The sequence below is a fragment of the Phoenix dactylifera genome, unplaced genomic scaffold (assembly GCF_009389715.1).
Source record: "Phoenix dactylifera cultivar Barhee BC4 unplaced genomic scaffold, palm_55x_up_171113_PBpolish2nd_filt_p 000285F, whole genome shotgun sequence".
Classification (NCBI taxonomy): domain Eukaryota; kingdom Viridiplantae; phylum Streptophyta; class Magnoliopsida; order Arecales; family Arecaceae; genus Phoenix; species Phoenix dactylifera.
This window is the reverse complement of record NW_024067769.1, coordinates 273,520-345,608: the sequence shown is the minus strand read 5'-3', so window position 1 is coordinate 345,608 and position 72,089 is coordinate 273,520. Positions and strand designations below refer to the sequence as shown.

Here is a 72,089-nt window from a genome sequence, read left to right as displayed (position 1 = left end):
ATGATCCGTCTAGAAATCCAAAAAATCCACTTGCTTTGAACACTCGAGTGATTTGGGATTTCCAGACAAGATAATTTTCAGAGGTAAGTTGACTGGGTACAAGTGATTGAATCCTTGAAGTCAAGAATTTAAGTTTGGGAGATATAACCTGATCTTCAGAAGACCTTATTGCGTCATCTGATCTGATATGATTCACTGATGTAGGAGATGCCATAGAATCACTCTCAAGAGGAGGAAGTATCACTGCAAAGTCTTCCAACCTTAATGACATAAAAAAAAAAATCACACCTTAAGATCTTCTGATCTTATTAACAGAGCTTAATTGAGCTAGTGGATCATGGTGAGATGATCTGGATCCCTGCTCTGATACCAAGAAGAATTCTTGAAGAAGATATGTTCAGAAGAAGTCCGGGAGAAAATATGTTGAAGCTACAGTAGCCGGCACATTCCTTGAATAACTGGCACGGCACTGAAATTGTTCTGCTATAGTAAGCTATTGATAAAGCAGAGAACTGGGAAGAAGAGTTTAAATGTGATTTTCATTAATTCCAAGAGCTTACAGTAGGTATCTATTTATAGGTGATGATCCAGGATACAAGTAACCAGCTGCTTACTAGCTGGAGTTGGTTACAACAGTTGTGAACTAACTGAATTCAGTAGGAATTAACTGAATTCAGATCTTGCTAGAAGATTACAGAATGTGCTAGAGAATCTGGAATGGACTAGTAGCTTAACACTGCTCAGATATGACAATTTCTCAGCAGATAAAGGAAGAAGGTTTGACCAGATCTGGAACGAGAAGAAAAGACCTCTCCATCCTTCCCTATGATATTTTAGATAAGAAGATCCAAATTGAAGGAAAATTTTCATAATATGAAAGCATATTTCCTTCATGATATGGATATACTTCAGATGGTGGGCATATATTGAAATATTTACCATTCTTATCTTAAACTTATAATATATATGCTGATTAAATTGTTTGTCCAACATATGGTGCTTCACTGGAACATGGCTTACTAGCATCCAATGTCTCAAGTCTTCAAGTTTATTGCTGAACGTGAAATTTGAAAGTAAAAGAAGACTTGACATGCCCAGAGGGAGCATCATTTCTAAGAACTTGCAATTCGCCATAACAAGGACCTCATCTGATTTCTTCTTCTCATTTATATATCCAAACAACGAAAAAGGAAAGGCAAAAAGAAATGTTCTTGCCTTAGCATATGTTGCAACCTCTGCCAAAAATCATCTCAATTCTTTGGTGCAGCTTATAGAAAAGATCTCAATTAGAGAAAATGTAATCAATGAATCTTCCCTGCTGGAAGATATACCTACTAAAAAATCATTGATACCGCCTTATTTTCATGTAACATTTGAAAAGCTGACTCAGTCCTACCAACTGACTAGTCCCAGTAAATCATTTGCAGAAACATACATGTGATATATAGAAGATACAATACAGGAGAGCCTACGGAAATTCTGCATCAATTTCCCAAAGATACCAGAATGTCAGAATCAGAGTCCTATCGCTAGGATGGAGTTCGTATCTTCATGCTGTAATAAGAAAGCTAAAAGCTATGAAAGCATTCTATTTTAGAATACCCAGCTGCAAAAGCTCCTAGCCAAAAGTCTGGTGGAGGTTAGATTTATTAAATAATGACCAGAAAATCTTTACATCAAACAGAATGTATCTTGAACTAAATATTAGTACCAAAATTTTATTTTTAAAATAATAACACCAAGGCCCCATTTGACAAAGTTTTTGATGGGCTAAAAAGTTTTCTCACCCTCTAAAAGCACTTTTGGACAGTATAATGGTGTTTGGTAAAAACTCGGAAAGTAATTTTGGCTTTGCCAAAAAGTTGAAAATGTCTATATGAAAAAAGTCATATTTTGGAGCTTCTCCCCAAAAGTGCTTTCCGACCAATATCAAAAAGTTATTTTGGTTTTAATAAAAAATTTTGATAACCAAAATGCCCATCAACAAATCTCATTATTACATCTTATATTATATCATATTACAATATATTATTATATTATAAATATAATATTATATTATAATAAATTAATAAAATATTATGTTATATTATATTTTATTATTACATTATAATAGTATAATATATTATATTATGTAGTAATACATAATTATAATATAATATATTTTTATATTATATTATAAGCATAATATAACATATCATTGCAATCATAATATTATATTATTATAATAAAAATTATTATTTTATGATAATATGATATATAATTATTATAATAATATTATAATATACTATTAATAATATAAAAAGATAATATATTAGATTATATTACATTATATTACATTATATTATATTATATTATAATAATATTATATTATTATAATAAAATGTATAATGTAATATAATATTATTATATTGCAATAATATATTCTGATATAGTAATATTTAATAATAATGTAATATTATTATACTACAATATAATTTGTTATATTATACTATATTACAATAATATTATACAAAATAATAGTTTGATATATAATATTATATTATATTACACTTCATTATGCAATATTTTTTATTGTCATTTTATCATACCAAAAGGACTTTTTTATTTTGGTTACCGAATATATGTTAAAGCTTCACAACACTTTAGAAATGTAACTACCAAACAGCAAATAGCTTTTTATAAAAACTCTACTTCCCAAAAGCTCTATTTCTAAAAGCTCTGCTGCCAACAGCAATCCTAAGCAAAGCCTAGGTCGCTTGACAAATAAAGAAATAATAAGTCCAGATTTTTCAATCACCAAGGATAAGGAGCAAAGCAGAATAAGAAATTATCCATAAGATCCATTCACTACTACATTGTTGGCAGAGGCCATAACATAAATACCAGCATTTTTTGTATAAGAAAATATCACCTGCCATTGCTGAAACAAAATAATTTATTCAAGCGTCGAAGGCTCAGCAAAACAGGAGCTATCGTATAAATTCATGAAGAATTAGTAAAAAAGAAAGAAAGAAAAATTGGACACTATGTCATCTCATTGTTCACGATGAGACCAACAAACACGCAACTACGAGGACATTTGGCATCACGGCTCCAAGAGTTTTAAAATTAAAATAAAGAATCCAGAATAAACCAAAAAGTAGTGTATTGATCATGTTGTTGTTGGTTACAAATGCCATCAAAGAATACATGATCACGTGATAGGATCATATAGGTGTTAGTTAATAGTGCCCGTAGTCGTCAAATAACTACAGCCTAGCAATTAATCTAGGAATACTGAGTGGAAAAAAGACTAAAGAAAATCTTCAAGTTGTTTTCTAGTCAACTTGAACAACACTATGAAACTTATTCCACATATATCAAACTGATCATCAAGGAGATTGGGTACCTGATTTTGGAAGTAAACCAGAAATAAACAGATTGTTTCCCTGTAAGGTTGTGATACACCATTCCACAAAGAATGCTCCCCCTCAACGATTTCATACCTGTCAAATTCTCAACTCACCACAATATTATTCAATACCTCCATCAACCTAGCAAATCAATAACTGATGTTCAGAAAATATTCTGATAGAATAATGTAGTGTTAAACTAGTAAAATAGTTATAAAGTGAAAAGTGAAACAGCCAATAACATGTCAACAGGTTAAAAAAAAAAAAAAAACCCTAAAACTTTATGCCTCTAAATCTTTTTTTAAAATAAAATCATGTAGACCATTGGAGGTTGTAAACAAAGTTATTCATCATATACCATCTCTCTCTCTCTATCTCTGTGTGTGAGTGTGTGTGTGTGCATGTGTGGCTGTGTGTGGGTGAATTTTGCCAACTTGAATAAGATTTACTAAATGTCGTTCCCAGCAAGCGAGACCTAGCAGCCCAACTTGTTGCAGCCAGGATGAGGCCCAGACAGGAATAAGTAATGTCAGAAAAACTAGCCTTCCAACAGTTATAGAGCAGCTGAAATTAATTTTAAGAATTTTAATAAATAATTTATATTTTAAATACTAAGAAGCACAGGATTATTATTAAAATATGTAGAACCCTAACTCCATGAGAAATAGTTAAAAACAAAACATAGCATATCATCCAAAACATAACATAATAAAATGATCTTAAACCATAAAGTGAAATGGAAAATAATGTTTCTGCTCCATAAGTGATATTAAACTAATCAAAAGCCCAATCCAGCTTAGTTAAACTTACATACATGGTTAGAATTATGGGCATTCACACTGGATTCTTTAAATCTGATATCAGTTGACAGACCAACTAGATATGAAGGGGGTGCAAGAACATCTAATACCAAAGGATCTTCTTTCTTTGCGAATTTATGTTACTTAGAGAAAGTTTTACCTTCTAGTTATGTCAGATGAGAACATAAATGATTCAGCGACTGGAAAAAGGCCAAACTATAATTATGGGCATTCTCTTTTTTTCTTTCCTTTTCTTCTTTTTCTTTCCTTTTCTTCTTTTTTTTTTCTTTTCTTTTTTCTTCTCTTCTTCTCCTTATTTATGCATTTATCTATTTATTTATTTATTTATTTATTTATTTCTTTTTTTCTTTGTTTTCTTTTCTTCCCTTTTTTTTCTTTCCTTTTCTTCCCTTTTTTTTCTTTCCTTTTCTTCTTTTGTTTCCTTTTATTTTTCTTTTCTTTTTTCTTCTCTTCTTTTCTTTTTTCTTCTCTTCTTTTCTTCTTCCTTCCTCTCTTTTCTTCTTCTCCTGCCGCGGCAGAAGGAAGCCGAGGCGGCTCGCCCGCCACCACCGTGGGCGGACATCGCCGCCCCATAGCTCCACCGCTGGCGCACGTCGCTGCGGGCGGCCGCCGCCGCCTAAAAGAGCACCTCACGGCTGGCTGCCATTGGGGGCTTCGCTGCGGCTCGCCTCTTTGGTCCCGCGGCTAGGACGCCGTGGTCTCGCGGCTAACGGAGGCCCGGCCACCCCAGAGCCAAGCCCGACCACTCCATGGGCCGGTCGTGTGCCACGGGTGGTATCGCGATAACCTACGAAGGGGCCGCCGGCCACAGGTGGTGGCCGATGTGGTGGCTGCCACCGTGGGCAACCATGGGTTCACCAAAAAAAAAAAAGAAACAGCCGGCGGTGTTGACAAGAAGAAGGAGAGAGAGAGGGAAGGGTGAGAGAGGAAGAGGCGGTAGGATGGAGGGTTTTGGAAGGAAAAAGGAACTTTTAAATAGGGGTATTTTGGTCAAAAAAATAGCTTTCCGACAAAGCTGAAAATAGTATTTTCGGAAAGCTCCAAATTGAGCTTCTTCCAAAAAGCTTTTTTTAGCTTTCTGAAAAACCTAAAACAATTTTTCAAAATTTTTATCAAACACTCTTTTTTATCCAAAAGTACTTTTGGAGGGCTAGAAAGTGCTTTTTAGCCCTCCAAAAGCTCCTCCAAATAGGGCCTAAGTCGCCAGCATCGATAGCAACTGAGACTAGCCAGCTGGCTAGTGGATGCCTTGTTGGTGTTGCAACTTGCAAGTGTCATCTGGTGCCTAGCAAAGATAGTTACCCCTAGTTGTTAAACCCCTATTATCAATAATAAATTGGACGGCATCATCCATTAGAACCTTCGATATACATACATACATACATACATACATACATACATACATACATACGTACGTATGTACTTACATACATATATATACACATACGTACATACACACACACACACATATATACATATATATGCATGTATGTGTATGCATGTGTGTATGCTTGTATGTATGTATGTGTGTATTTATGTGTATATGTATGTATGTATGTATTTGTATGCAAATATGTATGCCGGTATGTATGCATGCATGTATGTATTTGTATTTATGTATGTATATAGTCACAGATATAGGACCATGCATACTTTGAACTTTCAATACCTTAAAAGCCATTAGATTGATGGCTAATACATTAGACATGATGCAAAATAATGTAGACTCATGCTACAATTTACTGACAAAATTATTGCAGGCCAAAATTATAAATAACCATATAGCTAATGAGATGTCATGCCGGAGGTATCCTTTCCAATTCATGTGACTAGGTAAGAAGCTTGCATACCAATGCCACAATGACCTACATCATCGATGTCTTGGAGCACCACCATGCATATATCTATTTCCCCCCCAAGCCTATATTTAGTTCGATCAATTGTTGCCCCATAGCCCACGATAGTGACAACATGGTTATCTCGCTGTATTACAAGGATATAGTGATGCCAATTGAATTGTCGATTTGAGGATTTAAAGTCAACTGAATATGTGTTTACACTCGGTGGAGACACTATAACTCGGAAATTTGCTAAGCAATATAGTATCTCAAGATCCTCTATGGAAGCTGGGATGATTGCACTTAATAATACTGGAAAAATGACTTAAAAGTCTGTCAACATATATCCATTGTAGACATCCTTGAAGGACTTATCTATATGAGTATAGTTATGGGCCACAATCTATGGGATTGGGCTATCTCTAAAGCATTTATAAAGTAAAGATACTAGTGCAAGGCCGAGGAGCACTAACACAAATGGACCCCACAATTGCCAGTACTATATTTATGGCATATAAAATTTGTATCAAATAGCCTAGTTCCAGACTTTGTTCACTAATATGTCAACACTAAGTAAGAAGAGGCATCCACCTTATAGCGTGGGAGGTGATATGCTAGCCGGTCAGGTCAAGTGGTCTGGGGGTGCACTCCCTAGTAGTGAGGCGGGAGATTTTGCAAGTGAGATATGCGACCAGGCACATTCTGGAGTCGGACAACCTGTGGTATGCCCTTCTGAGGGGCAAGTATGGTGTGTGCTCGACAATGGATGACTTCCGGATGGGATGACATAGTTCCTTCATCTGGAAGGAGATTTGTGCTCATTCTTCGGTAATGCTGCCATCGATTAGATAGACCATCGGGGATGGATGGTCTATTGATGTCCTCGGAGATGCTTAAGTGACTGACCAGCCACTGGGTAGGATGCCGACGATGGTGGACTCAACAAAATTGGCCGGGTGCAAAGTCAGTGACTTGCTCAGTCGGGGCAGGGGCTGATGGAACGAGGTAGTGATCCGGGACGCCCTCAGAGAGCAGTTGGCTGAGTGGGTCCTAGATATTCTGATCCTTGGTGAGGTGAGAAGAGACAGGCGACTATGGACATCGATAGGAAGGGCGAGGGTGTGTAACAGGGATTTGCAGGTGCCGATGGGCAGAGAGGCTCTACGACAGATTGAGGGCATATGGATATGGAGGATGTGGGTGCACCCTTAAGTAACCTTGTTTGTTTGGATGGTGGCTTGGGGCTGCTTACCGACCCGGAGGGTGCTGGCAAGCAGAGGTGTCAGGATCACCTCTTATTTAACAAAAAAAGATTCTAGATCTGATTTTTTAGGGATGCATCCTCAAAAAATTGGAGTTGATGTAATTAAAGTATGGGAGGTTCCCTTCCCCCACCCCTATTTTATCAAAAAATAAAATAAAATGAAATGAAATTGTGTAGGATTCCATAACTCCAAAAGGTAGTTCAAGATTAGATCCAATCATTTATACTAATTTAGATTTTATACTATATGAAAACTCATTCTAAAATTAATCCCATAATAGATATTTAACTAAACATAAACCTACTTCAATATAAATCCTTATCTTAGGTTCTCAAATAACTTGATTTTCTAAATAGATTTAGTTTTTATCTTTCTACTCTACAGTAAGTGCCTTCCATAGCATGCCTCGAATCAGATAGTATCAAACTTAATTTATTTATTCCATATGTACAGGAAGTCATTAATTAATTAGATATTACAGATAAAAAAGTAAAATTCCATAAAAGAGATTTATAACGTTGTAGAAGAAATATTTCCAACATCTCTCTCTTTCTCTCTCTGGTATAGTTCATGTGGAGGAAGGAGAGGAAATCTTTTCTCATGGAGGAGGAATTCAGAGATATTACGGGACGATCATGTGGAGTCGAACTCAGCATGTAGGTTAAAGGAAGAGAAGCAAAATATCTTGAAGCAATAAGGTTTACGTAGACCCTATCCATGATATATCATCTGCCATGCCCCGAGCCCGGAGCGCGGCAGACACCGCACGCTCATACGGCGAACCGCACAGGTGTGCAAGGCAGCTGATCATATCAAAACAAATACAAATTCTTGAATTTTCTTTTTTATAGATCAAAATTTTTCTGCAGTCTTACACAATTTCAAAATAGCATATGCCAACATAATTCAAATGTCCAAGCTAATCTAACTAAAATGCTAATAATTGAAGGAATAATCGAAAAGTCTAGTGCACTCCCCAATTCCGTGCGATCAAGTCTCTGGATCTGAAAACAGAGAAAATAAGGTAATGAGCTACATTAACCCAGTAAGCAACAAAATACCCCAGAGTGGGGTCAAAGCATATCAGATCAAAACAAAATAATAACTGAGAATAAATCACAAATAACATCGTTTTCTCTTTTCAAAACTTATTTTTATTTTTACAAAAACTCTGATACTGGAATCTCAACATAATAGGCTACGGCCAGTACATAACCCAGTGGCATGGGTTGCACAAGGTGCCAAATCCACTATTTTTATCCACCGATGGCAGCCGGTGTTGCACAAAAATGCCAAATCCATTATATTTACCCACTGATGGCAGCCGGTGTTGCACAAAAGTGCCAAATTCACTATATTTACCCACTGATGGCAGCCGGTGTCCAAATCTACTATTCTAATCATCGGTGGCGCGGTGTCGAAACCGGTTCCTCACAGATTACAAGTCGACAGGTCCAACATATAATCTCCATTGGCGGGGCCAGAACAGAACAGAACAGATCATAGCCATGCTGAGAATGCATATATATAGAAACATATTTCATAAATTGCCCAATCATAGTTTACGAATTTCAGAGCATATAACATAATTTTCAAATGAAATTTAACATGCGAGACCCATTTTACTAAATACAAAACATATTTCAAAATTTATTCCGCTAATAATTATTTTAGAAAAAATGCACTTTTAAGCATTAAGTTACTTATCTCTTCTCGCTTAACTCCTACTTCAGATAGGCTGATCAGGTTCACCTGTTTAAATTTAATTAATTTCTTTGTTAATTTTGGAGCTAAGTAAAACTAAAAATAATACTATTGAACATGGTCCAACAGGGCCCAGCGTTGGCCCATAATGGGCATGACCCGACAAGGTCCACATCGGATATGGCCTAATGGGCCCTCGTAGATCCGACCCAATAGGGCCCCCAAAGTTGGCCTCTAAATGGGTTATTTATGCAATCAAATTTATTGCAGGGACTAATACTTAATTATATGGTATTGTTCTATAATAAAACTTGAGTAAAGGGACCAAACAAATATATTTGAGGACCTTTATGTTATAAATCTTTCTTATAAGGAGCAAATATAAATTACAGAAGACCTTTTTGTAAAATAATATATTGTCAAGAGCTTAACTGCAAAATTCCATTTATTGGCCAAACAGGTTTGGGTTTTGGGTTCCGGATTCCGGATTTTCGGGTTCGAATTTCGGATTCGGATTTTGGATTTTGGGTTCGGGTTTCAACTGGGCCCAAGTTGGGCCCACAGTGAACCGGGCCCAAGCTTGGCCCAGTTCGGCCCACATGGGCCTTCTTCCTCACCGAGCTCCCCATGGATAGGGGAGATGGGAGAACGGGAGAGGAAGGGGGATCGGCGGGGTGGTCGGCCTGGGTGGCCGGCCTAGGCGGCTGGGGGCCGTCGCCCGGTCGACCGGCTAGCCGACCGCAGTGGCGGCCGGCGGTCGCTATGGCGACGGGCATGATCAACCGAGCATGGTCTCGATTTGTGGCCAAAATAAAGGAAAAAACTCGAGGATGTTTAGCAACGGAACAAAGAGAAAAAGAAAGAGCTTACCGACGGTTGACAGAGGCGGAGGATCCAAGCCGCAGGTGACTCAGTCCGACTGTGAAGCGGCAGCAGCAACGGTGCTTTCTGACGGCCAAATGAGATCTTGAAATAGGGAAAAATCAAGGAAATAGGAATCAGTGGTGGTGCTTGGTCGGGCGGCACGCCGGCCACTTGGGAAGCAAGAGGAGAGGGAGGAGAAGAAGAAGGGAGAGGAAGAGAAGGAGATGGAGGAGAGGGAGGAGGGCTCGAAGGTGGTCTCAGGAAGAGGAATGGGGGTTTTATCATCCCATTTCAATGGCTCTCCATGGCGGAAATCGCGGCGGAGGCGAAATCAGCGGCTGCTCATGCGGACGCGGAGCGGCCACAAAACGACCGTGGGGCTGCCGCGGATTGTCCGCGGTTCCTCCGCTCCCGTTGCACCCGGAGAAGCCGGAGGGGATCGCGATTGCAATCCCCTGGCCCCTTCCAAAAGAGGAATCACTACAAGAAAATTCATCTTTTCCCGACGCTTTTTAGAATCTTTACGGACGCTTATAAGCGTCGGCTAAAGTTCCTGTGACGCAAACAGAAGCGTCGCAAAAGTGTCGGCGATACCGGAGTGGCAAAAGTTTTTGCCGACGCCATGAGTAAGCGTCGGCCAAAACAGGAATTTCCCGACACTAATAAAAGCGTCGGCAAAAACCACATTCGCCGACGCTTTAAAGCGTCAGTAAAGGCCAAAGGATGCCCAGTAAACGCCGACGCTTTAAAGCGTCGGCAAATGTATTTTTAAAGCGTCAGCGTAGGCTTGCCACAACTTTTATTTACAACGCTTTAAAGCGTCGGAATTGCTTATTTTTTTAAAAAAAATAAAAATACGAATGTAAATTATAATATGAACCTACATGCACATGCAAATCTACATGTACATGCAGTCATAACCAGCATCTGGCAAATAAAAGTTTTGAACAACTAATGACTCATCATGCAAATGACATGACAGCCAGCAATGATTACATTTCGTAAACTCAAGAAGATATAGAAAAAACTAAAGAATACATGGTCCACAAGGAAAAGCCCAAGCAGAGATAGTTATAGATCCACAAGTGGCAAGCATCGCCACGGGGCAAGGAGTGGTAAGAACATGATACAACCCTCATTCATACACAAAAAGGAAGAAACTCAGGAAGATTATAAACATAAAGGAAGCAAAGCAGCTCCGACTAATTTATTGAGTAAATTGCTAATGCCAGACTAGACAAGCATCAACAAATAAAACCATCCAAGCATTTTAATTTAGTTTCCAGTCATCCGAACCCACTTAACACACTTGACGATCCCAAATATGCCTGCTCAAAGAAGATTCATATACAAAGAACCGCCAAGTCTAATGAGTAAAACATGACCATATTAATGAATATACAAAGCCGGTAACCGAGCCTATTAGCTGTGACACACAAAATTTCCTGAAGCTCAGTCGGATGCATTATACCACGATGTGATAAAATTAGAAGACATCAATGAGCACCAACCAGGAATGGGTGCTGGCACACACCACATTCTATTGTTTCAGACCCCGAGGCTGGAACTTGAACCTGCAAAACAACTTGTATCATATAATTCGGGCCAAACAGCATGCGGAAACAGTGCGCAAAATAATCAAGAGAATGAGAGGAGGGGAAGAGAAAGGGGCGGGGAACCATCAGAGGACTGTGCAGGTGGGACATGCAACTTCCCTCATCTGCCTTGCAGAACCATCAGAGGACTTCGAACCTACAAAATAACTAACTGTTAAATTTGGTGCAAAATGTACAATATGAACCATCAGAGGACTTCCAATATCTCATGCATACGGGCAAACAACATGTCATCATACCATAAATCAAGAAATTTTATAGATAAATACAGTCACACATAGCAAGAAAAAGGTCTCTATTAGGACACGTTAGCCACTTACATTCAGAATGGAAGAATCGGGCATTGGCCATTTCGCAGGTGGGTCCTCGTCCGGAGGCTCGAGTGGGTGATCTACCGGCTTGAACTCTGCATGGATCTCCACCACCACATCGTCTTCTTCCCTCCCAGCATCACCATGGACATCTATTTCATTGGTCCCGGCTTCCTCTGCAACCTGCCCTTCCTTCTTGTCCTAAAACTCACAACAAACCCAAAGCAGACTAAGAAAACCCATTTCTATCACTACAAATCCACTAGGAAAAACATCAAATGACAAGATAATAGAAGCCAACAACCCCAAAAGGGATCTCTTACTAAACCATCCTCACAAGGATGCCCCATCTACACAAGCTACCAGCTTCATCAAAGCTCAAAGAAGTGAGAATGGAAAGCACCATTTCTGTGCAGAGAACTGATCAGAACATTAGAGCTCTACGTCTGCACCATTTCTGTGCTTATTAACTTGTGAGATTTGTTCTTTAACCAAACAAGCAAAAATTAGGAAGAGCAATTGCTGAATGCTGGATTGTTTTTCTAGATGCAGCATGTAATTATTTTCTAAATATGCTTACCATTCTCTTCCACCAAACATGCCTAATTTTCATGTAAATGTTATTCCATCCGAAACTGCAAGCTCTTCTACAAATCTAATCAAGAATCCACCATACCACCTGGCACTTGCTGCATAATCTTTTTTACCATACAAACACCATCTTCTCTCAAATCTGGAAGTAAAAACAGTGATAATAAATGTAATGCAATTATAAATAAATAAATGATGGGATAATTTACTTCTCGAGCCTCAAAACCAGATCAAGACAGAGGTGCCAGCCAGCAAACTAAAATACAATTGGTCATGTCCAATTCATCAATCATAATTTTCTCCGAATTATATTAGCAACACAATCACATTTCCATCATTGTAGTTTGTACTGGCATGGTCTAAATCAGATTTCCAATGAATGAGTCGATAAAAGTAACATTTATATATGACCAATCATTCATTCGAGCAAGCTCTAAAAAACTCTTTAACCGGTTTGCAGAAAATTTATAAGAAAATGAGTTCATATTGAATAAAATAAATTGCCCTACACAAAAACTATCTATAGCTTGATTGGAAAACATATTTGGGCATCATTGTCTAGAATTTACACAGTATTTTATTACATCAACCACAGTTACTGAGACAAGCAAAATATTTACTTGGAGTCCTTCAGATGTTTTGGTAATGATCTCCAAATAAATGGATGGTATACACCTACAATAAAATGGTACATATTAGAGGTTCTAAGCAATTTAAAACAATAAATTCAAAATTCACAAGAATCCCCCTTTTTTTTAAGCAAAACAGAGGGAAGGACCACAATACATAAGAGTTCCAGATGTTTGGAGCACTTAAGAAGCTTCATTACCTTAGGCATTTCAAAGCCAAGTAGCTCAATTTCCCACTGAACATAAGCTCCTTCAGGAACACTAGAAATCTTGCGTACTAAAAGTAACAAATCTTGCGTTAAGTTCCTAGGAATACTCTTGACCACTCCTATGAGTAGTGAAGCCAAGGGAGAGAGGTTAAAATGTTAGGATTCAATTCCCTCTTTACTTACCAAAAGTGCAGGTGTGGGAGCAGATTCAGGTTCAAATGTGGTACAGAAGAAAATGATACCTCCAGCAATTCCACGGAGCTTGGAGATTCGACGGTAGAGGGGCAACTGTCCACCCTCGAAGCCCTTACGGACGCCGGGCCTTCTCCTGACTGGCGGCGGAGAGCTGCAGAAGGCGGAGGATGGCTAGGGTGCGGGCGGCGGCGAGGGCGCGGAGGCAAGGGAGGGCCTCGGCGATGCCGCCAGAGCCGTGCTCCATGTCGACGACCACGTAGTCGTAGCCGGTGAGGCCGGCGATCTCGGCGAGGGTCGGGGAGGAGCGCAGGAGGAAGAGGCCGTAGAGGGTCTCGCCGGCGACGAGGCGGGACTTGAGGATCCGCGGTTCGGGGGAGAGAGGGGCGAAGTCGGGATCCAAGGAGGCGGCGAAGAGGCGGGCGAAGACATCATCGCCGGAGCCGTTCTGCTTCTTGAATCCGGAGGGGGTTAGGGAGGGGGGCGATGATGATGAGAAGGCACCTTTGATGGGTTAGAGAGAGAGAGAAGACGAGGAATGGGCGAGAGAGATGTCGGTAATACTACTAGTTAAATAGAGAGAGGAGGGCGGTGGCCGGAAAAACGGAAATTCGAAGAGAGGAGGGAGGAGGGATGAGAGAGATGAGGCTCGAAGGTAGAGAGAGAGAGAGACTGGTGTGTGAGGGTGGCTTCCGACGGGGATGGTCAGAAGAGGGTTGGGATGTAGCCTGGTGCGTTGGCTTCCGACGACGCTTTTTAGCGTCGTCTTAGGTCCGAAACTGCATCGACGCTTATTAGCGTCGTCTTTTGCCGCAAATTTTGACAATAGACCGAAAATTGCCGACGCTTGTAAAAAGCGTCGGCAAAAAAGCGTCGGTAAAACCGACTTTTCCTATAGTGAATGGGGCTGAAGTCGGCTGGGGCTGCCCGACTTCAGACCCGTATCTCACATCATCCATGTCTAAATGGCATACGGATACAACAAACAATTAAAACAAGGCATAGTATTTGAACTTTCAATACATTAACAGCCACTAGATATGATGGCTAATACGACAGACATTGATGCAAAGCAAAGTAGGCTGGAAAAATCATTGCAGGCCAAGATTATAAGTAACCATGTAGTACGTTAATGAGATGTCGTCCTTTGCAATTCATGCGGTTGGATAAGAAGGTTGCATGGCAATGCCACAGAGACCTTCTGCGTCGTCGATGTCCCGGAGCAACCTCATATATCCGTTTTCGCCCCAAGTGGTACCCCATGAATTCTTGAGCAGCCAATATTTAGTTCCATCAGTTGCCGTCCCATAGCCCACGACAGTGACAGCATGGTCCAGATCAGTTCCGCAATTACCCATGAAGACGCCGCCGGAGTAAAACTGGAAGTCTTTCCCACTGCCCTCGATGGCAACGGAAACGGGCTGTTTTGCGACTGCTTGTAAGAGCGATGACTCGCTGTTCCTAGGCACGTCTTCGTAGCCGCTGATGGTGGCTGCAACGGATGAACTTTTATTGGTGTCGCAGGTTCCATCCTTCGCCATGTAAGGATAATTAGCTTCCGTCGTTATGCCTTTATTGCTGATGATGAACTTAAATGCATCATCCATTATGCCCCCATCGCATCCTCCATTCTTCTTGTCGCAATCCACAAGTTGTTGCTCTGATAAGGAGGTCAATTTCCCAGTGCTGATCTGAGCGATCCCTTCAGTAGCCGCGACGGCAGAAAATGCCCAGCAACATCCTATTTTATTTTATTCATTAGTATGACTTGTTAGTGAAGCACTTAAGTACGCACGTACATCAATTCATTCTTCGAAAGAACTACAATCGTACGTGCATCGTATCTTACCACATTGGCCTTGATCCTTGACGGGAGTTACTGCTCCTTTACTCCTCCAGTCCACGCTTGGAGGCACGTCGGTTACGTTCGCATATCCGAAGTTCTGTCCTGTGGCACGCATCGGCTTGGGCTTAAATCCAGTGTGAGAAGCCCTGAACTCCTCGGTGGTGAGATCGGCAAATTGGTTGATGTTGAGCTTGTATTTGCGATGCCCAGCTTGGTTCGTGGATTCAATGTAATCGACGTTGGCTTTGAAGATCTGGAAGCGGTGCTCCTTCTCTGCTGCATCCTTGTACACACGCCCATACTGCACCATCCATTGCTCGTGCCTCGCGGCGATCAGACTGTCGCCGATGGTGCGGGACGCATCTCTTGGGGAAAAGCCCATGGAGAACAAGGCAAGTATAAGCCATAGGCATTGGTGGGTGGTAGAAGCCATGGTCTTGTGGTAATGTTTGCTTGATGCAAACAATAGGTGTCGAGCCGGGATTATATAGAGGTTGTTGGCCTGGAAGGAGGTTTGGAGCCTGACGGACGGCATCCCGACGGATATCGCACGTTTTGCAAAGAGTGATGAGCGGCCCGTTTGGACGGACTCTTGTTTAATTGTTTGCCGGATTCTGCAGTTTGGGCCGTTCATCACGCTTCGATGCCGCAAAACGACGTGTGGAAAGACTTCGGGAATGGTGCAGCAGAGTGCCTATTTAGTACTGGAGAGGTTGCCGGCAGAGAGGTAGGGTTTATACGGAGGTTTGGCTTAGCAGAAGAATCCTGAAACTTTACGTGTGCTCTTAACTCGCATCACACGTCTTGCAGAGCGTGATGAGCGGTGGCTGATTTGTTCGAGCATTGACGGCTATTGTTGTGTGAAGCGCGTGATACTCTCTAGAAAACGTGTCGTGCGCTTCGGAAGAGACCGCTCGCCTGGTGGGCCACAATATAACGGACCCAAACTGGCATTGCGCACCCAATTTCGGCCTGGGTTGCTATCAGTCGCATCTTAATTTATTCCTGTACAATGCATCTTGCTGCATGCGAACGACTCTTCATGCGTCTGGCCACCATGATCAATAATTTGGCTTTTCTTTCTCGTCCTTACTCTTTTTCCTGATAAAAATATCTTAGGCTAGCTAGTGATGATTGGCTAAACCAACAAGAAAAAGAAGAAGAAGAAGATGACGATAATGATCTTACACAATTCTTGTCCAATTAATAAAAAGCTTGGTTTTTTTTATCTATTTCAGCTTTATTTTTGGATTTATCGGGCTTGCAATTGATTAAGACCTACAGTTAATCCTCTGCAAACTTCGGTCATCCAAGAAGACGCGTGTTGGGTCATAGTGTAATATTTTAGAGGTTTCTAAGAATGGATACTCACGCCGAAAATCATAATCATGGGCCGGTCCTCTGGTGTAAAAATATTATTAGAAAGTTGACCGACTTTTTCATTGACCAACATATCCATGCTCTTCGTTTCTCTAAGTTGCTAAGATATTTTTTTGTGGACACCATTTACCTATAAATTGGACAGAAAGACTTAACCCAATAGGGATATAACCAAATTATTTTCCCACTAGCTGGTAAAATAATCTTTTTATTTTGTTCCTAAAATATTGATAACCCTACAATAGTAGAATAATAATAATAATATATAATATGTATAATACAGTATAACATATTATATTATACATAATAGTATTTATACAATAAAAGGTATTGTAGAAAATATGGAAAGATCTTAGCAACTTACTTGAGAAAGTAGTAATGCAAAAGAACATGGGTAACATATTAAGGAGCCACTTTCCAATGCATAAAAGAATATGCGTAAGTTATTTTTCCATCTAAATATTGCCCGAAAAATACTTACTTAGGAAAATATAGATATCTGAGTAAGTATTTTATCCCCCAAGGAACAGGCCTTAAAGTAAAGGAGTCCACAGCTTGCAAGGAAGATGGAAGGTGATGCAGCATCTCAAGTAGGTGGTTTTAGGGGGAAAAAAATAAAAGAGACTACCAGAACCATACTCCATTAACAAGTCTTGGTACACATGTAATGTAATAACTGATATTGACCCAAGTGTGAGTCCTATACTAGAAACGTATATATGATCTCGATATATGGTCAAAACATAGACACTAGACACCACCCCAAATTAGAATGAATTGAAAACAATTTGCTTAGATTGTTATAAAACACATTGTTGTGTATAATTTGGTTAATTAGCCAATAATTCAAATGTTGATGGATGCAATTTACACATTTTATCTCAATCAAGAGATTGATTATAGAGGGTTTCTATATTTTTACCTATGATAAAAGGACTAATTTGTGGGTGACATAGGAGGCAAAAAAGTGTTAAAGAAGTACCAAAGACATGAATTAGATAAAAAGAATGGAATAAATCGACCTCCGTGCAATTTGATTCATAGATTCTTGATGTATGTTGGACATAATTGAAAATATTAAAATACAATGATTAAAGATGGAAAAATGATCATTAGAGTTGGTCAAACCTTCATTGCAGAGAAGAAATCTAATTACATGATAAAAGGCTAAGAGAACCCATTTAGTATAAATATTATTGTAGTTATTCTAAAAATTGATGCAGTTCCAAACAAATCTTTACTATTGCTTTTAATCATCAAATCTACAATTATTTCTAGCAAGAACATTTTGAGTTATGGATGCAAATAATTCCCACCTTGAGAAATTCTTGCTTGTCCCAAAAAAAAAAAAATTAGATGGTTAATTGAAGAAATAAATTAATCAATCTATTTTAAAGAAGTCTTGGCTAATGTATCACTACTCATCATTTACTAGGTTTGGTTGACATTTGTTAAACATTGCCTAAACAGAAATATACAACAGTAATAAACCTCTGTCTAACTAGACAGCTTGGCTAATTAACATATGCTTTGGTTGTTGATAAATCATCACATTTTTACCAGTATCTTAACAATCATATTTGACATTTCATCCCTTGAATTGGTGTAAGCAAAGAATCATTAAAAAAAATTTTCCTATATCAGCTATCTCGCGCTTGAACAATCTTCATTGCTATGCATGGCACACTATGATACTCAGGCCTCTACACTTTAACATGAAAAAAATATCAGGCTTCCTACTATTCTAAAAATAAGAGAATTTTTTTTTTTTAAAAAAAAAAACTAGTAATTGAGTAAACCACCAAATACTTTATGACCCATAAATATTAGCCTTCTAGACAACAACCAATTTGACTTTTTATGTGTGTATTGCGGAGCATCTAGGATAGAGTTGATAGAATTTTTTGCTTATTTTTAAGAAAATATAGAGCTCGAGAACTCTATTACGAGTTTAACACATGATATAAAATGCCTACAAACCGATCAAAAAAGATTTTGGATCCTGTTTTTAAGGGATGCATCCTCAAAAAATTGAACTTGATATAATTAAAGTACAGGAGGTTTCCCATTCCACTTCCTTATTTTCTCAAAAAATAAAATAAAATGAAATAAAATTGTGCAGAACTCCATGACCCCAAAGAAGTTCAAGATTAGATCCAATTATTTACACTAATTTAAAATTTTATATGAATGCAAAATATCATTCACACTTTGTTCCTTGGAATAGGAATGTCTTCGTGGATAAAGATCAAAATCAGATAGAATCCGCTTTGTCTCCTATGTTCGCACCTACATTCCAATAGTGGCAGAAGCCCTTCCCCTATTTGCGACAATAATTGTGATGTTTCCAATTTTTTCTGATCAAGGTCGTTCGGTGGTTGTAGACTATCTCATTGAGCAATTCAACAGTTGGCATTCCTATATTTTTCAAAGAATCACAAATGATCTACCAAGCCGTGAAGATCGCACTCAAGTGCAAGGGAAGAATGTGGAATACTAGCTTGAGATAACGAACAATGATATAAGACAAAAATATGATGAATCCATCCAGAAGGAATCTTGGTTGAAGAATCTATCATCACTCAATGTACCAAAAAAAATGAAAAGGTGGAATCCATCTCGAATTTGTTGTAAGAATAATTTGCATATAATTTTCTTTTCGTAAATAAATGTATATAATATTTGAAGATAAGTAGAGGTACAAAGGTACATATGGAACTGTTAATGCAGCAAGACAAAAACAGAACAACATTGGGCAAGAACAAACAGAATGCATCAAACAAGATAATAAAAAAATAATACATTATATGGGGAGATGAGGTGAATTACTTTACAGAGCTAATTCTACAATATGGAGTAAATGTAGGATAAATATACAACTTTTGGCAGAAGCTTTAAACTTTGTTACGGATTCTATGCCATAGCTTTAGAGTGCACCATGAAGGAATCCCTATGCTCATATATCAAATCAATCAGAGCTCTAATTAAAGATTAGGGGTCAAATATGGTGCCCACCTTAGGAACATGTATAAAGTTTTCAGTGACCCGCAATGATATTGATGAGAGCACAAAAGTGCGATCTACACATCACTTAAATTAGCATTATTGCTAACAAATAATGATAACAGTGCTGCATTAATATTTTATTTTTGTTGGGTGCAGGTGATCGTAAATCAAAGTTAGAATGCGCATTGGGTCCAAAAACCATGCAGTCAACTGCATGGTTCAACCCTAGTTGCACACTAGAAGGAGCCTAAGTTCAGCCAGCCGTCCACGTCCGAGAATCTCCCAAGCTTGCATCCACGACTCAGCCTGCAGCAAAGTTCCTTTTCTTCCGCTGATCCCGTCCGCGTGCAAAATCCACCGCGATCCAGCCTCGCCCAGATCTTCTCCGCGTCCATGAGCCAACGTCCGCAACCTCCCGCGAAGCTTCTCCCAGATTCCGCTTCATCCGCGCGATTCCATCCCGATTCTCAGCTTCTGTGATCGCATCCAAGCAGCCGAATCCCAGCTCCCAGCCTTCCGTCTTCCTTGCAGATCCCGGATCTTTCTTCCCAGCATGCCACGTCCGTCCGAGTTCGCTTCTCCCGCGTGCAACGTTCCAGATCCTTGCCGCGTCCGTGAGCCAGCCGTCCGTGATGGTTTCGTGCCTCTTCCGTGTCCCAGATCCTCACGAACGCATGCCTCTTCCCAGCGATTTTCCAGCTTCCGCATCCCATGGCGATCGTCCGCAGCTTTCGGAGTCGCGATCTCTTCAGCTAATCCAGCATCCAGATCAACGTCCGCGAGCATCCCGCATCTCTTCTCCCGCGTGTGGATCTTCCAAGCCTCACCCATCCGCAAGCGATCGCGATCCTCCCAGCCATCCACGTCCATACTCGTCTCCCGTGGATTCATCTCATCCGGCCATCTGTCACCGCGTGCGAGAAAGGGGGGGGGAGGAGAGCCGGTTATCTCTGCCATTCGGGAGGAAAAATAGGCATCCTTCATTGAAAAAAAAAAACAGAGGAGCTCCTCCTGTCATTAGAGAAAAGAAGAGAGGGAAACAGGGGAGCCCCTGTTAGGGAAACAGGGGAGCCCCTGTTTCCGAAAAAAAAAGAAAAGAAAAAAAAAAGAAGTTTTCTTTTATGTTAATGGAGGGCTGATTTCTTAGGGAGGGAGATGGAGGAACCTTTGATGTATTGCTTTTTGAAGTAAACTCTAAACTTTTGCTTTCAATGGTTTATATTTATTGATATGTTCTTGATTCATGTATAGTTATTTCGTAGATAGTTCTTAAATGGATTATGATTATTGATATATGGATTGCTTTAGTATTTGATTCGTCGTAGACGTAGAAAGCACGACGAATGCTTAGAAATTAAGTTCATATGTTCATGAAACATATACCATGATTAGATCTATCCTACCACTAATCTTTAATCAAGAACCATAGAGTTTATTCCTTGGATGCAATATCATCAAGGGGGATTCCAGATCCCTACCATCTTTATTTCATTGAATTTTGTTTATTATTCTTTGCATTTAATTTCTGAAAATCAAAGCATCATTTTAATCCACAAATTTATTCAACTGAAGATTACATCTAAAAATTATGCTAATAATCAATAGTTCGTTCCCTGAGGATTCGACCTCGGACTCCCGAGAATTTACTACTTGTGCGATTCTCCTGCACTTGGGAGAACAATTTTATTTCTGCATCAAGTTTTTGGCGCCGTTGCCGGGGAACGGCTGATTTATTAGTATAATTTTAGATTTAATCAGTATCTTAGTATTTAGTCTTTTTCTTTCAAAAAAAAAAAAAAAAAAATCTTTATTGCTGTTTTTTTTATTCCCTGCACAGTCTGCATCAAACTCTGATATCTGAGTAATCCACCGTCTGATTGCACTCAAAATTTGTCAGCTGCTGTAGGACACATGTTTCTTTCATCTGAACGGTCTGATTGACATTCTGATACTTTTACGACCATTAAATTAATATAAACTTTGCTACTGTCTGCTTTGAATTTTCTGTGTTTAATTTTTTTTTTTTTTTTAGAATCAGAATTTTATTATCATCAAATCTCATTAACCCTTGTTGCTACTTGAAAATTGATAAGAACTTTAAGAAAAGATCAAGGGTAATCAATAAAAAAAAAAAACAAACAAATAAATAAACTCTGAAATTTTGTATGCTAGGTTGGAATAGGGACAACGCTGGACGTCTGAGTCGACAACCTTTTGACAATTCCTTAGATCACATTATTGAAACTTTTTCGCAAAATCTCAAATCTGGTGAGATGGCTGATGATGATGTAGGAAGTCACCATGGTAATGAAGGTAGACCCCCAGTTATGACACTTCGACAATACTTACATCCCACTAGGACTAGTCAACCTTCATGCATGATTATTCCTGAAAATGTAGGACACTTTGAAATCAAACCAGGAGTAATTCAATTGCTGCCAAAGTATCATGGAATGGAATCCGAGAACCCTTATCTTCACCTTAAGGATTTTGAGAAAATTAGGCATGATAAATCAATTCTAAGAAAATCTTTTGAACCTACACAAAAAGTTCTTTGTTATGACTCTCGCTTACATCTGTTTCCTGGAAAGTTACGATCAAGATGGACAGGTCCTTTCATTGTAAAAACTGTTTTTCCACACGGGGCAATTGAAATTGAGAATCCACAGGATGGCAAAATTTTTAAGGTTAATGAACACAGATTAAAACCTTTTCTTGAGAATTTTGCAGATGAAGAGGACTCCTTTCCCTTGGAGGAGCCTTCTTATGACTGAGCATGACGGCCAAGGTATGTGTATATTAGTTAGAATTATTTTTTTCTTTTATTTTTTTTCTTATTTTGTAGGTCTTCTTTTCTGGAAATCAACAGCTCAAGGTATTCTTCTTCTCTCTAATATTCTTTTCTCTATTGTTTCTCACATATAGCTTTCTTGCATCTTTTACATTGAGGACAATGCAATATTTAAGTTGGGGGGAGAAAAATATTTTGATCTTAAAAAAAATAATAATAAAAAAAAAAATAAAAACTTGTTTTTGCATTTGATTTATTCTATTACTTTCTTTTCTGAGCAAATGCACATGTATTTTCATATTGAGTTTGTGCAACTATTAAGGCAAGGAACACATGCATACTATGATTGATTCAGAGACCTATTATTAGATCCCCACACGTGTACTTAATGACAATAGGAAAGCCTCAGGAGTTCATATTTGTTAACTGCATTTTTGTTAGCCTTATCCATAAAAGAAGTATGAGTATCCTTATTCGTACCATAAGGTTCAGGATTTGGTTTTCACATAAAGATAGAGGTTGAATATCCCGACTAGATTACTTAGGTGCCGTATGATCCGACTTTGGTTGACCTATAGTCACGATGCAGTCACATATATAATAAAAATATTTATATGGTTCAGTCTATCATTTCTTTTCTTGCATAATTATTATTCAAAAAAAAAAAAAAAACTTATGATGACAAGTCTGGCCTCGTGGCGTAGTCTGGTTCGAGTAATTAAGTCCGAGGGGTGTTTCACCTAATGTCTTGAGCCAACTGGATCGGGGGTCATTGACTGAAAGCTCGCTACATGGACCTTACTAGAGCCTAATGGGGTTGGATAGCTGTAGTTGTCATGTGTATTGAAAAAAAAAAAGAAATAAAAATAAGCATGAATGAGTTGGTTAGGCTGAACCTAGTGACATGTGGTAATGGCTGGTTTGACTCCATTGTATTGGACCTCTGTGTACCCGGGTTGTTTAGTTGAGATTGATAACTCTTTCTTTACATGCGAACCATTCTTGACAAATTTAGACAACATGTGATATTCTGAAAATTTGATGGATCAGGTTCTAATAAAGTGTAGAAAATATTTGTGGACTTGAGTAGTGCACCTAAAACTCAGGCGGTGCTCTGTTGTGGTGGAGGTATTAGTACTCTGAGAAAGTCATATGATTTGATGCACACTACACTTTTATATTCCTTGCTTTGACGGTTGCCATACCTGAAAATATATGTCAATTAATTACATGTGTATTAGCTTAGGGTTTATTTTTATTAGAATCTCATGTCATATAATTCATGATGTTTGTGGGTAACATCCCTGAAAACCCTCACGAGACAACACTCGTCCACTAGGGTAACCTAGGGGTTTAACGGCTTGTTGCACGTGCTAAGTGCAATCGTGATTCCTACGAAAGTGAGTACTTATTTTAATTTTATGCAATTAGTTCTAATAAAATATCAAAGGTTAAACCACATCTTTTGTACTCTCATTTTATTATTTGCTCGTTAATTGCTAGAGACTAGCAATAAGCTAGTTGGGGGGTGTGATGAGAGCACAAAAGTGCGATCTACACATCACTTAAATTAGCATTATTGCTAACAAATAATGATAACAGTGCTGCATTAATATTTTATTTTTGTTGGGTGCAGGTGATCGTAAATCAAACTTAGAATGCGCATTGGGTCCAAAAACCATGCAGTCAACTGCATGGTTCAACCCTAGTTGCACACTAGAAGGAGCCTAAGTTCAGCCAGCCGTCCACGTCCGAGAATCTCCCAAGCTTGCATCCACGACTCAGCCTGCAGCAAAGTTCCTTTTCTTCCGCTGATCCCGTCCGCGTGCAAAATCCACCGCGATCCAGCCTCGCCCAGATCTTCTCCGCGTCCATGAGCCAACGTCCGCAACCTCCCGCGAAGCTTCTCCCAGATTCCGCTTCATCCGCGCGATTCCATCCCGATTCTCAGCTTCTGTGATCGCATCCAAGCAGCCGAATCCCAGCTCCCAGCCTTCCGTCTTCCTTGCAGATCCCGGATCTTTCTTCCCAGCATGCCACGTCCGTCCGAGTTCGCTTCTCCCGCGTGCAACGTTCCAGATCCTTGCCGCGTCCGTGAGCCAGCCGTCCGTGATGGTTTCGTGCCTCTTCCGTGTCCCAGATCCTCACGAACGCATGCCTCTTCCCAGCGATTTTCCAGCTTCCGCATCCCATGGCGATCGTCCGCAGCTTTCGGAGTCGCGATCTCTTCAGCTAATCCAGCATCCAGATCAACGTCCGCGAGCATCCCGCATCTCTTCTCCCGCGTGTGGATCTTCCAAGCCTCACCCATCCGCAAGCGATCGCGATCCTCCCAGCCATCCACGTCCATACTCGTCTCCCGTGGATTCATCTCATCCGGCCATCTGTCACCGCGTGCGAGAAAGGGGGGGGGAGGAGTGCCGGTTATCTCTGCCATTCGGGAGGAAAAATAGGCATCCTTCATTGAAAAAAAAAAACAGAGGAGCTCCTCCTGTCATTAGAGAAAAGAAGAGAGGGAAACAGGGGAGCCCCTGTTTCCGAAAAAAAAAGAAAAGAAAAAAAAAAGAAGTTTTCTTTTATGTTAATGGAGGGCTGATTTCTTAGGGAGGGAGATGGAGGAACCTTTGATGTATTGCTTTTTGAAGTAAACTCTAAACTTTTGCTTTCAATGGTTTATATTTATTGATATGTTCTTGATTCATGTATAGTTATTTCGTAGATAGTTCTTAAATGGATTATGATTATTGATATATGGATTGCTTTAGTATTTGATTCGTCGTAGACGTAGAAAGCACGACGAATGCTTAGAAATTAAGTTCATATGTTCATGAAACATATACCATGATTAGATCTATCCTACCACTAATCTTTAATCAAGAACCATAGAGTTTATTCCTTGGATGCAATATCATCAAGGGGGATTCCAGATCCCTACCATCTTTATTTCATTGAATTTTGTTTATTATTCTTTGCATTTAATTTCTGAAAATCAAAGCATCATTTTAATCCACAAATTTATTCAACTGAAGATTACATCTAAAAATTATACTAATAATCAATAGTTCGTTCCCTGAGGATTCGACCTCGGACTCCCGAGAATTTACTACTTGTGCGATTCTCCTGCACTTGGGAGAACAATTTTATTTCTGCATCAGATATCAAAGAGTAAGTAAAACCATCACATGCAAAAATATTAAATTATACCTGCAGCAATCATATAGTAGAGCTGGCCAATATAAAAAAGGAGAAAGCACATGCCAAAACTCTATTCCATTATGATCTAAACCATGATTCCATGCAAAATGGATGCAAATTTTTTCCACGACAAATGTATTCTGGTAAGAAACACAAGAACCAATTCAAGCAACCATTGGATTGCATTCTCAATTTTGTACTTAGAAATTTGTTGGAGACATAAACTTAATTGCCTGCAAGTAGCATAATGATGCAAGATTTTTAACAATCCGAACATGTAATTATATTAGAGGATTCCATAGACATTAGGATGTCCCAGGGAGCACCAGCAAATAAATAGCTAACTGAAGCGGAATCAACTTTATAGAGTCCAAAAATCTTTGGAAATAAATGGATTTAAGAACAAATGGGTTTAAACAAGGCAACTCAATCTTCAAAATACTAACTAAAGCTAAATAAAAAAGCCAGATTCCACTTAAGGTTTGTTTAGGACCGACACTCATGATAGGGTGAACAAAGTCTTCACGACTTCACTCGTTATGCATACATGAGAAGTATAGAAGAACAATATTTCTCATCCCACATACTAAAACATAGAAAACTTACACAGTCATAAATCTATGCTTTAGGCCTGTTGAGTTTAATGAATACTTGTTTTGAGCAATAAATTTAATCAAAATTTTATATAATTTAGAACCAGATAAAATCATGCTAATAAACTTGTCACATGAAATCAACTTTGGCGAGGCAAAGTGATAGGACAGGATTTGGTTCTAAATGAAGCTAATGAGCAGTGCTCCATGGACACGGATACGAGAATCGAAATCAAACACATGCCCAAGTATTTCAGGTGGCAAGAGAGAAAAGGAAATAATTATAGCAGTGGTTTCAGTGATTTACTGTTTGATTTTGATGATAACAAACAAATGAATTTAGTTCATTATTATAATTATAGCAAATGAATGAAAATTAGAAATTAAGATTTCTTTTGAAGGTAGATGCTGGAATTTTAAACGTGTGTTAGTATTTTTGGTATAACTTTTTATTGGAATGTAATATTAATGCAATTCTTAAATATCTGGAACAAAGACGTATTTATATACAACTTTTATATTCAATATATTTTTTAAATTTGAACCTTAGCTATGAGTAATAGGGTCTGCAATCTATCTTTCCATAGCTGTAATTTAGGCTAACATATGTTTACTAGTTTTGCTGTAACTTTTCAACCAAATGTCCTTTTGAGATGATTCTTATCAGATTGAAAAGATAACTTAAAGGAATACAACTTTTATGTTCAATATATTTTCAAATTGGAACGTTAGCTATGAGTAATAGGGTCTGAGATCTATCTATCCATAGCCATAATTTACGCTGACATATGTTTACTCTTTTAACTGTAACTTTTCAACCAAATATTCTTTTGAGATGGTTCTTATCAAGTTGGAAAGATAACGTAAAGGGATACAATTTTGCCTGCAGCAACTAAGTCAAATTCAACCTTTTGATTTATCAAAAAGGTCATGCAAAGTAAAAAATTAAATCTAACCTGAATCTGCTTACGTTAAATGTGTTGAAAAAGAATTTCCAAAGCTTCAATTTGTTTCAAACGAGAAAATGGCTTCTGAAGCTTATAAAAGAAAATTCATACCTCATATTGCATCAAGAGAGTTCTATAAAGTTTGAAGAGAAATCAAAAGAGTATTATATTTATAAATAAAAAGCTTTTTCTGTTGAGAAATTGAGTGCAGTGCTTTCTTTTTTGTTATTTTGATTAAGTATTGTAAGAGAGTTGTTGAGCTCTTGTTAACTTGAGTGATAGAGAGGATTGCTTGGGAGGATCGTCCTCTAGATAAACAAGGAAGTGTTTAAGGAAGTAGATCAACCAAGAGTTAGCTCGGATATCACCAAGTGTAAAAGTTGCTTGCACCCGAAAGACAAGCATTTTGTAAAGTTTTGAATAAGCATAGTGGATTAAATCTTGAGAAGAAGTCTTGGAGAGTGGATGTGGGCTCACAAGAAGACCGAACCACTATAAATCGTCGCGTAAGACTTTTTTTTCCTTCACTCTTTACTTTTTCATACTTAATTATATATTTGTGATTATTACTTGCTATACTTGTTGCATCTAGTTTATTTCATTTGAAGGGATTTGATTTTATTTTTGCAAAATTTTATAAACCCAATCTTGGGTTGCCTAGTTGGGCCAACAACTGGTATCAGAGCAAGAGCTCTATTTATAGGCTTAATTGTCTTAGAGTAGATCATGGCAACCATAATAGGAACCTCTCTTGCCGAAGATCAATCGACCAATAAGCCACCTTTACTTAATGATTTAAACTATAACTATTGGAAAGGAAGAATGAGAATATATGTTCAAGCTATAGATTATGAATTATGGAAGATCATTGTAAATGGGCCTAAAATACTAACTAAAGTTGTAGAGAGAAAAGTCATTACCAAGTCCGAAAATGAATGGGCCTAAAATACCAACTAAGGCTTTTTCCTTGTTTCCAAGTACATAATCCACATAATATACACATCTAGAGAATGTTGAATTCAAACAACAGGGGCAGAATCATTCAAACAACCTTTTGGCGGGGCTAAAAAGCATAATAAAAATCACAGACATGCACAGAAGTGGTAAAACGGGATTTGGATAACTAATTAAAATTTTCAAGATCATGTCTAGTCTCAAAGTGGCCTATAGAAGGATGTATCGGCGCATAAAAAAAGCTTAGATTGAAATAATTTAAGTATAAAGCGCTGCGAGCGGATGCATTTATAGTAGTTCGCACAAATAGATTTATTTATGAACATTTTCTGGCATTTAAATAAATAATGCACAAATATGAAAGTAAAAAAAGGAAATTTACATATTAAATGGCCAATATGCACTAAAAGAATCAATGATGCACTAGCCAAAATAATGCATGATGGTGATGGTGAATAATTCATGATTAGTAATAAAAACAGTTTCTTTCCAATACACAGCCACCAATCTCATTGCCTTCGAATAGTTTCAAAAAAGGCTTCATAATCAACATGAGTCGATGTTATGGCGTATATTTTCTTCCCCATTGTATGCAGCATTCAGTAAATAAGCAAGCTTAACAGCATCACCTCCCACTGATAAGCCCAATCTCTTCAGAAACAAAATTATTTAGTTTAGTAATGAATAAGACAAGTTTGGTTGTTCCATTGTTGATTTACATGCAACATAAAATGTTGTCCTATAAACAGTGCAAAATTATTTGTAATAGCTGCTAAAATATGGACAACATACCACATGAAAAATTCCTTGAGTAGCCAAAGATTAATGAACATCGACAGGAACTTGACCATCTCTAGGAACCAACAAATCAGTTGATGTAATCACTGGGCTGCACATGAAAAGAGTAGGACAGAATCATGAAAAGCAAAATAAAATGAGATTTGTTTCCATGTAATGGCATGAACAATGAGTAGAAATATATCAACCTTAAGAGATAACTGACACATGCAATAACCATATAAAACAAATCTATAAAGTATGGCTTATCAGTAGCCAACAAGTTATCATCGCCTACCACAAGGATTGACTTGAGATAGGCTCTCTCTTTATCTATCTCGATATCTCAGAAGAATCCTGCAGTCAATGGGCTTCACAACAAGGGTGGCCCTCTTCCAATTACCCCTTGACCCTTAAAGCCCTAGTGAAGGAAGGATTCCCTTAAAGCCATATGAAGATGTACTGCCCTTTGTAAAACCCCTTCTAACATTTTTGAAATTTCTTTTTTCTTATTAGACAAGAATGCTATTGGAAATCAAGAAACCATTGCAAGAGCCGATCAACCCATCTCTTTTTATGGAGTCTCCCTTTAACCTTTGGGATTTTTTTTTCTTTTTTCTTTTTTCGTGGACAATAATGCACGATCAAGATCTCTCTGTATCGATCCTTCTTGTAATTTACAATCGACCGATATCCTCAACACCTTCTCCTATTTTATCTTTTATCTCTAAAATCAAGAAACCACCGCAAACTCATTCTTTTGGATTCATATGATGAAATCCATGCAAGAATTAAAACAAAAACACGATATGGAGTTTTGGATCAAGAACACATATATCTATATATTAAAAAAAGAAGAAAAAAGACGAAAGAAACAAGAACGCTGTTAAGGATCACGAAATCATTGCAAGACATATTCTCTGGAATTGATTTGTTGGATCTTGATGCAAGAATTGAAACAAAAGCATGATCTTGAGAAAGAGCATATCAATATATGATGAAGTAATATAAGAGAGAAAGATGAGATGGGAGAGAAGCGGCAAACCCAAGAAGGCGAGCAATGAGACTGCGGGATCAGGGTTAGGGCTCGAAGAGAAAGAAGATGTTGTGCCTAGATAGGAAGCACCGTTGCAATGCCCTGCCGCCATGGGAGGATCGGGACAGAGAAAGAGGAGGAGGAGGAGGAGGAGGTGACGAAGGGGAAGGGATAGGGGGAATGAGAAGCAGAGGAGAGGGCTTCGCACCGCCACGGGACCCAAACCGCCATTGGCCGTTACTTTGCGCCCTTTCCCACTGTCTCATTGCTTGCCGCTTTGTCACTCTCTCAGTAGAATTTGAGGAAGTCCCTTTGTTCAGAGCTTGAAGCATGGACGGTGGTGATGTTAGTGGGCTCACTACCAAGGCCCAATCACAGGCCGACAAAATCTTCAAAATATCTTTGGCCCACAAGAAAATTAGTTTTGCACACTACTTTTGGAACCACGAGATCAGTCCAAGCTGATGCACGCAGAGGGTTGCCAAGCTATTTTTTTTGTAGGGGCCTACCATGCCCAAAGTCATCAGTCCTGCGCTTGCGTCACAGGATATGGTGTGTATGGAGGACAAGCCCGGACCCAGAGCCAGGCTTAAGACTCAATTGGGCCTAGGTCTACGATTTGAGTACTAGTTACGAAGTAAGTCCAGGGTTTGGAAAATTTTATCCAAGGTCGGGCTGGCTAGTCTTATCAAGAGAACATTGCTCGGCCCAAACCTTGCCTTGGTCCATGACATGCAACTAGACCAAGCCTATTCTTTCTAGTGAAACGGAAGGCATACTTTTCAACCCAAAAAAATGGAGCTTGCCTACGTCATATCAATATCAACTACTTTAGCCTATAATTACTTAATTCATTAAGTTAGACGCAGCCTACAAATTAGATCCCATCAATCTATTTTAAAATGACTTAATCTAAAGACAGAAGGATAACAACCAGCAAGACTCGGCTCCGCCATTTGATTGCTGCTCTCCTAAATTCAGAAGCGAGAGAGAGATAGAGAGAGAGAGAGAGAGAGAGAGAGTTTTGGATTTGAAGCCAAGTAACAATTCTAGTGGTATTTCATTTGAGGAAGGTCGAGCAACGTGGGAGCCACATTGGAAATGGACAAACTAATTTTTTAAATCTATGCTCTTAACTGATAAGTGCAGTTTATGATGATAGGATTGCCAATAGATCAAATAAAATATTTAACACTTCATACACAAAAAGCAAAAAAGAAAAACTGAATTTCTTTTTAAATTTTATCTAAGTAAACCCACTTTATTAAGAGATCATATTGTGAATAATCAGTCCAAACTGCAACAAGCAAACCAAAGTATCAGATACTCCTATGCCATAAAGTTTAATCCCAAATGTGTGCAGAAATCCAAAATCATATCATAAATTACTTAAATTAAGTACGATTACAATTTCATGCTTCAAATTTCTATAGGATAAATGCCGGCATGATTGAAATTAAGATTGATCCACAAACACAGGCCGGTGCCAATAGCCAATATCATACAAGAATAGGAGAGAGTTTTCGAATTCATGCAATTGGGTAAGAAGCCTGCATGGCAATGCCGCAGAGCCCTTCGGCCGCATCAACATCCCGTTCCATCCTTATGTATCCACTCTCACCCTACGACTTACCCCATGAGTTCTTCACCAGCCAATACTTAGTTCCATCGGCAATCTTTCCGTAGCCAACAGCAATAACACCATGGTCTAATTCAGTCCTGTAGTCACTGGTCAATACACTGCTTTTATAGAACTAAAAGTCCGAGCACCTGTCATCGATAGCAACTGAGATAGGCTGGTTGGGCACAACCTTCAAGAGGGCTGACTCGCTATTTACGGGGACATCTTCATAGTCATTGATAGTGGCTGCACTCGAGGATGCCTTCTTGGTGTTGCAAGCACCATCTGATGCCTTGTAAAGATAGTTACTCTCGGTTGTTAAACCTCCATTATCAGTTATAAATTGGAAGGCATCATCCATTAGACCCCCGTTATATCCTTGGTCCTCTCCATTAACATTGCAATCGACAAGCTCTTGCTCCGACAAAGAGATCAACTCGTCGGTGTCGAGCTTTGTCATGCCTTCGGTTGCCGCCACAATAGAGAATGCCCAGCAACATCCTATTGTATGGGTTCCATATTAGCCAACCAGTTGATGTGATGTTAAAGAACATTTAACATTTCATACACGAAAAGCAAAAAAGAAAAACTGAATTTCTTTTTTAATTTTATCCAAGTAAACCCACTTCATTAAGAGATCATATTGTAAATAATGAGTCCAAACCGCAGCAAGCAAACCAAAGTATCAGATACTCCTATACCATAAAGTTTAATCCCAAATGTGTGCAGAAATCCAAAATCATATCATAAATTACTTAAATTAAGTACGATTACAATTTCATGCTTCAAATTTACATAGGATAAATGCCGGCATGATTGAAATTAAGATTGATCCATAAACATAGGCCGGTGCCAATAGCCAATATCATACAAGAATAGGAGAGAGTTTTCGAATTCATGCAGTTGGTTAAGAAGCTTGTATGGCAATGCCGCAGAGCCCTTCGGCCACATCAGCATCTCGTTCCATCCTTATGTATCCACTCGCACCCCATGACTTACCCCATGAGTTCTTCACCAGCCAATGCTTAGTCCCATCAGCAGTCTTTCCGTAGCCAACAGCAATAACACCACGGTCCAATTCAGTCATGCAATCATCGGTGAATACACCGCTTTGATAGAACTGAAAGTTTGAGCCGCTGGCATCGATAGCAACTGAGACAGGCTGGTTGGCCACAACCTTCAAGAGGGCTGACTCGCTATTTGCGGGGACATCTTCATAGTCACTGACAGTGGATGCACTCGAGGATGCCTTCTTGGTGTTACAAGTACCATCTGATGCTTTGTAAGGATAGTTACTCTCGGTTGTTAAACCTCCATTATCAATTATAAATTGGAAGGCATCATCTATTAGACCCCCGTTACATCCTTGGTCCTCTCCATTAACATCGCAATCCACAAGCTCTTGTGATGACCCAAAGATTGATTCATAGATTGATTTTGATGATCACAAAACCTTGAAGTATAGATACTAATGTTTATGTTGCAAGGAGAAAGATATTTATTTTGCAAGGAACATAGCAAGTTGGAAGAACACAAGAAGGCCTCCAAAGCTCTCAAGTTGGAAGAAAGCTACAATTAATTGGCCCAAGCTTAAAGTTCAAAGGATTCAATTTGGAAGAGTAAAATCAAAGGAAAAATTCAAAAGAATAGTCTTCGAGTCGACTCCTGAGGATTTCGAGTCGACTCCAATGTTTACCGAGTCGACTCCGGAGAAGTTTGAGTCGACTCCTAGGAGTCACAGGCAGAAAAGTCAGAGAGCAGTTTTCGGGTCTGAGATTCGAGTCGACTCCAGTGGAACGCGAGTCGACTCCGATGGTTGGTAGGTCGACTCCAAAGAAAGCAAGAGTCGACTCTCAGCGGAACACAAGGAAAAAGTCAGAGAGCATTTTTGGGACTCTGAGATTCGAGTCGACTCCCGCATTGCACGAGTCGACTCCGAGACTCCGCGACCATCAACAAACAGAAAACCAAGTTACTGCCTCTGAGATTCGAGTCGACTCCCAGACAGCTCGAGTCGACTCCAAGACAGCTTCACGTCAAAAGGCAGAAGACCAACTTTCGGAAACTGAGAGCCGAGTCGACTCCAAGGAAGTTCGAGTCGACTCCAAGACTGGATGAGCCAAACGACAGAGGATCGAGAGTTCGGGCTCTGAGATTCGAGTCGACTCCCAGGACAGTCGAGTCGACTCGAGTGGACAAAATTCAAAATTGGATCCACGGACTTCAGTGGAAGAGCCGACTCCAGAATTGCCAAGTCAGCTCCAGAAGTTGGCGAGTCGACTCCGGGTTAAGTCGAGTCGACTCCCAGTCGAGGCAAGCACATTAATTCAAATTTGGAACAGTGGCCGAGTCGTCTCCAGTAAAGCACGAGCCGACTCCTGCAACAGGCGAGTCGACTCCTGATCGCGCGAGTCGACTCCGATCCCAACGGTCATATTGTCAGGAGGTGCAGACTGGTTCCAACGGCTCTATTTTTGTCTCTAACGGCTATATTCTTGTTTCCACGTTATCAAAAGCTATAAAAACAAGAAGAGAGCTAGGAGAGAACTCATGGAAGTGGGAGAAAACATTTAGGGAAGAGATTCCAAGGGAAATCTCCCATAAGCACAATAAGGGCCATTCAAAGTGAAATAGAGAGAAGAAGAGCTTCCAAGTGTATCCCAAAGCTTCCTCTCCATCCGTGTGCTGCCGCGGTGATCCTCTACTTCGTGCCAAATCAGAAGAGGGTCAAGTAAAGAAGAAGTCGAGCTCCTCCATCTTCAAAATTCGTTTGAGGGCTTCTCTTTACTCTATTTGTTTATATTGTTATATTTGCTTGTTTAAGAAGCTTTGATTTGTTTTTATTCTTTGTTTTAATATCTTGTAACTTGATTCAATCAAGGGATTGAATCAAGGGGTTAAAGGTTTGTTGGTGAGCCAAAGGGAAAACCAACGGTGTAAGGTTTGTTGGTGAGCCAAAGGGAAAATCAACGGGGTTTAGGTTTGTTGGTGAGCCGAGGGTAAAACCAACGTGTAAGGGTTCGATTGTGATCCCGGGAAAACAATCGGGGGTGGTTCTAGTCGGTGAGCCTGGAAAAACCGACCGAGTTCGTTGTGACCTTGTAAAACAACAAGTTGGGTTGTGAGCTTGTAAAACAACCGGCTGTAATCTGTAGGATTATAGTGAAATTCCCAAGAGATCTTGGGGAGTGGATGTAGGTGCTGGGATGCACCGAACCACTATATTTTTGTTGTGTTTGTGATGCTCTTTGTTGACTGACCTCCTCACTCACTTACTTAGATATTAAGCTTGCTTAACTCTTCTTCGTGCATCCTTTAGTTGCAAGCATAATCAATTTACTCAATCATTAAATTGAATAGCATACTAGGGCATAATCAGACTAATCTTTTATTGAACCCACTGCTTAATAGTTGATTAGATTAGAATCATACTCTTGCTAAGGTTAAGCTTCACTATGCATCCATACAACTTAGCATAATTAATCTAAAAGATTAGAAGTAGTTTAAAAGTTTTTAAAAGACCCAATTCACCCCCCCCCCTCTTGGGTTGTCACCTTGGGCAACAAGTGGTATCAGAGCAGGTGCTCAAATATTATTTGTAGTCTTAACCGACTAGAGCCAAAGATCATGACAACTCAAATAGATAGTTTTCTAGGAGAAGGACAGTTAATTAATAGGCCTCCACTGTTTAATGGCATAGACTACACATATTGGAAAGCACGCATGCGCATTTTTATTCAATCTCAAAACTATTATTTATGGAAAATCATAATAAATGACCTTCATACACTCTCTAAAACTATTAATGAAAAGGACTTAGCACAATTGAATGCTAATGCTATGAACATATTATATTGTGCTATTCATGAAACGAAGTTTAATGAAATTTCTGCATGCTTATCTGCTAAGGAGATCTGGGATACATTAGAAAATATTTATGATAAATCTCAGATTAGCTCACATGTGCTTCAATTACATACTAACAATGAGACTGCAGAAAAAGGTGTTGAATCCTCCACAGTAGCCGAGTCGACTCCCCGTTTGTCCGAGTCGACTCCTAGAGAAGAACAGTCTGAAAGGCAGAGACACAGTCTTGAAGACCCTGTGAACGAGTCGACTCCAAGTATTTCTGAGTCGACTCCCAAGTTAGCCGAGGCGACTCCAACAAGGCTCGAGTCGACTCTGAGGCAGATTAGTTCAAAAAACAAAGAGTCCGGTGATGGAAACAAGGATCCATTCCCAAACACCGAAAGATTCAAAAGCTTCCTAAAGACAAGGAAGAAGAGGAAGCAAGAAGAAAGGAGGAAAAAGATAAAAAGCAAGAAAGTCTTGACCAAGGAAGAGTCAAGCAAGAAATTGAAAGCTAGAAGCAACAATCAACTACAAGAGGTAACTAACTTATGTTTTATGGCACTAGAAGATAAAGTAGAATCTGAATCTAATGAACTTCATGAAGAATTTTCTTATGATGAACTCTTAAATGCTTTTCATGATTTGTATGGTGAATGTAGAAAATTAGCTATGAAAAATAAAAATCTTAAAAAGCTAAATTTGCAAATTTCAAAAGAAAGAAATTCTATTGCTGAAATACAAGACAAACTAAATTCTGAAAATGAAAGTTTAAGGTTAAATTCAGAACAATTGATTCAGAAAAACCAGTATTTAATTAAAGAAAATCAAAAGTTAAGTGAAGAAATTAACCAATCAAAATCTCTTATTAACAAATTCACTGTAAGTTCAGAGCGATTAAAAATGATGTTTGAAAGCCAATATGTTGCTTATGATAAATCAAAACTTGGCTTGACTCCTTTACTTAACAATAAATCTCTAGAGAAAAAGATTATCAATTCACCAAGCAAATCATTAAATAAGATAACATATTTCAAACATGAAAAGAATGGACATAACAACTTTACCTATCGTTCTAACATAATTAAATCAAGTGGTAAAGTTATTACAATTAAACAAATTTGGGTTCCAAAAGGAACCATATGTCCTAACTCTCAAGGACCCAAGCAAGCTTGGGTACCCAAAATGAAAATATGAGGATGTAGACATAGGTGTGCCAAGATACCCATGGAATAAATAGAACTTTCATACAAATGGGTGTTCTAGACACACGTCAAAAAAAATGAAACTTAAAACATACTTATGAAAAGTAATTTTAAATAATAAAATAATAATAATAATAATGAAATCAGTAAACCGTGCATTTCATCATTATTTTTGCTTTAGTATTTGATTAAAATATGAATTGCAAGTATTGACCAATTTTGTGATATAGAAAATATTTTTGGAAATATAATCAAATCATTTCATTTATAGTATACTTTACTCACTATTGGATAAGTTGCTAAATGATTAATCAATTTATTAAGAATAACTCTATGAATTCTCTATATGCTTGATTGATAGTTATTATCCATGGCATTATTGTTTATTGATCATAAATATGATAATGTGTACTTGGTATGCTTTTGAATATATGCACTATGAATACCAAGAAACCATCCTTGGCATATAAAATCAACTCATGCTAGTATGTACTTAATCTCAAAAGACCTTGCCATGGGCTTACTTAGATTATCTTCTGAAAGGTCAAAGTTTGCTATGCATGTTAACTAAGGAAACAAACAAGAATCAATTTCTAAATCTAAAGATGTTGTTTCCAACACTAAGTTTTCGAAAGCTTACATTGGATGTGTTCTTGGCAAATAAAATTGAAATATTTTCTGTATTTGCTAAATCTTGTAAAAATGTTTCAAATGATAAAGGTTTCCAAACTGTGAAGATAAAGAGTATTATGGCACAGTGTTGAAAACCAAAATCCTGATAAAGTTTATACAGAAATTAATTATTTCAGCACCAAGGACACCTTAAGTAAAATAGGGTTAATAGAATTCTTGAAGAAATGAAAAAGACAATTGTGTATGATAGTCATCTACTTAAATGATTTTTTTTTTTTGGGGCTATCATCACTGCTTGTCATACATATGACTTCTATTAGATCTATTTTTGATGAAAACTTCTTTTGATCTTCTGAAAAATAGAAAATGAACTATTGCATACTATGCTTGATATGTTCTTATGAAAATAATGCCAAATCTGATAAAGATATTTCTATTCTTGGATATCATTCATCAAGCAATGCATATAGAACATTCAATGAAAAGATTCGAGTTGTAGAAATATTAATTCATTTTGTTCCTTATGAGATTAATAATTTATTATCAAGATACTAAAGTTAAATTATATATGTATATGGATAATCTTTTACATATAACAATCTGAAAACATCCGACCTACACAAGTGGTTTTAGAACCCACATTTTGAAAAGTTCTGTTAGGTTCTTATCTTAGTAGCAGTCGGCGACCTTTTCTTCTTTTACTTCACATAGCTTTTCGTCTCCTTGATAGCAAGAAGTTCTCCAAAAGTATGAAAGGCTGGAGGACTTTGTACCATCCATTCCGGTGTGGTTGGATTCTGTTAATAATTATAACCAAATTGAGTTTTTCAGAAATGCACTTAATGAAGAAAAATTGTTTGAAATAGATCTTGATTCTTGCATGATTAGAAGTAAAGATCATCATTATCATTTGCTTGCTTTATGAGCTTTATATTCTATCAAATGAGTGTGTAGAATGGACTCCTATATGCTTATTTTATTAAAGAAGATATATGTTAAATAACCACCATATTTGAAAACACTCATTACAAATATGATAAAGCAATATATGATTTGAAACAAGCATCAAAAGCATGATATAAAAGCTTAAGCAACCTTTTTGATATAAAGTAATAGTGATAATTCTTTGCATCAAAAATGTGTGATATCTTACTTGCTCAAAGTATACATTAATGACATCATTCTTGGTTCTACTAATGGAGATTTATATGAAGATTTTACTTAGCTCATGTAAGGTGAGTTTGAAATATGTATGATGAACATCTTCTCTCAAACTCTAAATTAAGATAAACAAGAAAGGGGATCTTCATTGACCAACATTAGTCCACAAGAAAACTCTGATAGAAGATTGGCATGAAGAAGGTATGTCTATGACCCCATCTTGTAGAATTTGTAAAGGATAAGCAAAGTAGATCTATTGTTTAAAGCTGTATTGAAGCATGATAGAATAATTATTTTATCATACAGCTAGTAGACCAGACTGTATGCTCATTATGTGACCTTGTGCAAGACTTCAATCTAACTTTAATTAATCATATTTTATTGATAACCAATACGTCATAATCTGAATTTTGATAGAAGCAAACGTTTAAGATAAGTTGATTAAAACTTAGTTAACACATCTTATTGATAATTATCTTAAGCAAATAAAATCTAAACTAAATCGTTTTTGAGAAATTGATTTGACCTTGATAAATCTTCCTATTGCCTCACATGCTTGTTCTTGAACCATCTTGGTTAATGAAACTATCTCTTTAGTTCAAGTGATATGTGCTTGCTTATATTTAGGCAATCTCTTGAGTAAAGTGACTTAATATTCAACTATTGTCATATCTTATATTGAGTCATCTAGTTAAAAAAAAAATAAATATGTTGGATGAATGTTTTGTATCTTGAAGAAACTAATGACTTTCTTTCAAGAAAGAACAGGAGTTTGTTAATAATGCAGGATCCTTTAACAAGAAAATGAGAGATCTCAACTTGAAGGATATCATCATGTAAGATACAATAAACATTCACATGCAAACAAGAGAGAGGACCTTCTTCAGCCAAAAGTTCATACATAAGAAATCTAGTTTGGCTTGAAGAACATATAATGAATAAGTAATTCTAGATATCTCTCTCATAAATTAACTGAGCAAAGTCAATAACTTTAAATCTTATTATGACATGATTAAAATCATTAATTGTTAATCTTTTGATATCATGTCCATATATGTATTAATTGACTTATGCTTTTGAAAATTGTATCATGGTTTGCCCAAACTAAATGATTTCTTAGTTTATATCATAACCATGAAATACACAAGTATATGCTTAAAATTTTGATGTAAAATAACTTGTGAGAAGTTATGAATCCTTGTGCACAATGAAAATGTTGTTTGCATAATATACATCTATATGATACATAAGATTATCTCTTTATTCTACTCTCTCATGTAAATTACTTGAGAATGACAAAAAGAGAGAGAGATAAAGAAAAGAAAATGGACATTGTTCAAGAGATGAAAAATCTGAGCATAGGCAAGTACTTCAATCTTAAGGAAAAGCAAAACAAGCATAATATATTCGGCACATTTGGAAGGGATAAAATCTATAATTAATTACACTCAAACAGGGAGAGTTTGGAGTGAACATTTTAACCTTTCTATATTGCTCATCATAGGGATGGTGCCAATGGGGAGGCTAGTGGTAGTACCCGGCACTATTTGATCCAACTATTCGGTGTAGGGCATATTAGGGACGGCACAAGAGGGAGGCTAGTGGTAGTACCTCGTGCCCCTTCCCAACTCCACCGGATAGGGAGCAAATAGAGTATAGAGCATAAGAAAGTAAAAATGAAAGACAAAGTTAATAAAAGTATATAAGAAGAATCAAGTCAATTTTTTAAACACTTGAAAACATACTTTAAGGATAAAATCAGTGCAAGATTATATATAAATAGGGGGAGTTTATTTGAAAAGGAATAGATTTTGATTCTTGACATGCTTGTTCTTAGTATTTTAATGCATGACTCAACACATGATATATTTTGCATATGGTATGATGTCTTGATTTATGGGTTCTCAATATTTTATAATGCTCCATGCTTGGACAACTTGATTGAATGTTTGGAATATTACATAAAATTTTTGTTTGGCATTATTGAAAAGGAATTTTCAGATTGGTTGTTAACAATCATCATTAAAACCTGAAAGTTGAATAAAGGAGAAGAGAAGGATATCTCTATTTAGGAAAAATAAATTGATCTTGTTCTATCCTTCAACTTGCCTAATTTTAGTATATAATGTTCTAATTCACACCAAAATTCAACATAAATACAAATATTCTGAATATGCTCTTATATGTTTGAAATATGTGTTTTCAATCGTAATGATTTAAGATGAGCTACAATGTGGAAGATATATATCTCAAATTATGATTTTGAAAGCCTCTATTGAAAATTCTTATGTAATTCAGAATCTGATTTTATATAAAAGCTTAAACTCAATATGATTTTTAAATAAATTCTTAATGTAAGAAAAACAGAATTAATTTTGATGCCTTGGTTGATTGCTCCGATACGCATCCGAAACATATCATTTCTTATTTTCAAAGTATACTAATATTGGTTCAAATGATGTGTTTTTCGATGATCTTGATTGCAAACAAAAATTTCTAAATATATGATTTTATTTTGATATTAAAAGGATTTATTGTGTCTCATGTATACATTGCTGAAAAAATATGATTAAGAAATTGAGTTCTATAAATATATATACCTCAATGATCATCTATATGTTTTTCTCCCCTACATTATTAAAAAACTTCCATCAATAGAGTGAATGATCTTAAAACTAGAAATATTTCAGCTCACTCAAATGATTCTAAAAGAAAGAAAATGTAAATGCGGTTGAAAGAAACTAAGCTTCAAATGAATCATTTTCTGATTGATATTTCTATACATTTTCTCTAAGATTAAGAGAAAGCATAACTTGTTCGTAAAGGATTAGAAAGAGTAATTACTACAAATTTTGGAATAATACTAGATTACTCTACATTCTCGATATTATAGAATTTCAGTTTTATTCACGTTTATTATTAAATTCTGAAATTCAACCAAAGAAAAGAATGATTAAAGAAGAATGCATCTTTTGAGGGGGAGCTTTAGATATTTAGTATCTTATCCTAAAGAAACTTTAATTTGATGCATACCTTGAATTTTATGGATTGATTTTGATGAACCTCCTTATATTGCAAGACATGCTTTAATTACCTTGAGATGAGTTCTATAAAGGCTGTCTTATCTCAAACCTAGAGTCTTATGAAAATGAGCTGAAACTTATAGAAAGTATATTTTTGAGATTGACAATTTTATTGAACATTATTTTCAAATTCTAAACTCTTAAATGGAATGATCAATAGAGGGAGAGAAAGAAAATTTCAGAAGGAGAGGTCTCACGGAACTTAATCGCGTATATCTATAACTAAAGGAGAGAGGAAGAATACAAAATGAAAAATGATCCAAATACTCTCCAATGTGTATCATCTGAAATTTAATCTGAAAATCTTTATGATACACCTTGAGGCGTGTTATTTGGTTAGTATATCTTATGCATAAATCATGAACCAAATTGCAAGTTGAGCTTAAAGAGCCTCTAACTTAATGAAAAAGGGGGAGAATAACGTGTAAAATTTTCTTGAGTATCTTTTAGAAAATCTATTTTGATATTCACTAATGAGTCCTAATTGACTTGATCTTTAAAACTTAAATTGTGTGCCAATTCATATTTTTATGTATCAAATTTTTTTTTGGAATAGAAGAATAAAGTCTTTAAAAGAGCTTTAAAAGAACCTTCAAAGCCTTGAACTTTATGTATACTCTAAGATATATTATAAATTGCATGAATTCATATTTTGGTATTTATGCCACAATATTTTTACACCATAAAAGAACTTTGCAATCATACTTAATATATTGTTCTTATACTCAGAAAATTAGTTAAATTGCTCTCATGTTGATAAAATACTTAATAGATTGGGCACAAGATCTTAAATGAACAAGCTTTCACACTTATTATTGAAGAGAGGTTAGATTTCCACTTCTTGAATTAACCTAGGGAAGATCCCACCTACACTTGATTAGAAAATTATCTGGTATCAGAGCAATATTATTACTATCTTAATTAGAAAAACTTAGAAAAACTTCTTGCAAACTATCTTAATTGGCTCTGATCTGTGCTCACTAATCTGATCCCAATATTATTGCCTTAAGTTATATGATTCATATCCTTGCAATAATTTAACATTCAAATCAGAGTACAATAAGGGAAAGAAATATTTGAGTGTTCTTATCTTTGTGCTTAATGTTTCCCTATCTTTTTGATGTTGTCAAAAAGGGGGAGAAATATCTAAGTATATGCTATATACTCAGAATGCTTTATTACTTTGAATTGAATACAAATCAGCTTAAAATTTAAATATGTTGATTGTGTTAAGCTGATTAAATCTAAAGCATTATCATGAAGTATGTTTTTAAATATATATGTTTTCTACTTCATGCAACTTAGCTATGTATTACTTCTAGAAATCAATATCTTTTATATTGCATATACTCCAAGTTTTGTCATCATCAAAAAGGGGGAGATTGATGACCCAAAGATTGATTCATAGATTGATTTTGATGATCACAAAACCTTGAAGTATAGATACTAATGTTTATGTTGCAAGGAGAAAGATATTTATTTTGCAAGGAACATAGCAAGTTGGAAGAACACAAGAAGGCCTCCAAAGCTCTCAAGTTGGAAGAAAGTTACAATTAATTGGCCCAAGCTTAAAGTTCAAAGGATTCAATTTGGAAGAGTAAAATCAAAGGAAAAATTCAAAAGAATAGTCTTCGAGTCGACTCCTGAGGATTTCGAGTCGACTCCAATGTTTACCGAGTCGACTCCGGAGAAGTTTGAGTCGACTCCTAGGAGTCACAGGCAGAAAAGTCAGAGAGCAGTTTTCGGGTCTGAGATTCGAGTCGACTCCAGTGGAACGCGAGTCGACTCCGATGGTTGGTAGGTCGACTCCAAAGAAAGCAAGAGTCGACTCTCAGCGGAACACAAGGAAAAAGTCAGAGAGCATTTTTGGGACTCTGAGATTCGAGTCGACTCCCGCATTGCACGAGTCGACTCCGAGACTCCGCGACCATCAACAAACAGAAAACCAAGTTACTGCCTCTGAGATTCGAGTCGACTCCCAGACAGCTCGAGTCGACTCCAAGACAGCTTCACGTCAAAAGGCAGAAGACCAACTTTCGGAAACTGAGAGCCGAGTCGACTCCAAGGAAGTTCGAGTCGACTCCAAGACTGGATGAGCCAAACGACAGAGGATCGGGAGTTCGGGCTCTGAGATTCGAGTCGACTCCCAGGACAGTCGAGTCGACTCGAGTGGACAAAATTCAAAATTGGATCCACGGACTTCAGTGGAAGAGCCGACTCCAGAATTGCCAAGTCAGCTCCAGAAGTTGGCGAGTCGACTCCGGGTTAAGTCGAGTCGACTCCCAGTCGAGGCAAGCACATTAATTCAAATTTGGAACAGTGGCCGAGTCGTCTCCAGTAAAGCACGAGCCGACTCCTGCAACAGGCGAGTCGACTCCTGATCGCGCGAGTCGACTCCGATCCCAACGGTCATATTGTCAGGAGGTGCAGACTGGTTCCAACGGCTCTATTTTTGTCTCTAACGGCTATATTCTTGTTTCCACGTTATCAAAAGCTATAAAAACAAGAAGAGAGCTAGGAGAGAACTCATGGAAGTGGGAGAAAACATTTAGGGAAGATATTCCAAGGGAAATCTCCCATAAGCACAATAAGGGCCATTCAAAGTGAAATAGAGAGAAGAAGAGCTTCCAAGTGTATCCCAAAGCTTCCTCTCCATCCGTGTGCTGCCGCGGTGATCCTCTACTTCGTGCCAAATCAGAAGAGGGTCAAGTAAAGAAGAAGTCGAGCTCCTCCATCTTCAAAATTCGTTTGAGGGCTTCTCTTTACTCTATTTGTTTATATTGTTATATTTGCTTGTTTAAGAAGCTTTGATTTGTTTTTATTCTTTATTTTAATATCTTGTAACTTGATTCAATCAAGGGATTGAATCAAGGGGTTAAAGGTTTGTTGGTGAGCCAAAGGGAAAACCAACGGTGTAAGGTTTGTTGGTGAGCCAAAGGGAAAATCAACGGGGTTTAGGTTTGTTGGTGAGCCGAGGGTAAAACCAACGTGTAAGAGTTCGATTGTGATCCCGGGAAAACAATCGGGGGTGGTTCTAGTCGGTGAGCCTGGGAAAACCGACCGAGTTCGTTGTGACCTCGTAAAACAACAAGTTGGGTTGTGAGCTTGTAAAACAACCGGCTGTAATCTGTAGGATTATAGGGAAATTCCCAAGAGGTCTTGGGGAGTGGATGTAGGTGCTGGGATGCACCGAACCACTATATTTTTGTTGTGTTTGTGATGCTCTTTGTTGACTGACCTCCTCACTCACTTACTTAGATATTAAGCTTGCTTAACTCTTCTTCGTGCATCCTTTAGTTGCAAGCATAATCAATTTACTCAATCATTAAATTGAATAGCATACTAGGGCATAATCAGACTAATCTTTTATTGAACCCACTGCTTAATAGTTGATTAGATTAGAATCATACTCTTGCTAAGGTTAAGCTTCACTAAGCATCCATACAACTTAGCATAATTAATCTAAAAGATTAGAAGTAGTTTAAAAGTTTTTAAAAGACCCAATTCACCCCCCCCTCTTGGGTTGTCACCTTGGGCAACATCTTGCTCCGACTAAGATATCAACTCATCGGTGCTAAGCTTTGTCATGCCTTTGATTGCCGCCACGACAGAGAATGCCCAGCAACATTCTATTGTATGGGTTCCATATTAGCCAACCAGTTGATGCGATGTTAAAGAACTGCAGCAAACTTGAAACAAGATGGTAAATTTTTTCATTACCACATTGGCCTTGATCCTTGATGGGAGTAACTGCACCCTTGGTCCTCCAAACCATGCTAGCGGGCTGAAGTTTATACAGGGGTTGGAGTAGGGGAATTCTGCCAGTGGGAAGCGGATAAGGACTTGAAACATGCCGTGGAGATTGAAATGAGTGGGATGGGTTAGTGGATGAATAATACAAATTATAATAGCATAGACATACCGTGCGGTATGCTGGTCTAAACTGCAATATCTTCGATCTTGCAGAAGTAGCATACAAATTATAATAGCTCAGACATTTGAGGATGCAAAAAAAGGAGAGCGATGAGCGTGGTCTTTCAGCCTCTGCCCACCAATAGAAGAGTAGGTTAAGTATTGTCCATAAGGGATTTCAACAGTTTGTTTACCAGAAGGGTATATCTTCCACGGCATAATGTTGGACCTTGGCATAACCTAATAGAAGATCGGATTAGGTCTGGTCAGATCTACGGCCAAATATTTTGACCCAACAGATTATTCAGGTCAACTCAGGTCCATGTATGACCCGATCCCAACTTGAAAAACTCAGATCCAAAATTAGATCCGGGTTGATTCCGGATCTCTCATAGCTGTAAAGACTCCTAATGGTTAAGAGGCTCGTATATTCATTTGTTTCAAGAATTCCTGTTAAATTTACAAATCGCAGGTGAAATAGATAATCTTCATTACATCAAGTCAAAGCATGCCTAGCCTAACTGAAAGAAATAAAAAAAAATAAGAAAATTAAGAGGAAATATGAGTTCATTAAATATAAAATCAGGATAAATTTAATAGACATCATCATTAGACCAAGAATCAAGAAGATCTCAGGTTTACAAATAGAAAGCAAGAATCTAAATAAAATAATTCAACATTCAGTTAAGAAGATAAAGTAAAATCAAAAAGAAAAATAAAAGAAATTGACTGAAAGGCTTACTTAGATCGAAACCCCAAAACCTAACAGCTCTTGAAAGAGAGATCGAAAGCAAGAAGGATTCAAGAGGAAATTTACCTCTTTAGTGGAGGAGGATTACATCTCAACCTTTTTAGCGAGACAAAACTACACTAGTATGTCATCTCGCTCTTGTTGGATAAGCAGAAGTAATCGGATCAAAAAAATGATGGGAGATTATCTCCGCTGATGTTGCCCTCAATTTGGTAGTGTGCTGTTAACCAGAAATTAGGAGGGGGATACATTGATAGACCACCATGAAGGAGGTTCAATTGCTCGAAGTACGATAATGTGGTGGTCGATAGGGATATCTCGGAAGACCATCGTGAAAGCTTGAAACACACCACCAACATCGCAGAGTAGCAACATTAATTGATTGCCATGGTGGAAGAGAATCTAGTGTTTCGAAGTTAGACAGAGACTAAATAGGGATTCGAAACTAATTGGGAGAGTAGAGACCGACTTGACACCCCCTCCTCGAGTTAATCGGTATGCCAGGTTTGGGCTTGACTTGGGTCGGGTAATAGGTTGAAAGACCCAAATTAGACCTAGCCAATAATCTAGTCGGGTCGGATTGGATTAAGTCAAGACTCCATAAATCCAAACCCAATTTAGAATTTGGGTTGGGTCCAAATTTGGAACTCGATCCGATACTATGGGTTCTTAAATCAAATACGGATCAAGTCTAAGCGGATTGAGTCAGGTCAGGTCATGGATCAATCCGACCCATTTGCCGCTCTAACAGTATCAAAGTAGATCCGGTCAATAGCTTAAGTGGATTATAACATACTGTATCATTGGCCTATTTGAGTTAATCATGGTCTAAAGTATTTGTGACCGTATTTCTGGTACTTATGATTAGATTTAAATGGATTTGGACCCTTAGCGTAGTGAGTGTTAGATGTATGCCCTAGAAGCCAATCTGGCTGACACATTGTTAATTCTAGGGACATAATTTTGTACTTGACTATTTATTATTGAATAAATAAAAGGCATCTTTTCATTCATATTATTTATGTGTCTATGAATCGTCCAAGAAATTAATAAGATGATGGTGCATATTCTCAAGAGTTGAGAATTTGAGCCATGTATCATTGGTGATTAATTTCTAAATGCTCCTGATCAATGGATCATCACGAGGACGGTGATCGATCCGATCAGTGCACAGATCACTTTCCTTCTGGATGGACGAGACTTGAGTCCACAGTGTAGGGACACTGAAGTGATAGTGCAGGTGCTTGTTAGAAAACAAGGGTACTGAGCGTGACCGAAATAAGAAGTCACTTGGATGTCTATCCATTCATCAGTGACTTGCTTGATGTTGCAGTAGTATGACTGGTCCTTTGACCTGCGGTGCTTCAGCTACTCACAGTGAGGCTATTGTAGTTTGACTACACGTATACATGGTCTCTAGTCATATGGGTCCTTGTAGTGTAGATTAGCTGCAGTAAGTTCACTGTAGGAGTAGGGTATGCACTCACATGGAATCTATCGACCTTGATAGAAGAGGAGTGATCCTATGTGATTTGTTAGACTGAGTTCTAAGACCTTGGCCAGGGCAGTAATATAAAGTGGAGAAAGAGTTTTCCACTAACGAACTTGAGTTGAATAAATCTTGACATATGACAGACGAAGGGGTTTGACGAGTTATCCATGACCTCCGTCCTGTAGGGATCCACGATAGTAGGACTGTATCACATGATAACTGCACCTAGAAGTTCATCATTCTATTCTACTGGGTAGCCACTACATGCTGCTAGGTGTCACTGGTGGATGGTGGGACTCACAGGGATTATCTCGATGATCGATAAATCCTAATGAGTAGAGTTGGAATCGTTCCAATCCATTGAAAGGAGTTTTCAATGATATTGTGATAGAGATCATGATATATCTCACTACCAGTCAGAGTAGAACCTATGGGGTCACATACACTAGAAGTATTGACCGATCTGATGGTTGAATCGTGATTAAAAATCACAAGTAATTAATTCGATTGATAATAAGTTGAAGAAGGAACAAAAGGAATTAATTAATTGGACTTAAACACAAATTCTACTTCAAGTAGGATTCCTAGAGTCCTAATTGGATTAGGACTGGGAATCCTAGTTGGAGTAGGACTGGAATTCTTACTTGGAATAGGATTTCTACAATCCTAATTAGATTAGGAGTTTTGAATTAAAATTAGATTCCTACTTGGAGTAGGATTCCTAGAGTCCTAATCGGATTAGGACTTCGGATTCAAATTAGAGTCCTAATTGGATTAGGACTAAAATTAAATAAGTCCTAATTTGATTAGGATTTCTTAAGTCCTAATTAATTATTAATCTAATGAATCAACATGACTCCTAATTGGGTTAGGATTGAAGAGTTCAATTGAGTCATGGTTCACTCAAGTTCTAATTGGATTAGGACTAGTATAGATTGAACCCAATTGATTCATGATTTGGTTATACCCTAATTGGATTAGGGCTAAACCACATTAGGGGCTCCCAATTCTCATTAGATGAGGATTAGGGCAACACAAGAAGGAGGGGCTCAAGCCCCTCCTCCTTTGCTTCATTGGTGCGGCAACACAAGAGGGGCCGGCGCCCCTCTTGGAAAAAAGTCTAGGGCTCCTAACTTGTAGGAGCCCTAGATGCTTTATAAGGAGGTGAAAGGGGGCTGACGCCCTAATGCATGTGATGCTCTCCTCCTTGCAGCCGTGGCCTCCCTCTCCCCTCTCCTTGATTCAGCCGCAAGCAAGAGCAAAAGAAGAAGAAGGGTGGCGGCCTCCTCCTCCTCTCTTCCTCCTTCCAACACAGGGAGAATAAAAGAAGGCTGCAGGCTTCGTTCCGCTTCTCTCTATCCCTCCTTCTTCTTCCTCCTCTCAAGCACATTCAAGAGTTGATTGAAAGAGAGGAAATCAGCCATCCAAAGTTGTCTCTGCAAGGGAGCTAGCACCCCGGGGAGACAAGGAAGCTTTGATCGGTTTCTGCTTCGTGTGGATACCTGTAGAGGTCGGGCATTTGAACGGCTTCAAGCGAACCTTCATCCTAAACCACGAACTTCAATTTGCGGTGATCATCTACCCGCACAAGGTGAAGATCTGATCTTCTAAAGGTTTTAAAAGTTTTTAATCCTTATCTATCTACGAACGGTCTGGAAACAACGTTCATACGATGAACGGTTGATCCCGCGCATGCCTCTTCCGCTGCATCTGAATTTTTTGAATTTTAGCGGCATGATCGGGGTTTTCTAATAGTGGTATCAGAGCCTAGGCTTCGTAGATTAAGGTAAAGATTAATTATTAGTAGGCTTATTAGATCTGAAAATTGAAAGATTATGCATGCTGAAAATTTTCTGCATGCAGATTTTTTCTAGGGTGCTGATTTTTGCATGCTAATTTTTATATGATAAGATGATGATTCTAATTGCATTGTTAATGAGATTACAAAGTTTAGAATCATGATTAGCATGATCAGCAACCTATGTCATGAGATAATCAGTTAGTTTTCAGATCTGAAAATTATAATTGCTGCATGTGGTGATGATCATAGGATTCAAACCCTTTTGGTATTAAATGTAAAGACCTGCGATGTGATCTGCAATGTCATGTAATTTTTCAGATGCTTGCATGCATCTTATTTGATGTTTTGAGAGGCCTGCGTGCCTCCTAAAAGAAGATGTAATTTATTATTATTTTTATTTTACATCTGGTTGTATTTCTGTGATGTGATGTACGTCAACGATCAAGTTGAAGACAAGGCATGAGATGAACAGGGGTCTAAGCGGTTGATGGCGATTGGATCAAGAGTTGGTCAAGGATCGAATCAAGGAGGCTTGGAACCAATTCAAGAATTGAAGACCAATTGATCGATTGACGTGCATGTGCTTGTAATACGACCTAATTAGAATCCATGATCATCACCTATTTAAAGTTTAGCTTTATTTTGATGCTGCGATTATAACTGCCTGTGATGTGCCGTTTGCATGTGATGTGAATGAAAGCCGGGTAGATAGGTTTACATGTGATGTAACAAACCCAATTGAGACCTAAATTAAAACTTCCTCAATCAAGTCGAGAGTGAACCAACATGAGCAAGTCATATTAGACTAATTGATCTAATTGGTGTCTAGGAAAGCATGAAAGGTGGTTACTTAATTAGGACCTTACTCTCTGAGTAAGGGGAGCCTCCCACCTGCTTACATGGCCAATTGTTCGATTACCTCTTATGAAGAGCTCAAGTTGCAAACACTAAGACCTGATTAACCAATATTAATTCAATAGGTCTTCCACTGTAGTAGAGCTGCTAAGGCCTTTCTGATGTTGATTTGTCTCGGCTGGATACAGTGGTCAAGTTGCATCGGGGGGCTGGACCACTCTATAGACATGAGATGTTGTAGGATAAAGGTGGGGTTGGGCACCAATAACTGTAAGGTGAGGACCCAATGACGATTTTATTTCTACGGTTATACGGTGGGTATGACTTAACTAAGAAATGGGACCAATAACTGTTAGGTGAGGTCTTCATGGCTTAGGGACCAAGTAGCACTGCAACATGCTTGAGAAGCATTGTACAAGAGTTGTACATTCACCAATTTATGTGTCACCAATAACTGTTAGGTGAGGTGGCATGTAAATCGGTGGGACCGCAGTACCCACTAGAAATCCTAGTCGTGTAGGATTTCCGTTTTCCTACCAGGGGAGTGTGAGGAATTCGAGAAAATAGTGGGAGGTACATTTGTTCTAAAAGACCCTAAAACAAATTAGAATCAAGTACAAAATTCTAACTAGAATCTTTACTCTCTAAGGATTATAATGTCAGCTTCTAGACATTTAACTCATATCCTACAGAACAACCGTTTGACCAAACCCAATTATAAAGACTGGCTCCGCAAATTTCAAAATAGTTTTGAATTATGAGAAATTAGGGTATATGCTAGACCATGGAATCCCCGTGTTACCAATCTATCCGATCACTGATCAGCGTAAGACGCATGCTAAGTGGACGAACAATGACAATAAAGTAAGGTGCTTCACAATGGCATCCATGTCCAATGAATTACAATGCTAGCATGAGAACATGAGACTGTCAGGGACATATTAAATCACCTGCAAGAGTTGTATGGTGATCAGAGTCGCGCAGCATGTTTTGAAGTGTCCAAGAGGCTCTTTAAGACAAAGATACGTGAGGGGCAGTCTGTCCACGATCATGGTTTGACCATGATAAAGGACTTGAAGAAGCTTGAGAAGCTCGGCATGACCATGCATAAGGAATTGCAAACGGATTTGATCCCACAATCCCTTCTAGCTTCATATGAACAGTTTATAGTAAATTACCATATGAACAAGATTGTATGCACCAAAATAGAATTGTTAAATAAATTGGTAACTAACTTAGGGACCTTGAAGAAGTTCAAGGGGCATCGTTTTCGCTGTCAAGTTGGTTTCTACTTTCAAGAGAGAGTCTATTTGGAAGAAGAAGAAGCCTGCGAAGAAACAGAAGACTAAGAAAACACCAAGTAAGGAAGTTCCAAGAAAAAGGCCAATTGCAAGGAAAAGTGTTTCCATTACATCATGGACGGCCATTGGAAGAGGAACTGTCCTACATACATGGGAAGCATAAAGAACATGAAGGGTGACAGACCTTCAGAAGGTATGTCAGATATGCTCAGGATACTTAGGGACTGTTACCTATTGCTAGCAGAAATTTGATTTCTATATTTTATTTAGCATGGAAAGATTTTTATTTGAAAAAATAAATTGATTCAACATGGTTTTATGATTGACAGTCTCTATCACATACATATGGATGTATCTGTGAATATATCTGAGCAAACAGTGAATACCATAGGATCTAATAGATCCAAAAATGAGATAAATCTAAAGTATTTGTGGCACCTCAGGCTTGGCCATATAGAAGAAGACAGAATAAACAAATTGGAGAAACATGAGCTTTTGGGCTCATTGACTTCCGAGTCATATTTGATTTGTGAATTCTGCCTTCAAGGAAAGATGGTCAAATTATCCTTTGTAGGACACAGGGAGGTCCACTGAAATACTTACCCTAGTACACACTGATGTGTGTGGCCCATTCGATGTGCAGGCTAGGGGTTGTAATTTTTACTTCATTTTACCGATGATTACTCACGGTATGGATATGTGTATGAGACACAAATATGAAACTTTTGAAAGGTTCAAAAAGCTTAGAGATGAAGTAGAAAAATAAGCACAAAAACTCATTAAGGTTCTTCGATCAGATCGAGAAAGTGAATACCTTAATAGAGAGTTCTGTGATTATCTCAAGGAGAATGGTATAGTTTCATAATGGACTCATCCTGGTACACCTCAGCTCAATGGAGTGTCAGAGAGGAGGAATCGGACTCTATTGATATGGTCCAGTCCATGATGAGCTTCACTGATTTACCCTTGTTTCTTTAGATAGATGCCCTATTTTCAGCTATTTACTTGTTGAATAGAGTTCCCTCTAAATCCGTTCTTACCACATCGTATGAGATATAGCATGGTAAGAAACCAAGTCTTGGTCATCTCAAGATTTGGGGATGTCCGGCCCACGTCAAGAGACTACAGGCGGACAAACTAGAGGCTAGGACCATAAGTGCTCGTTTTATAGGATATCCTAAAGAGTTATTAGGATACAATTTTTCGTCTCAGAGGATCACAATGTGTTTGTGAGCCGTCATGCCATCTTCTTGGAAAAACCAGTTTATCCTTGATAGAGGCAGTGGGAGGAAAATTGAGCTTGAAGAGAAAGTCTCTGAAAAGCAACGAGTCATGGATCCTATCGAACCCATTCATACAGAGCCAGTACACGATGTCCCTCAACCACCTCGCAGATCTAGTGGGGTCTCCCATCCTCCTGATAGATACTTAGGTATACTAGAAGAGGATACCGAGAAAATGTTCTTAGTGGGAGATAGGGATCACACGTAGGATCCCAAAACCTACGACGAGGCGATATCTGATATCGATTCCGAAAAATGGTTGGAAGCTATGAAGTCAGAGTTAGACTCCATGCATTCCAACCAAGTCTGGACCTTAGTAGATCCACCATAAGGTATTGTACCTATTGGATGCAATTGATCTACAAAAGAAAGATAGGTTCGGATGGAGAGGTAGAGACCTATAAGGCAAAGCTTGTGGCGAAAGGGTATAGTCAACACGAGGGCATTGACTATCAGGAGACCTTTTCACCTGTAGCCATGCTGAAATCCATCCGAACATTGCTTGCCATTGCAGCATTTCATGATCATGAAATCTGGCAGATGGATGTGAAAACAGCTTTCCTGAATGGATATCTTGATGCAGACATCTATATGGAACAGCCTTTGGGTTTCACTTCTAGTGATGGAGATCACAAGGTCTGCAAGCTGCAAAGATCCATCTATGGACTAAAGCAAGCATCTCGGAGTTGGAACACTCGCTTCAATGACGCAATCAAAACGTTTGATTTCATAAAAAACGAAGAGGAACCGTGTGTTTACAAAAGGGTTAGTGGGAGCGCTGTCGTATTTCTCGTACTGTACGTGGACGACATCCTCCTGATAGGGAATGATATTCCCATGCTAACCTCGGTCAAGGTCTGGTTGTCAAAAAGGTTCTCCATGAAAGATCTTGGGGAAGCATCCTATATTTTGGGAATAAAGGTCTATAGAGATAGATCTAAAAGGATGCTTGGCCTATCACAGAAGATGTACATAGAGGAAGTGCTGAAAAGGTTCAGCATGGAAAACTCAAAAAGGGGTCTCTTACCCCTAAGGCATGGAATTAATCTTTCCAAGAAGATGTGCCCCAACACATCTGAAGAGATTCAACGCATGAGCAAGATCCCCTATGCATCAGCAATAGGGAGCCTCATGTATGCCATGCTATGTACATGACTTGATATAGTCTGTGAATGTCACGAGCATATGTCAATCAGATCCAGGCGAAAAGCACTGGATAGCTGTGAAGAACAGTCTTAAGTACTTGAGAAGAACTAAGGACATGTTCTTGGTCTTTGGGAGAAGATCAGAATTGAAGGTAGAAGGATGCACACATATTGATGATAGAAAGTCTACATCAGAATATGTACAATGGTGGTTCAGTAAATTGGAAGAGTTCCAAACAACCGATCATTATAGATTCTACCTTAGAAGCTGAATGTTAAGCCGTATCTAAGGGTGCAGTGGAAACCTTCTGGTTAAAAGTTCATTGCAGAGTTAGGTGTAATGTCATTAGATGCCATAACACTTTACTGCGATAACATTGGCACCATAGCACTAGCTATGGAGCCAAGGTCTCATCAGAAGTCCAAGCACATAGAGCGGCGCTTCCACCTCATACGCGACTATGTTGAGAAGAAATATGTAGAGGTGCAGAGAGTAGACTCCGCGGATAACATGGCAGACCCGTTCACTAAGCAGCTAAGTCAGCAAAAGACTGAAGCCCACCTTGAGAAGATGGGGCTTAGATATATGACTGATTGGCTTTAGTGCAAGTGGGAGATTGTTAGATGTATGCCCTAGAAGCCAATCTGGCTGACACATTGTTAATTCTAGGGACATAATTTTGTACTTGACTATTTATTATTGAATAAATAAAAGGCATTTTTTCATTCATATTATTTATGTGTCTATGAATCGTCCAAGAAATTAATAAGATGATGATGCATATTCTCAAGAGTTGAGAATTTGAGCCATGTATTATTGGTGATTAATTTCTAAATGCTCCTGATCAATGGATCATCACGAGGACGGTGATCGATCCGATCAGTGCACAGATCACTTTCCTTCTGGATGGACGAGACTTGAATCCACAGTGTAGGGACACTGAAGTGATAGTGCAGGTGCTTGTTAGAGAACAAGGGTACTGAGCGTGACCAAGATAAGAAGTCACTTGAATGTCTATCCATTCGTCAGTGACTTGCTTGATGTTGCAGTAGTATGACTGGTCCTTTGACCTGCGGTGCTTCAGCTACTCACAGTGAGGTTATTGTAGTTTGACTACACGTATACATGGTCTCTAGTCATATGGGTCCTTGTAGTGTAGATTGGCTGCAGTAAATTCACTGTAGGAGTAGGGTATGCACTCACATGGAATCTATCGACCTTGATAGAAGAGGAGTGATCCTATGTGATTTGTTAGACTGAGTTCTAAGACCTTGGCCAGGGCAGTAATATAAAGTGGAGAAAAAGTTTTTCACTAGAACTCGAGTCGAATAAATCTTGACATATGACAAACGAAGGGGTTTGACGAGTTATCCATGACCTCCATCCTGTAGGGATCCACGATAGTAGGACTGTATCACATGATAACTGCACCTAGAGGTTCATCATTCTATTCTACTGGGTAGCCACTACATGCTGCTAGGTGTCACTGGTGGATGGTGGGACTCACAGGGATTATCTCGATGATCGATAAACCCTAATGAGTAGAGTTGGAATCGTTCCAATCCATTGAAAGGAGTTTTCAATGATATTGTGATAGAGATCATGATATATCTCACTACCAGTCAGAGTAGAACCTATGGGGTCACACACACTAGAAGTATTGACCGATCTGATGGTTGAATCGTGATTAGAAATCACAAGTAATCAATTCGATTGATAATAAGTTGAAGAAGGAACAAAAGGAATTAATTAATTGGACTTAAACACAAATTCTACTTCAAGTAGGATTCCTAGAGTCCTAATTGGATTAAGACTGGGAATCCTAGTTGGAGTAGGACTGGGATTCTTACTTGGAATAGGATTTCTACAATCCTAATTAGATTAGAAGTTTTGAATTAAAATTGGATTCCTACTTGGAGTAGGATTCCTAGAGTCCTAATCGGATTAGGACTTCGGATTCAAATTAGAGTCCTAATTGGATTAGGACTAAAATTAAATAAGTCCTAATTTGATTAGGGTTTCTTAAGTCCTAATTAATTATTAATCTAATGAATCAACATGACTCCTAATTGGGTTAGGATTGAAGAGTTCAATTGAGTCATGGTTCACTCAAGTTCTAATTGGATTAGGACTAGTATAGATTGAACCCAATTGATTCATGATTTGGTTAAACCCTAATTGGATTAGGGCTAAACCACATTAGGGGCTCCCAATCCTCATTAGATGAGGATTAGGGCAACACAAGAAGGAGGGGCTCAAGCCCCTCCTTCTTTGCTTCATTGGTGCGGCAACACAAGAGGGGCCGGCGCCCCTCTTGGAAAAAAGTCTAGGGCTCCTAACTTGTAGGAGCCCTAGATGCTTTATAAGGAGGTGAAAGGGGGCTGACGCCCTAATGCATGTGATGCTCTCCTCCTTGCAGCCGTGGCCTCCCTCTCCCCTCTCCTTGATTCAGCCGCAAGCAAGAGCAAAAGAAGAAGAAGGGTGGCGGCCTCCTCCTCCTCTCTTCCTCCTTCCAACGCAGGGAGAATAAAAGAAGGCTGCAGGCTTCGTTCCGCTTCTCTCTATCCCTCCTTCTTCTTCCTCCTCTCAAGCACATTCAAGAGTTGATTGAAAGAGAGGAAATCAGCCATCCAAAGTTGTCTCTGCAAGGGAGCTAGCACCCCGGGGAGACAAGGAAGCTTTGATCGGTTTCTGCTTCGTGTGGATACCTGTAGAGGCCGGGCATTTGAACAGCTTCAAGCGAACCTTCATCCTAAACCACGAACTTCAGTTTGCGGTAATCATCTACCCGCACAAGGTGAAGATATGATCTTCTAAAGGTTTTAAAAGTTTTTAATCCTTATCTATCTACGAACGGTCTTGAAACAATGTTCATACGATGAACGGTTGATCCCGCGCATGCCTCTTCCGCTGCATCTGAATTTTTTGAATTTCAGCGGCATGATCGGGGTTTTCTAACAGTGAGGACACTAGAGCTTAAACAAGAGGAGTATATAAGGATGCGTGTTTGTCCGATTCATATTTATCTGAAAATATGCTAAACAGATCGTTGTTAGAACCGACAAACAAAGTTTAATTCAAATTTTACTCTTACCTTTCCTACTCGAAGAATAGTGGTCATAAGAGGTCGATCCACAGGGAGGCGATTGGAGTTGCATAAAAATTAAAACGTTCACTCGGATTAGAAATCAATTTTTGAACAACAAAAAGAAAACATTATGTCGAAGATGTTGACGGATTCTCCGTTCTATCGGAGAATGTTTTCTACTTGAAATTTACGGAAAGACAGGTACTTAAATTTAAAGAGCATTTATATATTTAATGAAAAAAGAAATCTCTGGCATAAAATGGATGAAAACAGTGCTAGGAATATTGAAGACTGGAACATCGATTGCATGAAAGAAATTTTAATGAATTGCATAAAAAAGAAGAAAGATTACAGAATTTGAAGAACGGAAATTAAAAACAACAAAAATTAAAAACTTTAGTATAAATAAAACTCTCTATTAAAATACAACTAAAAACCCCAAAACAACATGCTCTCAATTAAAATTCAAACTCAAAACACATTGCTCTCAATTAAAATAAAACTAAAAAAAAATAAAACAAAGAGCTAAAACTAAAAAAAGAAAAAAAGAAACACAATGCTTTCATTGAAAACAGAGCACAACACTCTCTCTTCTCTCCCCTGTTCCGCCTTGAACCAGCCGACCACCTCCTTCAGCCGAGAGCTCCCTCTTTCTTGGACCCGCCGGCCACCACCCAAACCGAGCACACACCCCCCTCCTTGCTCTTCCTCCTTCTCCTCTTATAGCCGCGGGGTCGCTTGAAATTTGGGGAGGAATCACGGGTCATCCAGGATGCTGGGAGGCTGAGATTTCGAAACGGAAGGAGGGAGGCGCGGGGATTTGGTTGCAGACGGCTAGAGACGCGGCGGAGACACGCTGCGGGACCACTGCTAGCATCACGGGAGGCTTGGATTCCATGGGAGAGGGGCTGAGACCTTTGATTCGGATGAAGGGCTGGCCGCGGGATGATGGCGTTGAAGACGTGGACGCGGGTGGCTTGATTGCAGCTTGGATCACGGCTGTGAATTGGCTGCTGGGAGGAATCGCAGAGGAGATGGATCCGTAGATCTGGTGGATGGGAGACGCAGGGAATGGGCGCACGGATGGGAACGGGTCGTGGACGGCTGGAGACGTGCTGGGGACGCGGCCGTCCTGGCTTCGATCGCGTTGATGGCGTGGTGGAAAAGAAGGTGCTGGCTGAGACGGCGACTTGATGCTTGTTGACGGGTGCTGCTGGGGCGGAAGAAGCAGCGAAGGAGGTGGAGATGGGAGGGCCACCGAGGAGGCGATGATGGCGTGATCCGTGGACGGCTGGGAGGAGAAACGGGCATTGCTGCATCACGGAAGATTTGGATGTTGTGGGACCGCTGGAAGAGAAACGAGCGTGGGAGGCTTGGTCACAGAGGAGGAAGCTTGACGCGATCACAGGATAGGCTGGATCCTTGGATCGTGCAAATGTGCTTGATTAGATCATGGCAGGATTGGACCCGCGCGGTTTGGGGCCATAATGCATCTCTCTAAACCCAATCTATACTAAATGCGCATGTAAACTTTAATTTATAATAACCTGTGCCAAACAACAATATAATATTAAACCAGTGAATTTATCATTATCAGTCAACAATAACACTAATTTTGGTGACATGTAAGTCGCACTTTTGTGCTCTCATCAATGCGCGAAGGTGTGTCTAAGCCAAATAGCTAGAGTTACCTGAGTGCTATTTGCAGTGTTGTTGCTTGAGCTATTTTCATGAGACCTCATGGCTTTACATATATTTAATTATGGATATTAAGATTTCATTATATAGAATTTTTGGATGTGCGATGAAATTCCATAGTAATCCTTAAATTATAAATAAAAACTTCTACTTTTGAACATTTTTCTTGCAACAACCAAATGGTGAGAACTTTGACTTGCAGAAACCAAAATTTCAAATTTCGTAGTCAAAAAAAAAATACGCGTAGGTTCAAGAAAGTCAAAAACTTTTCCAGAAAAAATCAAGAGTAAGAATTACTTTTGTGCATAAATACTACCACACAATATTGTCTTTTTTTCCTTAATCAAATTTAATAACCACACAGGAAGAAAAATGCCCATCAAATTTAATAATTACCTCATGTCTTAGATTCATGGACAACACAATGCAGCTTTGTATCGTAGGAAGCTACAAATAGGAGCAAGTCTTAATACTATAAGATTATTTTGCTTAACAAAGCACTAACACATAAAAGTTATTACATGACAGAATAATATAAACATTATTAATTTCCTCTCTCTCTCTCTCTCTTTTTTCATTCTTCTTCTATTTTTGTGTGTGGGGAAGGATTCCTCTAAGTAATTAATAAGATGTCATTGTAGAAGATCGTTGAATTTATGCTGTTGGGTAAGAAGCAAGCTTGGCAATACCACAGAGCCCTTCCGGTGCACCAACATCACGCTGGATGCGCATGTATCCCATCTCACCCCAAGTTGTACCCCATGAATTCTTTACCAGCCAATATTTAGTCCCATCCTCAGCTGTCCCGTAACCAACAGCGGTCACAGCGTGGTTCATTTCCGTTTCACACGGACCGGTGAAGATGCCACCTTTGTAGAGCTGGAAGTCTTGCCCACTACCATCGATGCCAACTGAAACAGGCTGGTTCGCGACCGCCTGTAAGAGCGAGGACTCATCATTTGCAGGCACGCTCTCGTAGCCGCTGATAGTAGCTGCCGATGATGATGCCCTGTTGGTGTCACAAGTGCCATCAGCTGCCATGTAAGGGTAGTTATCTTCAGTTGTTATCCCTCCATTATCAACGACATATTGGAAGGCACTTGTCATAAATCCCCCGTCGCATCCTTTGTTTCCATCGTTAGTATCACAGTCCACGAGTTGTTGCTCCGACAAGGAGACCAAGTTGCCGGTCTTGATTTGAGCAATCGCTTCAATGGCAGCCACAGAAGAGAATGCCCAACAGCACCCTACGTACATGCTTGTTGTTGGTTAGATATATAACTTGTTTGTGAGCCATGTTAATTACTTGATTACATCTTTCATGTATCTTGTTTTTCTTTAAATTTAAATAACTCATTGTACGTCATATCTTACCGCACGAGCGTTGGTTCTTGACGGGTGTAACTGCACCTCTGGTTCTCCAGTTCATGCTGTCAGGCGCGTCGCTCAGGTTTGCGTACTGAAAGCTTCCTCTCGTGGACTCCGTAGGCATGGGCTTGAATCCAAGGCGAGAGGCCTTGAACTCCTCGTTGGTCATGTCCGCAAACTGGTTGAGGCCGAGCTTATACTTGCGATCGCCAGCTCTATTGACAGACTCGACGTACTTGTAGTTGTCCCTGAAGATTTGGAATCGTCGCTCCTTCTCTACTGCGTCCTTGTAGACCCGCCCATACTGAGCCATCCACTGCTCGTGCCTTGTCGACATAGGCTCATCAGCAATGCCACGAGCCGTCGCTCCAGAGACCCAAACACCCAAGACCATCAACGTGAGCACAAAGCATTGGTGAGCCATTGCTGTGGAAACACTTAATTTGGAATGGTGCAGCTACGTCGGTTAAGTAGCTGCTATTTAGAACTGGAGGGGATGTGGGCAAAGAGCTAGGGTGGCTTGAGTGTTTATATAGAGGTTTGCCTTGGAAGAAACCTGTTGTGCGTCCTCTCGACGCCCATCGCATGTCTTCCAGAGCGTGATGAGCGGCAGCTGATTTGGTTGAACGTAGACTGCTCGCTCGTCCAATATTGTTTGAGCGCTCGATTCATACTCTCTAGAAAACGTGTGACCCAGTTCAGAAGAAGACCGGAGTCGCCTCGTGAGCCACAATATAATGATCCAAACGAGCATTGCGCACCCAATTTCGTTCTGGGTTGCTATCAGTGGCCTCCTAATTTTTGTATAGCGCGTCTTGTTGCATGTGAACGAGTCTTTAGATGCATGCCTGGCCCCCATGATCAATAATTTGGCTTTTCTTCCTCGATCGTCGGTCTTTTTCCTGATTAAAATATCTAGGGTAGCTTGTGATGAGTTGGTAAAAACAAGAAGGAAAAGAGAAAGTCGACATTTTAGAGTTTCTCTCAGAATGGATACACGGGAAGTCATAGTCAAGCACTGATGACAGGGAAGGAGTCCGTAACGTGCAAAGAAGACGCAAGGAAATTCAGCATCTCAAGTTGGTGGTTAAAAAAAAAATAAAGGTGACTACCAGAACGATATTCTGCAACTTGTCAAGTCTTTGCCGTGGTACAAATATAATGTAATAACAGATATTCACTCATGAGCCCTATACTAAAAACGTATATATGATCTTTATATATGGCCAAAACATAAATAATTGACACCACCCCAAATTATAATGGATTGAAAAATAATTTGCTTAAGAATTGTTGTAAAATACAAGGATATATATAAAAGGTTACTTACCCGATAATTTAAATGTTGATGGAAGTTGTTTACACATTTTATCTCAATGGAGAGATTGATAAGAGAGAGTAGTTTCTTCATTTTTACCTATGATGCAAGGACTAAGTTTGCAAGTGACGTAGGAGGAAGAAAAATGTAAAAGAAGTACCAAAGACATGGATTAGATAAAAAGGAAGGAACTAAATCAACCTCCATGCAATTTGATTCGCAGAATCTTGATATATGTAAGACATAATTAATAAAATTAAAATACAATGACTAAAGATGCCAAAATGATCTTTAGAGTTGGTCAGACCTTCATTGTAGAAAAAAAATCTAATACTATGATAAGCCTAAGAGAGCCCATTTAGTATAAGTATCATTATAGTTGTTCTAAAAAACGGAGGAGTTTCAAAATGAAGCTTTATTGTTTCTTTTAATCATATAAACTAGAATTATTTCTAGCAAGAATTTTTTTTGAGTTATGGTTGCAAATAATTCCCTCCTAGAGTAATCTCGCTTCTCCAAAAAAAATAGACAATTAATTCAAGAAACAAAATAAATCAATCTAATTCTAGCTGATGCATCACTATTCACCATTTTCCAAAGTTGTTTGATATTTGTTACGAATTGCCTAAACAAAAATATACGACGATGGCAAACTTCTATGCAATTACTCATAGCTCGGCTAGTTAGCATGTGCTTTAATTCCTTATAAATCATCACATTTTTACAAATATCTTAATTAACCATCACATTTGACATGTACTCCCATGAATTGGTGTAAGCAAAGGATCATTAAAAAAAATCCCCTATATCAGCTCTCTCGTATTTAGACAATCTTCATTGCCGTACATGACATGATATGATACTCAGGCCTCTACACCTTAACATAAAAAATTATCAGTCTTCCTACTATTCTAGAAAATAAAAAAATAAAAAATAATTACAAGAACTAGTTATAGACTAACCAAATATTTTATGACCGATAAATATTAACCTTCTAGAAAACAACCAATTTGGCTCATCATCTGTGTTTTGTAGAGCATCTAGGCTAGAGCTGTAAGAAATTTTTTTTTTTCTTGCTCATTTCTTAAACAATGTAGAGTTTAAGAACTCTATTAGGAGTTTAACACATGATACAAAGCACATAACAAATTGATCAAAGAGAACTTGCCATTCATTTATGAAGGATTCCACTTACCAAAGTGGTTTAATGCTGAATATAATGCATAAGCATGTTGATCACATGGAATTTTGCCATTCATGTATGCAGGACTTGGAAACTAGGATTTATTTCAATGATCACCACCTCTTAATTAACAACAAAAGATTCTGGATCGGATTTTTTAGGGATGCATCCTCAAAAAGTTGGAGTTGATACAACTAAAGTATGGGAGGTTCCCTTCCCCCCACCCCTATTTTATCAAAAAATAAAATAAAATGATATAAAATTGTGTAGGACTCCATAACTCCAAAAGGTAGTTCAAGATTAGATCCAATCATTTATACTAATTTAGATTTTATACTATATGAAAACTCATTCTAAAATTTGTGATTCCATTTAGGATTTATTTGGTTGGGGTATGCTAGGTTACAGGATAATCCGATTATTTTTTAGAATTATTTATTTGTAAAAAGATTGCGGATGAAATAAATTTTACTACATTTAGATGGTAGAAAATATACTAAAGAAAATTGCATTAGAAAAAGATAAATTGTTTCGTTGATGTAATCTTATATGGGAACATCGCCAAATTTTCAACAATAATTTTTAATAAACAATTCAAGTAATGATATTTCTTTTTGTTCAACCCATTTGTTAACCATTTATGGCCCACTTACATGAAGGCTATCATTATATGTCATTTTGAATATTAAAATATATTTACATAAGTTAATAAATATTTTTAAATTAATTATATACATATTAAAAAAATATTTTTATTATAAATAAATTTCAGTATTTTAATTTTTTATTAAGTAAATGTACTTAAGCACAACCGCACTATTACTTAATTAACTTGGGAAAAAATAAAATCGTTAGACATAAAATGGTCAGCTATTATTTTTTTTTGAGTTGGGACCGTTGTGGGATTAAGAATATTAAGAGAGGATATCTGTGAGTTTTAATGAAAAAATGGGGGTACTTCCATCAAGCAATGACAATTTCGAATTACCTCCACTTAGTAATTTGGCTTGAAAAAAAATACCACCCTTTGAGAGTATTTGTTTTATCTTCTCTCATAGTAAAGTAAGAATTGTTGACCCTAAAAGGTTGATTTTGATAATGCAAAATAGTTGAGTCAAAAGTTGACTAATCCATTTGCTTTGAGTTTAAGTAATAAATTACAAAAAAAAACATCCATCTGAAGCTCCACATCAAAAAGCTAACTCTAAAAAGATCATAAAAGCATTCTTTGGAAGCTTGCAAACAAGCACTGTACATTTCATTCTAAGCCATCTCAAGAGTCGACCCCAAACTTGCAACAAGTCGACATCGGCACACTGTTACTGTCTGATGCACTTTCACGAGCCGACTCCAACAGATCGCGAATCGACCCTAGAACAATCTCAAAAAATAGATAAAAAGCCAAAAAATTCATCACATTGATAAGTCGACCTATGAAGTACTCAAGCCGACTCTAGTGTAGCACTAGTCAACCCCAGACAAAAGCGAATCGACCCTTGAATGGTTATAGAGAAGAGATAAAAAGTTAAGAAAATCATCGTGTTGGCAAGTCAAGCCATAAAATTCACGAGCCGACTCCAGTCAGGCTAGAGTCGACCCCAGAACAGCCATAATAGAAAGACAAGCAAAATATAGTCCGTTGAAGAGTCGACCCCAAAGACCAATGAGTCGACTCTTAGAAATCTCGAGTCGACCCCTAACCTGAGAGGGCCAACTCGACAAGTACCACAGATGAAAGACAGAGCGTAGGAGAAGTAGAAGCAAACTTAAGCCGACTCCTGAAGATCATGAGTCGACTTCTGAAAACTTCGACCCGACCTAGAAAATGGTGAGTCGACCCCTCTATGCGTAAAATAGTAACGGCTTGTTTCTTGTCAGTCCAAACGTTGTTTTCATCTCACGACTAGGAAAATGTTTCAACCTTCTCCAAAGAGTATAAATGTATGGAAAGAGAAAGCAAAGGAGAGAGCTTCAAAGAGAATATCATTCAAGAGCTTTCATTGTGAGCTGAAAGATCACATTTTCAACGTCTAAGAAGTTGGTGAAGCATCTTCAAGAGCATTTAAGTCAACCAATAGAGTGTAACTCTATTTATTGTTTTGTATTTATTGTCTTGGAGTTTTATTCTTTGTAATAGCTAAGGCTGCAAATGGGTCAAGTTGACCCATGATTCGACCCAATCCGACTCGGTTAGACCCGACCTGACTCATTTTGGAGGATCCATGGGGCCGGGTCAGTAATAAAATTAGACCCAGACCCGGCCTGACTTGTTATTTTTTTAGGTTAATTTTAGATCATTTATCCAACAATCCAATTTGACTTGACCCAGACTCGGATTATCCATTTGGGCCCATTGCCATCCAACACCCATATGCAAATCTTCTCGAACCACCTTTCCACTTCCTTGTTGATGTTAAGCCCAATGATGGTCTTGTTCCACCCATTTGCCGCCTCATCGGCCTGGTGGCGATGCCAACAGCAACATCGACGGAGGCCCACCGCCAGGGGCGAAGCGAGGGTTTGAAGCCAACCGGGTCGAGGTCGGACCAGTTGGCAGTCTTCTGCAAGAGGAGAATGGAGATGGTCTCGTTGGGGCAGATCCTGCACTCCAGCAGCTCAGCGACGAAGGCCTCCTGCAGGTCTCTGGCAGTGGGCAATGTCGCTGAGGGTAGTAGACCTCCTTGTGCTCGGCGTCGTCCTTGCTCTAGATGCCGACAGAGAGGTTGCCGTCAACCCAGCAAAAGGTACCATTGCCATTGGGCATGCCGTCCTCCCAACCGCCATCGTACTTGTTCCCATTGGCGAAGACAAGGGAGCCTTTGCCATGGAGGAGGCCAGCACGTCATTAGCCAGCGTACTCGATGCCTTTATGCTAGATGTAGTGCTCGTTGTCGTCCTGGGCGTCAGTCGCCATTGGCGTAGGACTTCTTGTCGGGGTCGTGCTTCAGGTTTTGGCTTTATTCCTGATCTTAATAAGACTTCTATTTATTGCAATTATGTCTCTTTCTCCAGAACAGAGTATGTACGCATTTTCAAGTTGTACGGTCACTCATTTTATTGGCTAATTTTATACTGATCATTTTATACTCGGACCCGAACCAGACCTGAATTTTTTGGGTTAGGTCCAGGTTATACATTGGCCCGACCCGACCTGAATGACCCATTGGGTCAAAAATTATAGCCGTTGACCGGACTCGAATGACCCATTGGATCAAAAATTGTAGCCGTGGACTCAACCCGACCTGATTTTTCAAATGGGTTGGGTCTGGATCCAAAATTAGGATCCGAACAAGAAACTAGGTTGGGTCACGGTCACTCCAGACCGAACTCGACCCGACCCATTTGCACCCCTAGTAACAGCATTTATTTTTTTCTATTCTTTGTTGTTACAAGTTTCAATCCCTGAAACTTAAGAAAAATATTCATCCAAATCTAAAATTGGATTGTGAAGGTTTTAGTTGATTATCTAGAAAATCAACTAAGTTGATTATGAACTCAAAAAATAATCAGTTAAGGTTTTGGTTGACTGTTTGAAAAATCAACTGGGTTGATTGTGAACCCGGAAAACAATCAGTTAAGATTTTGGTTGATTGACTTGAAAAAATCAACTGGATTTGGTTATGAAGCGAAAAAATAAATAAATTGTAATCTGGGTTATAGATTATAGTAAAATTTTCAAAAGGATGTGCTGGGGCATGGATGTAAGTGCAGAATTGGCACCGAATCACTATAATTTTTTTTGTGTTTGCCTTGTTTGTTTGTCTTACTTTAAATTTCTTGCATATTTACTTATTACCTATTTGCCGATATTAACATTCAACTATTAAGCATTCATTTCTATTGTATTATTAGCTAAAGTTTTTTTAAAACCCAATTCATCCCTCCCTCCCCCCCCCCCCCCCCTCCTTCTTGGGCTACATAGCTGGGCAACAGGCATACAACCCATCATTTATTTTTCTCTCTTTCATCTTTTTTTTGTACTAAATATAGTAATTTAATATAGGATCTATTTTTTCATGCTAGATTAATCAAATGGACACTTAAGAAATCCTTTTAAGCGTCTTTCCATTTTTTTAACTACGAACTTGCAAACAAGGATATACCAATAGTGTTTTAGCTACTAAAGATTCTCTGATATTGATAGCAAGCCAATTTGTGCCGATTTTTGTTTGAAAGCAAACGTGGGGAAAAAATGAAAGGTATGGTATAGGTTCTATACATAGTGGAAACTTACAATTCCGGATATGGACGATTGGACCATTATGCTCTATGTTTCACATGCACAAATCTTTTTCATATATCACATCCAGGTTAAAAAAGTGAAGCAAAAATATGGTATGTTTTCACGGGCACCTACACTACATCCAACATAAAAAATGGAAATATTGTTAAGGAGAAAAATCAGCCTTACAATATTTTCAAGGAGGGGTTACAAAGTTTATTTTTTTTATTTATTTGAAAAAGTTTTTGATAGGGGAAAAAATGAATCGTCGAGCCTACAACTAAAAGGCCTTCAGTTTCGGCCCAGTAAACATCAACGACAATCGGCTGAATTTTCACTTCGGCCCAGGGCCAGCTCGTCCTCGGGACTCCGCCGAAAGCTCCACCAACTCCAAATATTCGCCAACTCCCCCGACCAAGCTCGGGGTACCTCCAGACAATCGCAGACCCGCCCGGACCAAGCTCGAGGCGCTAACCCCAGCAATACGCTTCGACCCTCGAGCTCGGGGCGCTCCACCGATCACATCTCGAAATCCGGGAAGCCGAACCACTCCAGCACCCGCCAAGCCGATCTCGTCAAATGCATGACGTGACTACTTAACGAGCTTGGCCTCACCAACGACCGCACCCATGTACGGGCTTACGCCCACCTACGTAGCTATACTTCACCATACTACCGTATCATGTCTCCATAATCGGCCAACAACAGTCAGACGGCACCTTGACTACTCCGGCCATACCTGCCGCAACTGTCAACACCCTACTGTTTTCAAGAACGGGTTGTACCGCACGTCACCAGCCAGCCTAAGCTGCGTGTCATCCAGCTTAGAGTCACGCTCCCTCATGATAAGGGCTGACAATACCTCTGCCACCTGGGCCATGCCACCGAGGCTATAAATAGCTCGGTCAGGTAACTTCTAAGGGACTTTTGGCTGGACCAATTTTACCATACTCTAACTTGATCGCTGGAGGGCCCTCACCGAAAATACATGTGAGGCTTTGTGCAGGTCCGCGGCCACCGCGCGGGAGGTGGCTCCCGTCTTCTCCTTCCAACCACCGGCGGCTCCCTCGACTCCACCGGCGTGGTCACCCTCGGGCCAAATTTAAACCACAACATTTCTGGCGCTAGGAGGGCCTGAGTCATGATCACAAGGATAATGAGCCAGGGGGCCCCAAATGCGTCGAGCAGCCGGGAATCAGCACCTGACTGCTCTCTCCAAAGTCCACCTCCTGCATCGCACGTGCCGGCAGACCAAACTTCTCACATCTAGCAAGTACAAACCCTGGCCGTGGTTATTCAAACCCTTCATCCAGCTAGAGTTTCATCAACCACTGAACTCGACAAGAAGGTTGAGGAAGCGGCGTGACAAATCCAAATGCTTTGGGATCAGGTCGTAGAACTCTGCGATGAGTGTTATCGATCGAGGAGCAGGTCCCCTCGAAAATCTGAGAGACATCTCTCCCACCGAAGTTTTGAGGAGTATACTCCTCTTACGTCCTCCCGGGCCAAAATCCTTACGGAAATTGAGGGTTGCGGCTACCTCCAATCTTCTCCAAAGATGCGACCATTCAAGTCACGGAACCTTTTAGGCAAGTACTACCGCTTCCATAAGGATCACGGCCACGACACGGAGGATTGCTATCAGCTCCGTGATAAGATCGAAGTGATCGTCCGCCAAGGCCATCAGAGTCGGTTCGTTGGTGGGTCAACCAACAGGGCGGAGCTTGATGGGCAGACTTCGGGACCATCTGACGGACTCGACGATGGACTTCCCAATGTGGACACTATCAATACCCCGCCTATGAGTCTCACGTTAATGCCGCCCTAGCCCCAAGGGGCCGAGAAGAGGCCACGCTCACCGGCTCGAGGCTGGTGACCCAAGATGTAAATTACTCTCCCAAGGAAGGACCTTAGCCTCCTTCAGGTCAGGGCTTTCTCCCTTAGACCGTAATCTAATGAAGTTATATTCCGAAATTTTCCCAAGGCGTCTCTGAAGTATCCTAGGAAGCTCGGCGCACGTTTGATGTCCTGGCAGCGCAAGTTGTATGCCGACGACTTTATAAAGTCGCCCCTAGTGCTTGTCTCGGGGCGCCCTGTAGGACTTAGCAAGGGCCCAAGGGTCTCGCAACTGCAGGTTCCATCTACAAAGTCATCCTTTGGGCTCGGCTCAGGATGCCCTGCGGCGTCAATGGGGAGCCGAGGAAGAGCACCTCCGTCCGCAGGATTCTATAAGTACGCCCCCGATCTGAGTGGGAGGCATCTACAAAGTCATCCTTTGAGCTCGACTCGGGATGCCCTGTGGCATCAACGGAGAGCCGAGGAAGAGCATTATAGTCATCCTTTGAGCTCGGCTCAGGATGCCCTGCGGCGTCAACGGGAAGCCGAGGAAGAGTACCCCCATCCGCAGGATTCTACAAGTACGCCCCTGATCTGAGTAGGAGGCATCTACAAAGTCATCCTTTGAGCTCGGCTCGAGATGCCTTGCAGCATCAACGGGGAGCTGAGGAAGAGCACCCCCGTCCGCAGGATTCTACAAGCATGCCCCTGATCTGAGTGGGGGGCATCTACAAAGTCATCCTTTGAGCTCGGCTCGGGATGCCCTGCGGCGTCAATGGGGAGCCGAGAAAGAGTACCCCCATCCGCAGGATTCTACAAGCATGCCCCTGATCTGAGTAGGGGGCATCTATAAAGCCATTCTTTGATCCCGGCTCGGGATGCCTTGCGACATCAATGGGGAGCCGAGGAAAAGCACCCCCGTCCGCAAGATCCTCGGGTAGATGTTTATTCCCGAGCTTATTATTTCCGAGGTAATTTCGGCCCTCGGATGGATTTCTAAATCTCGAGTCGGCCTCGGCCCTCGAGTGGATTTCTACTCTCGAGTAGATGTTTATCACCAAGCTTATTATTCCCGAGGTAGCTTCAGCCCTCAAGTGGATTTCTAAGTCTCGAGTTGGCCTCGACCCTCGAGTGAATTTCTACTCTTGGGTAAATTGTGGAGTGATTGATTAAAACCCCATTTGATTTTGATGAGCTCAAAACATTTGAGTATATCTTTTAATTACTAATGAATTCAATTGAGTGTTTCAGTGAAAATCCTGTCTAAGTGTCCCAAGACTTGGTTCATAATTGTTGGATAAGTTAAGGAGTCTGTTTGAACCAATGTCTGAGACTCGAGTCGACTCCCGAGTATCACGAGTCGACTCCAAGCGTATCAAGTTCACTGGCACGAGCTCGAGTCGACTCCAGATGAGTACGAGTTGACTCCGACTGAGAACAGACAGAAGAACAGAAAGGATCAACTCAGAACCTGTCAACGAGTCGACTCCTGAAGTGCGCGAGTCGACTCCAATGTTCACCAAGTCGACTCCAGGGAAGTAAGAGTCGACTCCAAGCAGTCACAGGCAGAAAAGTCAGAGAGCAGTTTTCGGGTCTGAGATTCGAGTCGACTCCAGTGGAACGCGAGTCGACTCCGATGGTTGACAGGTCGACTCCAAAGAAAGCAAGAGTCGACTCTCAGCGGTACACAAAGAAAGTCAGAGACCATTTTATGGACTCTGAGATTCGAGTCGACTCCCGCAATACGCGAGTCGACTCCAAGACACCGCGACCCCAAGACAGACAGAAAACCAAGTTACTGCCTCTGAGATTCGAGTCGACTCCCAGACAGCTCGAGTCGACTCCAAGACAGCTTCACGTCAAAAGGCAGAAGACCATCTTTCAGAAACTGAGAGCCGAGTCGACTCCAAGGAAGTTCGAGTCGACTCCAAGACTGGACGAGCCAAAAGACAGAGGATCGGGAGTTCGGGCTCTGAGATTCGAGTCGACTCCCAGGACAGTCGAGTCGACTCGAGTGGACAAAATTCAAAATTGGATCCACGGACTTCAGTGGATGAGCCGACTCCAAAATTGCCAAGTCAGCTCCAGAAGTTGACGAGTCGACTCCAGGTCAAGACGAGTCGACTCCCAGTCGTGAAGGCAACTTTAATTCAAATTTGGAACAGTTGCCGAGTCGACTCCGGAAAAGCTTGAGTCGACTCCCGCTACAGCCGAGTCGACTCCTGATCGCGCGAGTCGACTCCAACCCACCAACGGTCATATTGTCAGGCTGCGCAGAGTGTTCAGAACGGGCAGAAAAAGCACTCTAACGGCTAGTTTCCGTGGGGGTTGGCTTAAATAGCCACAGAGGACTGTAGCAAGGAAGAGAACAACTATTCCACTCCAACTAATCAAGGATTCAAGCTCTGCAACGTGCTCTTCAACGAAAAAGGAAAGATCTGCATTTACTGCTCCACCTACATCTTCCCAGCAATTAAAGCCTTCTCCTCCAGCATTCAAGTCGACTACACATTCCAGAGGAGACCGGAGTTCAAGAAGCCTTACCTCTTCTTCAGCTTAAAAGCGTTTGAGGGCTTCTAAACTCCTCTTTGATTATATTGTTTTATATCTGCTTTTGAGAAGCTTATTTTCTGTTTTCTTTCTACTACTTGTATTTACTTGGTTCAATCGGGGGATTGAATCAAGGGGATTAAGGTTTGTTGGTGAGCCAAGATAAAACCAACGTGTGTAAGGGTTCGATTGTGATCCCGGGAAAACAATCGGGGGCGGTTCTAGTCGGTGAGCCTGGGAAAACCGACCGAGTTCGTTGTGAGCTCGTAAAATAACAAGTTTGGTTGTGAGCTTGCAAAACAACCGACTGTAATCCAAGGGGGTTATAGTGAATTCCCAAGTGAGACTTGGGGAGTGGACGTAGGAGCAAGGGTTAGTTCCGAACCACTATAAAACTTGGTGTTTGTGTTGGATTGTCTCTTCTTCTTCCCCTCACATCACTCACAGCACTTAGCATAAATTAAATAACTTGCAAAAGTTTTTAATTAATCAACCACATCGTTTTAAATATCTAAATTAATTTAAAAACCCAATTCACCCCCCCCCCCTCTTGGGTTGTCTATCTGGGCAACAAGTGGTATCAGAGCCTAAACTCTTCCACCCAAGAGTAAAAGATCGAAATGACAACCCCATTTGGATCTTCCCACATTGAGGGTCAGTCCACCCAAAGACCCCCATTCTTTAATGGGTCTGACTACTCATATTGGAAGGCTAGGATGAGAATATTCATCCAAGCCCAAGACTATGAGATGTGGACTATTGTAGTAAATGGGCCA

The 72,089-nt window shown here is 39.4% G+C and overlaps 2 protein-coding genes and 2 pseudogenes across 2 annotated transcripts; all 4 read right to left on the bottom strand.

Moving 5' to 3' along the window:
• Positions 1-14,437: 14,437 nt before the first annotated feature.
• On the bottom strand, positions 14,438-15,718 carry LOC103700484 (senescence-specific cysteine protease SAG39-like). Its single transcript, XM_008782423.3, has 2 exons — positions 15,282-15,718; positions 14,438-15,173 (listed from the first exon to the last, which is right to left on the bottom strand). The coding sequence occupies exons 1-2, from the start codon at positions 15,709-15,711 to the stop codon at positions 14,587-14,589; spliced, it is 1,017 nt and encodes a 338-aa protein (XP_008780645.2). The 5' UTR covers positions 15,712-15,718; the 3' UTR covers positions 14,438-14,586.
• A 15,768-nt stretch (positions 15,719-31,486) lies between these two features.
• On the bottom strand, positions 31,487-32,447 carry LOC103698301 (annotated as a pseudogene).
• Positions 32,448-32,485: 38 nt separating this feature from the next.
• On the bottom strand, positions 32,486-58,880 carry LOC103700710 (annotated as a pseudogene).
• A 391-nt stretch (positions 58,881-59,271) lies between these two features.
• Positions 59,272-60,693, bottom strand: LOC113460931 (zingipain-2-like). The gene is made up of 2 exons (XM_026810238.2): positions 60,211-60,693; positions 59,272-60,083 (listed from the first exon to the last, which is right to left on the bottom strand). Exons 1-2 carry the CDS (start codon positions 60,626-60,628, stop codon positions 59,491-59,493), a joined length of 1,011 nt encoding a protein of 336 aa, XP_026666039.2. The 5' UTR covers positions 60,629-60,693; the 3' UTR covers positions 59,272-59,490.
• Positions 60,694-72,089: the final 11,396 nt, after the last annotated feature.

Coding starts and splice junctions, on each gene's coding strand:
- LOC103700484 (XM_008782423.3), bottom strand. CDS start 15,711: ATGGCTTCTACCACCCACCAATGCCTATGGCTTATACTTGCCTTGTTC. Junction 15,174..15,281: donor CAAGGATCAAGGCCAATGTG/GTAAGATACGAT, acceptor AAAATAAAATAG/GATGTTGCTGGGCATTTTCT.
- LOC113460931 (XM_026810238.2), bottom strand. CDS start 60,628: ATGGCTCACCAATGCTTTGTGCTCACGTTGATGGTCTTGGGTGTTTGG. Junction 60,084..60,210: donor CAAGAACCAACGCTCGTGCG/GTAAGATATGAC, acceptor GCATGTACGTAG/GGTGCTGTTGGGCATTCTCT.